This window comes from Carassius carassius, chromosome 18 (assembly GCF_963082965.1).
Source record: "Carassius carassius chromosome 18, fCarCar2.1, whole genome shotgun sequence".
In the NCBI taxonomy this organism is placed as follows: domain Eukaryota; kingdom Metazoa; phylum Chordata; class Actinopteri; order Cypriniformes; family Cyprinidae; genus Carassius; species Carassius carassius.
In genome coordinates, this window is record NC_081772.1 from 17895276 (window position 1) to 17954595 (window position 59320).

At 37.8% G+C, this 59320-nt stretch overlaps 4 protein-coding genes across 6 annotated transcripts; 2 read left to right on the plus strand and 2 right to left on the minus strand.

The window, feature by feature from the left end:
• Positions 1 to 4459: 4459 nt before the first annotated feature.
• On the plus strand, positions 4460 to 13089 carry LOC132092591 (cerebral cavernous malformations protein 2 homolog). Of its 2 annotated transcripts, none has more exons than XM_059498887.1 (10): positions 4460 to 4801; positions 8463 to 8639; positions 9615 to 9698; positions 9793 to 9976; positions 10094 to 10224; positions 10450 to 10585; positions 10787 to 10844; positions 10931 to 11060; positions 11211 to 11349; positions 11792 to 13089. In XM_059498887.1, the coding sequence occupies exons 1-10, from the start codon at positions 4772 to 4774 to the stop codon at positions 12076 to 12078; spliced, it is 1356 nt and encodes a 451-aa protein (XP_059354870.1). In that variant the 5' UTR covers positions 4460 to 4771; the 3' UTR covers positions 12079 to 13089. The 2 variants fall into 2 exon arrangements, with proteins under 2 accessions (XP_059354870.1, XP_059354871.1); XM_059498888.1 differs by lacking the exon at positions 4460 to 4801 and adding an exon at positions 7704 to 7849.
• Positions 13090 to 19226: 6137 nt separating this feature from the next.
• On the minus strand, positions 19227 to 25491 carry LOC132092593 (protein FAM167A). 2 transcript variants are annotated; one of them, XM_059498890.1, is made up of 3 exons: positions 25346 to 25491; positions 22338 to 22921; positions 19227 to 20192 (listed from the first exon to the last, which is right to left on the minus strand). In XM_059498890.1, the coding sequence occupies exons 2-3, from the start codon at positions 22674 to 22676 to the stop codon at positions 19929 to 19931; spliced, it is 603 nt and encodes a 200-aa protein (XP_059354873.1). In that variant the 5' UTR covers positions 22677 to 22921; positions 25346 to 25491; the 3' UTR covers positions 19227 to 19928. The 2 variants fall into 2 exon arrangements, with proteins under 2 accessions (XP_059354873.1, XP_059354874.1); XM_059498891.1 differs by having other exon boundaries at positions 22338 to 22916; positions 25346 to 25422.
• Positions 25492 to 27044: 1553 nt separating this feature from the next.
• Positions 27045 to 32756, plus strand: LOC132092592 (ectonucleotide pyrophosphatase/phosphodiesterase family member 5-like). The gene is made up of 4 exons (XM_059498889.1): positions 27045 to 27101; positions 28423 to 29267; positions 29732 to 29908; positions 31640 to 32756. The coding sequence occupies exons 1-4, from the start codon at positions 27055 to 27057 to the stop codon at positions 32020 to 32022; spliced, it is 1452 nt and encodes a 483-aa protein (XP_059354872.1). The 5' UTR covers positions 27045 to 27054; the 3' UTR covers positions 32023 to 32756.
• Positions 32757 to 34399: 1643 nt separating this feature from the next.
• Positions 34400 to 40189, minus strand: LOC132092594 (eukaryotic translation initiation factor 5-like). The gene is made up of 12 exons (XM_059498892.1): positions 40105 to 40189; positions 39642 to 39851; positions 38861 to 39140; positions 38586 to 38667; positions 38329 to 38501; positions 37136 to 37247; positions 36801 to 36922; positions 36546 to 36704; positions 36296 to 36457; positions 35367 to 35531; positions 34915 to 35052; positions 34400 to 34771 (listed from the first exon to the last, which is right to left on the minus strand). Exons 3-12 carry the CDS (start codon positions 38930 to 38932, stop codon positions 34673 to 34675), a joined length of 1284 nt encoding a protein of 427 aa, XP_059354875.1. The 5' UTR covers positions 38933 to 39140; positions 39642 to 39851; positions 40105 to 40189; the 3' UTR covers positions 34400 to 34672.
• Between the last annotated feature and the right edge of the window lie 19131 nt (positions 40190 to 59320).

The following is a 59320-nucleotide window of genomic DNA, read 5'->3' on the forward strand; positions in this document are numbered from 1 at the left end:
ACCTTTAGTAATCCTCCATCATTCCCTGTACAAAATTGCATTTTTCTGTCCACCTAAACCATTTCTTCAGAAAAAGGCTAACAGATTTTCAAAAGGTGAAAAACCGTATCACATTTAGACGTGTAAATGGTATACCATTTGCTTTCAAAATGAACTATAATAATTTTTTATAAAACAAAAAGGTCCTTTATTTGAATTGTGCAATATTTTTTGATGTACTATGAAATCATTGGAGAAAAAGGTGTTGCTTTTTGCCTGAAATTAGCTAAGTTTATACACCATCAACAAATGCATGCTGATGTTGTGCATACTGAGGATTGACTTGGTTGCCAAGTGCCAACCAGCAAATGAGGGTTTCTAATATATTAGATATTTTAATTAAAAGTCCCATTTTATATGTTTTTCCCCCCTCAGTATCCTATATATGGTGCACTTAAAACAGAACAAACCTGAGGGTTTCCTCTACAAAAAGCCAATCCTGAAGTAATTTTCCCCAGATTTCATCAATTCAATTGAGAATGAATGAAATGCTCTGTGAGGGCTGAGGTCATTTTTGTTACTAAAACAACGCTTTGTTTAGCATCCAGGTGAGATAAGTGAAGACATTAACATGGGATGCCAAGTTTCACCGCATGGGCTGCTACAAACTCCATTTGTGCCTGCTGAAATTTTCCAAGCAGACTTCAGATCGGTTGTAGTGGATGAGGTGGAGGGATTTTTTTGCCAGGGATGGAAAAGTGAATGAGGATAGACAATAGCTATCAGTGAGTGTGTGCATTCTGTGTATGTATGCGTGACTTTGGTTTGTAGGTCTTACCTCTTCAGCTCCATCCTTGGTTGCTGCTCTGACCCCTCCACCCCTCTCAGGCGAGTGTTATCCGGGATATTCGGATGCAAAGACATTGTTTCAAGATAACAACTAGGATTTATACTCTGGCCAAGGGGAATGGGGGACGGGCAGGCGATTTCATGCAATTCTTATTCCAAAACATCAATATTTCGTAACCCTCACAATATCAGGTTTTCCGTTTAAGCTACAGAAAGTTCAGTTCCTTGTTCCCTACCAGTGCCAAAAAAAAAGTCCCTGAGATTCCACTTCTGTAGGTGCTTGGCACATTGATGCACTGTTGTTTGCTGGGATATCACCAGCCCTGTTACATAACGATGTGTACGACTACTACTCATTTTGACGGTTGCGTGACTCGGCTGCCTGGCATCCCATGATACGTTCATAGTCCAATTACAGAATTGGTAACTAATAACACACTTGAGGTAAGACAGTCCAGGTGATATTTTCAACTACACTGTGATATTTTCTTCTATTATTCCACTTGCATGATGTGTAGTGACCAACATCACCACGTTTGATCAGATACAGGTCAGAATTGGCAACAGATCCAACCCTGTACAGTACGCATATAATTCCAAATTGGTCAAATCAAATCAAAGAAGTTACACATCAGATTAATTGATATTGAAGTAATGCCACCATTTGTACACGCTGGGAGTGGGATGGGTAAGTAGGACCAGTCTCTAATATCTGATTCCTTGTGGTGCCTTGTCTTTATGGGTGCTTCTTTGTAGCCATGGCAGCCAGTGCAGCAAACAACAATGCCAGTGTCTCTGTCTCCATTCATATTTCGCTCAGTACTGTAACAAGCCAGTCAATTATGCCCCGCACCCACACAGGAAGTCCTCTCCAGGTAAATCTTTGCAAAATAAAATTATCTGTTTATTTCAACTCAAAGGCAATACTTAACATCTACTTGAATGTTGGGTTCCACATTTTTCCTGAAGACGAAACACACAGACCGGTTGCATTCGACTATTTCCAAGGGTTTTGTTTATGATCGGATTTGAAAAAGCAATGAGAGTTGGTTTGTTTGGGTAGCTACTAAATGACAGTTATGATGAAGTTAGCAATTTATTTAATGATTGTTAATGTACTTCTGTCTATGCCTTCCTTTGTCTTGCAAAACGAATGAGCTGTAGTGCCAACAAGTTAATCTATCTCTGTGTCGTTTGTCTTGTGAACAAAAAATGTCTAGCCAAATGGATTTATGCCTGCAAACAAAAAAAAAAAGAAGAAGAAAAAAGAAAAGAAAAAATGTGTGTAGACCAATAAGAACAGAAGAAGTGGGGTACGTAAATATGGTGCTCACTGGGTCAAATATTGAAACTTAAATCTAAGATGGCATTGGACACATTTTTAAAGGCCTCTAGTGCTGAACCATCTTTAGACTGCTTCTACATCCTTTGGATTCTTAGCATGCCCGCAATATGCATCCTATTGTGACCCCTCCAACACACGTGCATGTTTTCTTCAATGAAACATCCCAGCCATCGCTCCAGGGTTCTCTAAGAGCATCTACACGCTCATCAAATCCAATTCTGTACAGTGGTTTTGCAATGATTGGTATTGATGTAGAGCCAAAAGTTCTAATGGCGAAACAACCACAAAACGGTGCATTTTTGTTTCTTAATCTGGTGCTTATCAACATATTCTAAAGGTGCTACCACGAATGTGGACTGCAGGACCCCTGTTGTGGCTCACTAAGCAAGGCCACCGTCCGATAGACCTGCCTCTTTAGGCTCACGGACACTTTCCTCTCTGGAAGAACAAGCACCTCAACACAGTTTACAGCCAAACATCTCTCTTTGAAATGGTGCCACTTATTATGTTTCAAGCTGTGCACCGAAGCATTGGTGCAGCAAATATGTTTATTTTTTACTTCTACCCCGAATTTCTGTTTATTTTTATGTATATTTGTTTTTAAAAGATATGTTTAGGTGTTAAGAATCTGCACTAGGATTTCTCTTAAAAGAGAGAGAGAAAAATGCATCATTTTGACATTCATCTACAGGCCTAAAAGTACTACTGGTAAAAAGGGATTGCTAAACATATAGAAGGTGATTGCTTTGTTGTATATTCCTGTCATCTTTATGTCCTAAACCTATGTGTATTTCTTCTGTTATTGTAGATCTGGCTGTATATTTTGTTGGTAAATGATCTTATTAATGATTATGGTTGTCAGATGAATGGGTGCTGATTTTAGAGTTGTTATCCATGCTGTTGGACACGGGTAAATTACCTGTAAAACAGATTGTGTTAGATTGTCTTTGTGATTTTCACATGGAGTGTTAAAGAAAGAAGGCACAAAGTTATTAAGCAAATTATTTGCTTCTGTCTGTAACATTTATTTTTTCTTAACTGACTGTACTCATTACTTATGTTGAGGAAAAAAAAAAAGATTTATTTGATGTTGTCAAATACAAATGAAAGTAAATTGTTTTGTTTGATTGCCATTATTTGAGAACAAATCTGATGTCTAGTAATGAATTACAACTTATTTTGGGGGGGAAAATATGACTAATACTGGCAACATATGGTGCTACGGTTGTTTTTGTAAACTTTGGTTTAAGGTGAAAAAGGGAATATCATATTGACAAAAAATAAATAAATGTTGAGCCTTACTGTAGACCTATATACGAGACTGTTCATCACTGAAGACTGGAAAAATAAGTATAGTATTTAAAAAAGTGAGTACTTATATACAAAACTGTATGCTTTATGTTTATGCAGAATTGGCCCAATGACAGATCAAAGTGGTTATATACTAATGTATATGTTCAGATGTGTATGTGTATGTATACTGATATGATAGAGATAGATTTCCCAGAGTAACAAATTGTTGTTTAATAAAGATGTTATTATTATAATAATTCATTTTTATTATCAAACTGCTTCCACTGAATGACCAAGAAGAAAATTTACTGAGGTATGAAGACATCTAATACATTGGTCTCAAACTCAATTCCTGGAGGGCCACAGCTCTGCACAGTTTTGCTCCAACCCTAATCAAACACACCTGATCCAGCTAATCAAGGTCTTCAGGATTACTAGAAACTTCCAAGCAGGTGTGATTTGGAGATGGTTGGAGCTAAACTCTGCAGAGCTCCAGGAATTGAGTTTGAGACCACTGCTCTAATATATTCAGAATTCATAACTTATGTAACCACATTCAGGACTGGGAGGGGTATAAGTAACAATAGCAACTGTGTTACTTTGGTGGTGATTATAATTAAAATATCAATAGATTAAAATTATTGAGTAAATCCATCAGTAAAACCAAATGCTGTTGATGGAACAGATTCAAACTATGTCAATTTATATGTTCGAAATAAACATTATGAGAAGTTTATGCAATTTTAATTGAGGTAAACTGTTCCTGTAGCCTCTTTAGAAGTTTGCTGAGGCCCCTGAGGACCCCAGTCCCCTCTTTAAAGAGCCACTATAGGAACAGACTTACTATTAAGTTACAGTACAAATGCACAATCTAAAACAAAATAAACAGAAACCTTTAACTAAACCAACCCTTTAATTTCCAGGGTTTGTGAATAAGACCATATGCATTTCGTTTGTAGATAAGTACGCGCTTATGAAGTTTTCTGTTGTGTTTGTCTCGCAAAGCACTATGGGTAGACGTTCTACGCCCAAAATGGCGGCAGGTTGAAAAGTTTGTTGCTGTATTTGTTTTATTTTATGATACTTTATCGGTTCCTGTGCCCCTCTGAATAAATCTGTATTTTTATCACGATAAAGAAGGATAGCGGTTTATTTCCGACCCACGAACACGTGATCTGGATCGGTGTTTTGTTTTTTTAGCTCGGTAAAGCGCCTCCGTTGACGTGTGTGAGGCTGATGGCACTGAACTCGTGGACAGCACTGCATATCTAATACAGTTAAAATGAAGAGCACTTGTACATAGAGATGGAGGATGATGTAAAGAAAGTCAAAAAGGTAAGTACACACTGTAATATTACGAGAGTTCACGCGCATGATCCACAAACCGGTTAGTAGCTGAAAAGTGTTGGCCTAACCACACATAAACGCTGCATTAGCTCTCTTCAGCTTCATAAAAACACTCAGACTTTATTGATATCTCTAAACATATTAAGAGGAGTCTCTACATGGACTGGGTTAATAGGGGCGTTGCTGGTGGTTTACGTTAGTCGTGGAACTGAGACGTAAATAAACCGAGAATCTCAGCGTGTGACTACTGTGATTGCTACATATCTGTCTCTTGTCATCTTCTTCTGAGTGTCTTTATCGCATTTAGTTTCTCTCTCATACCTCGGTCAGAGGTAAGAAAAATATTTGAGGCTATAGTCGATTTTTTTTAAATCTGTATTTAATATATATATATATTGTGTGTGTATATATATATATATATATATATACACACACACACTGCAAAATAATGTAGATCTTAATGCATTTTAAGTGCAGTGTTTTGAAGCTAAAATTAGAATGTAAAATACATCCTGAATTTTCTTAACTTGCCAAATAACACATTTTGTAACTTAAGCAGAATGTATACACACACACACAGTATTTTAAATAAATATTAAGTTTGCTTGTGTATATATTTATATATATATATATATATATATATATATATTTAAAATATAATAAAAATATAAAAATGTAAATATTATTTTTAATGATAACTTATGCATTTTAGCACTATTAAGGGAGCAGAGATTTACAAATGGTGGGAATGGCTCTACAAATCTATGTTTGTGATTTTGTTAAATGAGTTGCAAAATTAAAGGTATAGTTTACACATTTTTGAGCAATATTTTTCAAATGAACGAACCACTTAATACAGTTTATCAGACTTAAAAACTCGCCTCTCTGACCTTGTTTTGGATCTAAAGAATTGCTCATCTATCCGATGATGAAGTTAATACGCCTGCAGGAACAGTGCTATCTGATGTGAGGAATGGAAAGATCACAGACACGGTTCTTATGATGTGACCTTTCCTGACAGATCAGGTTTTTTTGTGTGTGGGAGGTGTTTCCATGCTAAGCTCAGACTTTCCTCCTCATACACAGGGGAGAATGGAGGGTTGGGTTCTCCAAAGATTCAGACAGGAAGTGACGCCTCCTGTCCTGTGTTTGCCTCTTAATCACCACTGTGCGGCGGATGATTTCTTTTCCTCAGTCAAAGCAAATCAGTTTTTGTCGGATGATGTGTAATCTCTCATAGGCTGTGCTTTTTAGTCCAGCTATCTTATTAACTGATGAATGAATGTTTTGGTTGTCTGATTTAACTGAGAGGATCAGCTCCATCAAATGGCCACAGGGAGGAGGAATTGAGTCATTTATTGTCAAAATCAGTGTGAAATAATAGTGCGAATGGGTTTGTCTAGTCAGTTTGTTTTATATTAATAATCATTTGAAAATTCACTGCAAATCCACAATTAGGATACTAATAGTCGTATAATTGAACTGACAACTCAATATATTATATATACATAATAAATTTACACAGTATGCACACATTTTGTATGTGGATTTGATTAATTGTTAGACAGCATTATTTTATATACTCTGAACATTTTCAATTCAAGTTTATTTATTTGTATAGTGCTTTTTACAATACAAATCATTGCAATTTTTTAATGGTTTTGAACGAAGTCCCTTATGTTAAAAAATACAGTAAAACAGTACTATTTTGAAACATCATTACAATTAAAAATAACTTTTTTTATTTCAATATAGTTTAAAATGTATTTTATTCCTTTGATGCAAAGCTGAATTTTCAGCGTCATTACTCCAGTCCTCAGTGTGAATCCTTGATCCTTCAGAAATCATTCTAATATGCTGATTTGATGCTCAAGAAACATTTCTTATCAATGTTGTAAACCGTTGTACCTTATTTTTGTGGAAACCGTGATTTAATTTTTAATCAGGATTCTTTAATGAATAGAAAATTAACAGCATTTAAATTAATTACTGTTATTGAAAGTCTTTTGTAACATTATAAATATCTTTACTCTCTTTTATCAATTTAACGTATCCTTATTGAATAAAAGTATTAATTTATTAAAAAAAAAAAATCTTACTGACACCAAACTTTTGAAGGGGGTGTCTTTTGAATCCAGGTAAGGATCACCTGTGCACCTTGTTTTCTGACATTTCAGAAGGACTCATGAAATGTTGATGTTCCTGTAGTGTCACCTTCCTTGACTGTTCAATAATTCAGTATGTGAGAGAAATAGGCTTGTCTGAGACAGAATGGCACAAGGAAACATCTAAAGTTATGAATTAGCATTCATATTCTATGTTGCATGGGATGTTTTTGAATACTTTACATCAGGGCTCCTCCACCTTGTTCAGGCCAAAGACTCCTTGGTGGATATAAACGGGGAACAGGGGCCCCCTGTGAAATATTGTATGAAAAGAGATGTGCATTTTAAGTCAGGCCTATAATAAAATGCTTATAGTACAATATCAGTCTATAAGACAATAAAATTATATGTATTTATTGTCAAGAGCCATTTACTTCTCTAAATGGCATAGCATAACTATTTTTGTCAGATCCTCTTTATTAGTTACTTCCTACCCAGAACAGTATTTCTCACCTACTAGTGTGCAATAAATATATATACAAACACACCTGAAGTCTTGTTTCCTCAAAACAGTTATTTAAACAGAATGGCATTATTGGAGATCCGCTTATAGCAGGAAGGCAGTTTCACGTACCTTTTTACAGTTTGTTTGAGTGTTTCATCACAGGAAATGGTTTCTATTCTCCCTGATTGCATGAACTATAGCTTGAGGCAGAACGTGAGTGTTTGTGTGAAGAGACACATGCGTGTGTCGCGGGGTGTGGTTTCTCTCGCTGCTTTGACAGAGTTGTCCCCATTCTCATTCGTCACAAGCCACATGCAACCTGTTTTGAGAGCAGCGCACACACAGTAGTCAACTGTTGTATCGGACAGCTGTCGTGCACCACCCGTTTCCATTGTGCTGTCGAAGTGACTGATCATGGAGACAGAGGTAGGGCTCGCAGAAATCTTGCTTCTTTTCTTAAATGTAATTTTAGAACACTGTTCACCATTACAAATCCACAGCCTTAAGTACTTCCAAGAGCTTAGAGACTTTTCTGTTGGATAGTTAGCTGACATTAGTGGTTAAGTTTACCACAGAGTAAGTACCAGACTTTTTCCATGAATATCAATCTCATTATGCTTTGCAAAGGTATAGGGTTTCATAAAAGGCTTCAAGCCAATTTAGTGTTGAGACTAGTTGATTATGTTGTTTTTAAGCCATTAGTGCATGTGAAGGGAAAGGACTATTAACAGCGTGTGTTTTAATAGAAACATTGTATTGCTAAACTTAATTCAACATAACTGGTCCTTCCATGGAGGCTGATGTATTTACTGGCTTGGAATTGTTGTAGTAACAGTTGCCCCATAAGTCCAGAACACAGAATTCAAAGATGCTGTCAGTGGAAATCCAGTACCTCAGTGTGAAGTGTATCAGCAAGAATTATTTTGGCACAGCTAGCCACTGACCAAACTCATAAACTGGTCACACTGAAAAATGCTCTTGTGTTTTTGACTTCCTCTGGTCATGATGCGATTTCCTCTTTCTCTCTTTATTTCTTCAGCCAGGTATTGTGTCTCCCTTCAAGCGGGTGTTTCTGAAAGGAGAGAAGGGGAGAGATAAGAAGGCTCTGGAGAAGTCCACTGAGCGCAGGGCCCTCCACACCTTCTCCCTCTCTCTCCCGGACCACCGTATCGACCCAGACATTCTGCTCAATGACTACATTGAGAAAGAAGTTAAGGTATAACTTGCCTTCAATTTTTTTGGGGGGGTATCTTAGCAAAGATAGAAAGGGGAAAACTGTACTGGTAGGATTGCAGACTAGGAAAAACTAAAACATAGGAAATGCAAATAAATGCTGCTAACCAAATAGTCATGCATAGTTAACATATGAAATTGAATTGGTGTTTAACATTTTAACAGGGAGAAAACACTTCCCATATCTTTCGTTGTTGTCATCAAAGGTAGCGTGTCCAATCAAACTTAAAGGATTCCTATTATGCTTTTTACTTTTTCATCTTTAGTAGTCTGTAATGTTGTTGTTTGGGAGAGGAGTTGTTATAATGTAAAATATGAGAAAAATAATGTGTTTTTGAACAACCTAATATGAGAGCCTGTTCTAGGACACCCACCCACAAAACAAAATCAAGACTTTGTAAAAGAGCATAATAGGACCCCTTTAAGAGCGTGAAGAAGACTAAACCTTCAGTTACTTTAATAATCTTCTTCTGGAATCAAGCTCTGCATTTGACAGTGTTTGCCACAAGCTCTTCACATAATCCCATCTTGCAGCAATTTGGTTTTTTTTACAAAATCTTTATCCATCTAATCAACTTGTGGTGTCCCCCAGGGTTCAGTACTTGGTTCGATTCTATTTGTAGTTTATGCATCCATTTGGACAGATAATTATTGTTTCCACTGTCATGCTGATGACACACACATTTATATCAACTCCTGTGATTTTTTTTTTTCAGGTTATTTAGCATTGCTGCTCCTAGATTCTAGAACTCCATAGGCAAAAAATTAATAAAAATAAAACGTATTAATAAAATAAAAGAACTCTGCAGTTCCCTATATCCCTATTATTTTCTTTTGCCATTTATTGTTTTAATGTAAATAATTGTTTTTCATTTTATTTTCCTATTTATCATGCAAGCTATATATTTTTTTGTTTTATAAAGGCTCTATATCATTATTGTTGTTATTATTATTGTAGTATCTGGGACAGCTAACATCAGTTCCTGGATATCTGAATCCCTCCAGCCGCACAGAAGTTCTGCAGCTCATTGACAATGCCAGGGTAATAGTGACTGTCAATGACATCGCCTTATTTTGCAATATGAAGATAAATTCCATAATTGCTTCTCTAATGTTGTTGTTTTTTTTTTTTGCAGAAGTCTCATCAGTTGGCAGGGCAGCTGACATCAGAGCAGGATGCTGTTGTCAGTTTGTCCGCATACAATGTGAAGCTTGTGTGGCGTGACGGAGAAGACATCATTCTTCGTGTACCCATCCATGACATTGCAGCTGTGTCCTACATCAGAGACGACTCACTCCACTTCGTGGTGCTAAAAACAGGTACACAGTAATGTGGATGAGCATGACTCAAAAAAACTAAACAGAACTAGATTCTAAGGATAACGTGTAAAAATAATTTGGGGTTTTCTTACCATGAAGTATGATTTGTTTTTGCAGCTCAGGAGCCCGGTGGTTCCCCATGTCATAGTACAGAGATGTCAAAATCTCCCACTCTGAGCTCTCTTTCTGAGAGCGGGGCTGTGCTTGTGGAGGTCTGCTGCTTGCTTGTGCTAGCCGTCGACAACAAGGTTGGCTTCGGTCTTTTGAAAGGACCTTATTTTTTATGTTCAAATAATACGTGACTAAGTCTGCATCTTTTACATCCAGCTTAAACTGTCTTGTCAAGCCATACAGAATTGAGTTATTGTGCAAGTCGTTTATTGCAAAAACTACTGCTATTGTGCAATGTACTGATATGGTTGATGTTAATAAAAGCAGCCGTGGCTTGAATATCATGAACTCTGGTTTTACAGGCTGCAGCAGAGGAGCTCTGTCTTCTTCTCAGTCAAGTCTTCCAGATCGTCTATACAGAGTCTACCATTGACTTCCTGGACAGGGCCATCTTTGATGGAGCCACAACACCCATCAGGCATCTCTCGATCTGCAGCGGTAAGTAGGCAACAGCTGCATCATTTTGGGATTTCCATTTCCAAAACCACAGACCACAGTCAGTTTCACATCACTATTTCATCTGGGGGTGGTTTGTTGGAATCCTATTTATGTTTCCTGAAGCTTAGTCTCTTAATATCACACTGAGCTTGCAGCATAATGAAATATTTCTAAATACTTTCCTTATTTCTCCAATAAAAGAAGACTCCTCGAGCAAAGTTGAAGTCAAAGAAGTGTTTGAGGCAGAGACAAGCACATTGTGAGTATTGCTTCAACTGTCCTCTGCAGTAATGTGCCATTTTATCTGTTGAATCGAGCGAGCATTGTGTTTTTGTCCAATCTCAGTTCGTTCCAAAGTTCTCTAGAGGCAGGACACTCCCCCTCCTCCGTCCCGGCCTCGCCACAAAACATAACAGCCAGTGACAGTGAACTAAGCACAACGGCTGCTGAACTGCTACAAGACTACATGACCACAGTAAGTGTTTGAGCGCAGTGTATAAAAAAGCATTTGGATGTCTCTTGTTAGTTTCTCTGAGTCTTTAATTAGTCTTTGCATAATAAATGATCCCATCATGCATTTCAGATTTCAGTTTTTACACTGTTTTCCTGTCATCCTCTACAACAGTTGAGGACAAAGCTGTCATCTCAGGAGATCCAGCAGTTTGCCACACTGTTACGTGAGTACAGAAACGGAGCCTCCATCCATGAGTTCTGTATCAACCTGCGTCAGCTTTACGGAGACAGCAGGAAGTTCCTCCTCCTGGGTTAGTTACATGTTAGGATGTTAAATTTGTCTTTATATGCAAAACATTAATATATGCAGAATTGTTATTTTTAACTATAACTAATAGTTGCATGTAATGCTTTAAAGGTCCCATGACGTGGATTATTTTCTTTTTTTAAATGTTTTTTAATGTTTCCCGAGGTGTACTTATATTGATATAGTTTTTAAACTAACGAGAAAGTTTCGCGTTTTAAAACTTACAGGATATTTTTTATAGTACATTGACATGTTATATGTTAAAAAAAAATTATCAGTTCATAACCCCTTTAAAGCTAAATATAAGTATATAAAGGCCACTTTTGAAACTTACAGAATGTTTAAATAGTACATCAAACTCTCATCAAGCCTCACATTTATTCTTATGGACATATGTTAGAGATTTTCTTTATTTGTTGAATTCACTTCAGTTTTCTCCACCCCAGGACTGCGGCCTTTCATTCCTGAGAAGGACAGCCAGCATTTTGAGAACTTTTTGGAAACCATCGGCGTGAAGGACGGCCGCGGCATCATAACGGACAGCTTTGGGCGTTACAAACGTACGACAAGCTCTGCGTCAGACTCCACCACTAATGGAAACGGTGCTGCAGGGGGTTCGGATGAAGGAACGACCAACTCTGAGGGCGACGAATGGGACCGCATGATTTCAGACATAAGCAATGACATTGAAGCGTTAGGAAGCAGTATGGACCAGGACGGCTTGTCCTCTTGATGTCACGGCACTCACAGTGTGCTTCAGCCAATCACCACTTGAGATAATCACATGGGCCACTGGTCCATATTGCTGTCCACCAAATCTGACAATGCTGGAGTTTGGATACTGTATGAATACCACTTCTAGGCCATCATCCTTATTTTTATATGTTGTGCCATATTAACACAAGCAGGATTTTCATATTTGACAAATGTGATTTTCAAGACCTGTGATAGAAGGATCGTATTTTGCTGTTAAAAGCAGTCGTGTTCTTCTGGGATGATTATTGGCAGTATCTGCTACCACTAATGAGAAACCTTGTTGCTGGTAGATGTTGTTTTTTCATGCTGATCTGTATGGAAGCTTATTTCATAATAAACTTTAACTTTTTTTTTTTATTCTGTCGCAGAAATAAGCTTCAATAGATGTGAGACCAGTTTCCTTGTGTCTGATTAAATAGTAATGCAACTTCTGATCAGTGCGAAGACGGTTTGAAGCATTGTCTAGTGGCCTTTTTAAAGCGTGTTCTGCATTGCCTTATGTGTGTTGTACCTGAGGGAAGTGAGGTGCAGTATATTTCCTCTTGCGCTAATCAAAACTTGACCCTTTTACACACTTATATTAACTGGTCTTTTCTCTTGTTACACTTCTTTTTCCTCTAGCATATATTTTTCACTTCTTTTATATTTGTTTCAGCCAGGATTGGTTATAATTACCCAGTTATTATCGTGTGGGTTTCTTCAGGTAGGAAATGTAGCACTATATATTTTTGGTTTTGAAAACCTGGAAAATTTGGATAGTAGACAAAAGTCAGTTTTCTGGCTGATTGAGAATGCAATATTCAGTACACTGCATTAGATTCATGTCCTGTCATTCGTTGGATCTCCTCAGAGGTTTCAGTAATCTAACATTGTGCCTTGCAGAATCACTGATTGTATCATCCGACATGGATGTAAGTAATACTCTGTAATCTGTACAGAACATGACTGAAGTATGAGTTTATTAAAAAGTCCAGCACTTACATCCTCATTTATCACTTTTTTTTTGTGTGGCTTTTTAGTGTCTCATTTGAGTACTTTATAGAGGAACTACAGGAAGGGTTATTTCACGAGAATGGATTTGCTTGCTTTGCATCACATTTTATGGTATTAGTAGGGCTTCTTTTGAATCCTGTGCATTTGCATTTAAAATGCTTTTAATCTTGTTTTAACCCTGGGTTAAGCAACATTATGCTTTTTAATTCTTAAAGGTTTCACTGACTTTAAATCTCCATCATGAAGTGTTGCTCCAGAACTGCTCTGTGAACTCATATAGGTGTAATTGATTCTGATTTGGTTCCAAAGGTATGAAGTGTTCCAGTTAAGTATGAAACATGGAAATAAAACTGGCTTAACAATTTCAAATTTTAAAGGAAAGCTTTTTCAGAGGATGTAAAACCAAACACAGCATGTACACTTTTTACCCCTTGTTCTAACTAGTAGGAAATTTTGGAGTAGGAAATAGTTTCTGCTAAAGTAACCGTTTTGAATTGTGGTGGCCATGTAACATGGTTGCCAACAGAGGGCGCTCGACCTACAGCAACAATCCAGATTGACTATGATTAACCTAAATTAATAATTTGTGCATAGATTGATAGATAGAGTACATTTATTTATTTTCCATTGGCACGCCTGGGAATGACTAACTGCTCCAAATTCCTCACTCTTGTTTAAAAGACATACACTCATGAATTATGACCAATGAAAACCTTGACAAAAATAGACATCTAAGAATCCCTAACATAGACATAAGCCTGCTCAATTGATCCGAGTAAAGCTATCACGCAACGATAAGTAGGATTAAACGTAACCCACAGTGCAACAGCATACTGGCTTTTCTTTTTGAGGTTACCTAATTTTAGATAAGATAAACTTGTGCTATAAATCTCCTCTTTTTTTAAGTCCTTGCTATCAAAGCAAGAACTAGAGTCCTCAAAGACACCGACTGGCATCATCACATGGCTCCAGAACTAGCTTTGGCACCTTTACAAGAAATCACATTATTGGTAGGCCTTAAAATGACAGTGCCAAAAGTTTATTCCAGCGGCAAACATTAAGTCCTTTATTAATACTACGCCTCTTGAAGACGAACATGACACATAGCTGTAATTCCAGGGTGCATTCATGCATAAAACACTCATTCTTCACTGAAGCCAAGAAGCGCATCCTGACTAAATGAGCTGCTTTAGGAACACATAAAGGGTGTCAAAGGTCAGTACCCTGATCCTGAGCTAACAAGGACCTGGGAGCTTATGTCATCATGTTAGATGTGATTGTAACAAGACAGCTGCACTGGAGACAGTGATACAGAGAGACTCGGGGCAGACAATAGCTCTAAAACAGCAGTCTTGATAGTTTATAAATGCAGTATGGAGTGTGTTAGTACACACCCACATTTTCAACAACCTTGGTTTCAGAAGTGTTTAAACCAAATCAACCACCTATGAGGTGAATCACAACTTTAATTTGAAGCAAAAAAAGTGTTTGAAAATCAGACAAAAAGGCAATCCCGTGAAGCACTGCAAATTGCATAATGAGTTCAAAAACATCAAAGACACATAAAACTAATTATTTTGTATAATATATTGTTTGTTTCAAAATATGCATAACATACATTCAAATATTTCAGTAGTTTTTGAAAGAGTATGGATACTGACTCCATTACATCATTTGCAGTGCTTCATGGGAGTTCATGGGAACAGCTTGCTTGTCTTGATTCTCTGATTAGTAGAGGTTTCTCTGCTAAATCATGGGTAATGTCATTTTTCAACAGAAATTTCACTGTTGAACACAATTACTTCTTAGCAACATTTATTTCAGGATTATATAGATGAATTAACAGAAACGTTCTGTGTTTCTGTAAGCATGTTTCCGAAGATGATCTGTAGACTGGGATTTTATTATACTGTACGTACATAACAAATGCCATCTTTGCTGTACATTCTAAGAATAATATCTTATTCCAGGTATAGCTTTAGTGCATCTAACCACGAGTCATGTTTATAAGATATTGGTGCATTCTTTCATATAAAATACAAATGTACGGAAAACAAAATATCTTAGGATAGAGTTCAAACTTGCAGATAGATATTAAACAGCTTGAGACATTTTGTTTCATACAAAAGCAAACAGAATTAAGGCTATATCTCTGTTACAAAACCTAGAGAGCTGCCTCACTATGGCCTTACTTGACTTCAATAGAAAAAGTAGGCAGCAACTTTTGTCTGTTGACATTAACAGCTAATTTAATGCACTTCTAGGCATAAAATAAACAAATATTATACATTAATTCATTTAAATAAAATGAATCCTTACTTTTCAGTATTCAATGATATGCATGTTAAATTAACAATCAACATTTTTAAAGGGAAATCAAATTTGCCTTGATATTGAGGTCTTTGTACATACTGTAGGTTAAAAGTTTCATAGGTTAAAATGTCCTCCTCATTATAAACAAAGCATTTATTTAATAAAGCTCCAGAAACAGCTCGTTTAGATCAAAAATAAGTCACAAGGGCATTTGCATAAACACCCCTTCCAGAGCAAGACGTAGTTATCATTTCACAATAGGCTCCGCCCACTGGCATTCAGTCACTTAACAGCAGACATTAGCATACACTGGATGCGAGCGTCGCATCGCATTGTTGTCAAAAGTAAATAGAACCCATAATAATAACTGTCGCTGTCTTGTCTACACTGGACACAATATAGAGATGGAGAAGTGCATTCACTTTCTGACAATCAATACGACAAGAGTGAAAGAATGTTTGCTTTGATGCGTTTGGTTTAAACAGCTCGTTCACATCTTTGAACAGACATCAGAAGGATCCCAGCATCAGAAACAAGCGGTTGGTCTATGTTGAATGGCATCCTGGATTATATTGGAGGATTATACATTTTTTCAGAGAATTTTGTTTTGTAAACAAGGCACAATTTAATGGAGCGTTCGCAAAGATACAATAGGTTACTGTTCGTAACCCCAGTTCTCGGAAACACTGAGTGGAGAGATCCACCTATGGGAAGGGCACCCATGTCTGACCTCTACAAAAGCATCCAAATGCACTAAGTCTGATTTGACAGACAGGAGCTTGTGCCCAAGGGCAGGTGATGGACTGACTCTTAACCGAATACATAAAGCCCCTGCACACGCTACCTTTCCTCATTGAGCATATTCGCTTCTCATGCAGCAAGTGGGCAATCTTGGTGGATCTCTCAACTCGATATTTCAGAGAACTGGGGTTACAAACAGTAACCTACTGTTCTCTTTCATTATCTTGTGTTTGAGATCCACCTATGGGAGGTATAGACTGCTCCCCGGTTGCCCAGTACAGTCACAACGAGGCCCTGCAAGTCAAAGAATGGTCACCTAGAAACCTCATGCTTGACATATCGCCAAGTGTCAGAACCCACACAAAGTGAGAATGGAAAACCAGCCATAAAAGAAGTGACATGTGATAACATGCATACAAAACCTGACAACACACCTCATGGTAATGGCATAAATGATAGAAATACTGACATATACAGTACAGACCAAAAGTTTGGACACACCTTCTCATTCAAAGAGTATGAAACTATGAAGACTATGAAAATTGTAGATTCACACTTGAAGGCATCAAAACTATGACTTAACACATGTGGAATTATATATGAAATTATATACATAACAAAAAAGTGTGAAACAACTGAAAATATGTCATATTCTAGGTTCTTCAAAGTAGCCACCTTTTGCTTTGATTACTGCTTTGCACACTCTTGGCATTTTCTAGATGAGCTTCAAGAGGTAGTCACCTGAAATGGTCTTCCAACAGTCTTGAAGGAGTTCCCCGAGAGATGCTTAGCACTTGTTGGCCCTTTTGCCTTCTGTCTGCGGTCCAGCTCACCCCTAAACCATCTCGATTGGGTTCAGGTCCGGTGACTGTGGAGGCCAGGTCATCTGGCGCAGCACCCCATCACTCTCCTTCTTGGTCAAACAGCCCTCGATGCCTTCAGTGTGACTCTACAATTTTCATAGTCATGAAAATAAAGAAAACTCCTTGAATGAGAAGGTGTGTCCAAACTTTTGGTCTGTACTGTATACAGTGTTGTGCATGAACGCGTTCAATGAACGACGTTCACTGAACGCGTTCATATTTTCGCCGAATGCTGAACTTAACGAATCAATTTTCATACAATGAACGTAAACGAGAGCTCGTTATTTCGACATAATAAGGGGACATTCTAATCTGCATTAAGCCACATCAAGCGTTCTTATAATGGTTTTCTATGGGAGGAAAATGCTTAACCGTTCATATTATGGGCTCATCTGATTTTTTTGTACATAGCATAGCCTATTTGTTAGGATTTTAGTATCATAATTAGGCTAATAAATGCACGCACAATTATCCGTGAACTTGATTTGAACAAATGCCTTTCAACTTGTGTGTGCAAAATTCAGAATTAAATTAATGTGCAGAAATTTGTACGAATAGAGAGTAGGCTATGTAGGCATACTATAATGTTGTAGCCATTAAAAAAAGCGCATTTCATATTTGTTAAAATATTATAATGATACAAATGAACGTGAACTAGTTCGTTTTTAGATATGTGAACTTAGTTCATTTAAAAAAAAAAATGAACTATGAACATGAACTAGTTCATTATCATCTGTGTGAACTGAACTTTGAGCTAGTTCTTTTTAAGTATGAACTGGCACAACACTGACTGTATATTATATACATATAAATATATGTAATTTTGTGTCAAGGGAGGGTACAGATGACCTGCTTAATGACATTAATAAGCCGAGGTAGACAACCCAGGCTTAAAGTGTGTAGGGGGTCTAAGGGCACAAGGCTACGAAGAACCCACATCTAAAACAGGATGAGCTACCGGGGTGTGGGTAGCATCAAGCCTGTAGTATCTGACAAATATCGTTGACAAATACCCTTAGCGGCAGTGGCAAAGGACATTTTCCCCCAGGGTTTAGCAATGAGCTCTGCCTGCATTATGGGGATGGTGTCTCATAGCAGGGAGGTTAGGAGGCTGCAGAGAGAGTGTCTGGCATGGCGCGGGCTTCCTAGGAAGACAAAATTTGAAAGCCTCATCTTCCTTTTTCTTATCGTTTCAGCGCTGCTGCATTAACACGATGGCATTACCGAAGCGAGCCTGGCCAGGCTCGACCAGCACTCCAGCAAAAGATTAACAAGGGAGAATGTGTGTTCTCCAAGTGTGTTCTCCATGTGTGTTCACAGTGTGTTCTCCAAGACCACCGAGAGAGAACCACAGAGAGCCTGCACGCTTGGACAGCCTAATAGGCATTACAGAGAATGAGGTCATTTGCTGAGGCCGCTCCTTCCAGAGATCGGGTGATGGCGACCCTTTCTCCAGTTGCTAGCAGGAGGCCCCTGGAGTCACCTTTTTTCCTGTCCGAGTCAGACAATCCCATTTCAACACTCTGAGTAATGGCCACCTTGAGCCTCCTATGCAAGAGCTTCTTAGCAAGCAATGGCTACAGTTCTCCAGTAATTCTAAGGCTTCTTGAAAGTGTTTAAGACCCATGCAAACAAAACAAAAGGATAGGGCATCCCTAGTGGCAATTAGGGTGCCTCTCGCAGCCGAGCAAGCTTGTGACTGGTTGTCCACTGTAGCTGGATTCGATTTCGAAAGAGCCATGAGTAGTGAACAGTAGCTGGAGTGAGGAAAAGGCGAGGTAAGAGGCAGACAGCATAAGTAACAAGTGCAAGAGTGGGCGGCTTGCAGAATAAAATAGCTGACCATGTATAAATGACAATCACATCTGGCAGAGGCTGATCCAATGAGGTGTCCTCCTGAATACAAAAGTGAAGTCAAACCAATGAGCTGTGAGTACATTTCCAGAGGTTGCAAGAAATGATTGTCAATTGACGAAAAGTAGTGCGTGCAGGGTCTTAATGTGCTTGGTTAAGAGGTGGTCCCTTACCTGCCATTGAGCACGCACTCCTGTCTATCAAGTCAAACTTGGTGCAATTGGATGCTTCTGCAGAGGTCAGGCATAGATGCCCTTCGCACAGGTGGATTTCAAATATGAGATGATGAAAGAGAAAGTTTGTTGAAAGACGAAGCAGTACTGGACCTTTCAAAGCACTTATTCACACGTAGTAGTGATGGTGCGTTGATACTGTTTTATATGCAATGATTTTAGCCAATCATAACAGTGGCTGCTTACTGACAAGCCTTAAAGGACCCACTCCTCAAAACTGGATCATTTTTAGGCAGAGGGTCAGAATGAGGATTGAAAATAAGAATTTTTTCCACATATATATTTGTTTTTTATACAAAAACATTCATTCACATTATAAGGGAACCTCAAGGAACATATTAAAATAATAAAAAAATCAATGTCATGACACCTTTAATGCTTTATCCACAATCTACACTGAGCTTATGGCAACAAATGCTGCCTTAGAATTTGGCTAAAACAATGTGTTTCGGGAGACTTTGTGTCTTCGCATCAAAGGGTGCGTATTTATGATAGATAGCAAGGTTTTGAAACAAAGAGCCTGCAGTGTGTGGTAAGCGACATCAGTTGATATCTCATGACCACAACAAGGACTGTTTCTAAGGCATGTAGAGCCATGGCTAGTGGATCAGACATTTTTTAGAAGTCATTGTCTATTGTTCATTTGATTAACTGAAAAGTTTTCACTGGCACAAGTACATAGAGCAAGAGGCACAGGATGTTCTGTGGCAACAGTTATTATGGGTTCCTAAACAGTTGTCTAAGATTATTCACTTAAACACTGACTACCAGAATAGTCAATTTTGACTCCATGATTATTTTCTTTTGCAGTTGGGTCACTCATTGAATGGCTAGCAAAGGGAAAAGCGTCTGGAGTTGATGTTCATCTTGGTGACACCGATGAGGCGCAGTGGTGAAGAGAGACCGAACCCTGGAGTGACGGGTCCATCACACAAAAGATCCGACAGCTCATCACGCTCCTCCAGACCAAAGGTGGCATCGTTGAGCATCCGGCGATGCAGGTGACACGTCTGCTCCACTTTGAGTTTGTTGATGTCCCCGCGTAGTCGCATAAGTTGGCGGGCCAACTGCTGGTCCTGGACGCGCATCTCCATCTGTCAATGAATAACAGGTAGGAGAAACTCATTAAGGCCCTCAAGGTCCACTTTCCTGCAGTGTCACTGTTCACTGTTTTGCTCTTCACTGCATTGTTTTCATTGGTGTTGTTGTGTTTGTTGATCATTAAAGTTACTTTGTGTGGTTTTGTATTAACTGTGCTTTTGTATGTAGTTGTTTAGTCATCATCATGGTTTGTAGGTTAAAATCAGAAACAGACAAAACCATAGAAAAAGGTGAGTGGATCTGTTTTTCATTTTGATTTGCCATTTTCATTTCAGATGATTTTCATTTTAAATAAGATGATTTGGTGCCCATAAAATCTTTGTTATTATCATCAATGCGGAAAACAATTGTGCTGCTTTATATTTTTGTTGAAACTGTGATTCATTTTTTTTTTCATGTTTCTTTGATGGCTATACAATTCAAAGAACATTTATTTTGTAATATAAATCTTTTGTAACATCATAAATGTCTTTACTGTCACTTTTGATCAATTTAATTTAATTGGATACTCCACCCTAAAATGAATTTTTTTTCATTAATCACTTACCCGCATGTCGTTCCAAACCCGTAAAAGCTCTGTTGGTCTTCGTAACACAATTTAAAATATTTTGGATGAAAATCTGGAGGCTTGAGACTGTCCCATTGACTGCCAGAGAAATAACAGTGTCAAGGTCCATAAAAGGTATGAAAAGTTGTCGTCAGAATACTCCATCTGCCATCAGAAGTGCAATCTGGGTTATATGAAGAGACAGGAACACTTTTTGTATGCGAAGAAAACTAAAATAACGACTTTATTCAATAATTCCTCTGTGTCACTCTAACTGTCCCCGTTGCTTCATATAAAACAGATTGCATGTCTGATGGCAGATGGAGTATTGTGACGACGACTTTTCATACCTTTTATGGACCTTGGCACTGTTGGGACAGTCTCAAGCCTCCAGGTTTTCATACAAAATATCTTAAATTGTGTTCTGGAGATGAACGGAGCTTTTACGGTTTGGAACGACATGAGGGTAAGTGATTAAGGACAAAATGTTAATTTGGGGGTGGACTAACCCTTTAATTTTAGTTCATTTTTGAAAGGTAGTGTTACTCTACCTTTCAGACACATGGCAAAATTTCCGGTGTGAACCTATTGCTACTAACCATTTAAATAAACAACGGAATTTAGATCCATCTTTATTAGCAAACATGCGTTTGTCCATTTCACATAACAAGGGGCTCAAAATTAGGCAGGTGATATGGATCTTCAGAAGTCCTTTTGTACCACAACTTGTTATTGTGTCAAATTTTATGGACACACAGGGCGAAGGCAGTAGAAGAAAGGCTTCTGATGTGGTGAAAGGAGCTTCATTGCATGCCTTGGCTGTAAAGGCCTGTGCATAAAAGTATGTCTTAAACCACATGGCTGAGTGGAAGAGAAGTGATTTCACTTAGAGGAACAGAGAGCGATCACCCCCATGCTCATCTGCTCACCATCTTTTCCACCTAATTTAACATGAATGGCAATCTTACGCAGTGATGTGGTAATGAAGGCCTGTGCATTCACTCCATTGTTTAATTCATATGAGCTAACTAATGGAGATGCTGTTCATTTTCTTCCCTTATAGAAAGATGACTGCAAAATAGCAGCAAGTATAATGTATAATGACAAATACGAGTGTATATGGCAAAGACTGTCTTACTCATAACACTTTAAATTTAGTTTAAAATGAATTGTTTTGATTAAAATGAAATAAGAAAAAAACAACACATATAAGTGTTGGTTGATAATCATTACTGAAAAAAAGTTTTTTAAATCTATTTTTCATATACAAATATAAATTATTAATAATTTTTTATATTATATTAATTATATATTTTTTGGGAGTTGCATTACTTGATATCCTCTCTTTTTTTCTTATTTGTGTATGTATGAGTGTGTGTGTGTGGGGGGGGGGGGGGGTCAATAAAATAAAAATAACATATTATGCTAGTCTATGCAATAAGCTTTTCTTTCAAGAATTTCATTATTTAAATATTACATTTTATTACCCTGATGTTTTTGGCTTTATACTTCTTAAAAAAAAATGCAATTTCAATTCAGACATAATTTAACTTCAGTCAGCTGATGGACATGTGGAAACATTTTGACTTACCAATTCTTTTCTAAGCCAAACAAGAGCTTCATCAATATTCTCAAACCCTCCAAGAGTTCTGGAAATCAGGGCATTTCCTGCAGTGACTTGGGAATTCTGAGGTGTGACGTTGGGCTTCAGTCCAGCACTTTTCTCCAGCTCTGATGAGACCTCTGACACGACTAAACCTTTGGAGCTTTGAGCTTCCACTCGTTCCTTCCACTCAAGATAGGACGGCCTTCTGGTCTCAAGTCTGAGCTTCTCAGTCAGTGCTTTCAAGTTTCTCAAATGATCATCTGGGGCAACCTCAAGGCCATCACAGTCCTCTATATTAATCTGAGGTATTGAGCTGGCATCCATGGCCTTTTGAGGAAGTGGTAAGTGTCGAGAAAATAAACTGTGAAAATCAAGTGGTCAGGTGAAGCCGTTGCCTTGTTTGATCAATAAAGATACCGTAGACCTTTGGATTTGCTTGCAGTAACCAGGATGTTGTGTCTGTGGGACTATAAAATAAATCAACAATGCAGATACTGAGCTTCTATTCTTCCAGCAGTATCGTCTCTGAAGCGAAGCCGTCCTAACACATCTAGCTTCTTGATCCTTTCCTTCAATCAAAACAAACTTGGTTACCATTTTATCATTTACAAATTTAGGCCTTATATTAAAGATTTATCTATTTTAATAACATATAAAATCCATACTTTTCAATTTGACAGTTTTAACATGAAAAAGTAATACACTTAATGTGATGCATGCTATTTGTCAGTCATGCATAAATTAAACCAGTAATGTATTTCATAGTACCAATAAACTATAAAAGATGCATAATATCCAGGTTTAAATATTTATAATATATTTATTAGTTTTATTAATAACTATTTATAATTATTCTTTTAACAGTTTAATCAAACATTTAAATTAAATAAACTAATTGATCATAATTTTTAAGTGATTCAGTTTGTTTTCACAACATATTCAAGCTGATTCTAGGGAATTTGAATAATATATTTAGAATATATGATTATTGAAATAAAATTAAATACAAAATTATTTTTCAAAAAGTTGTAAATAAAAGATTATTGGAGTGTTTTACAAGAAAATATGTTTTTTTCTGCTTCAAAATTTGAGTGAAATATTATTTCTACGCTATTTATTTATTTATTTTTAGATGCCAATACCTTTTTATAAACTATACCATGATTACTTTTTTTAGTGTAAGTGAAAAGGTATATAAAAGAAAGAAGAAAAATTAATTATGCATTTGATAGATTATTTGGTTTTAATTTTGCAAAACCATAAGCTATTCTTCTGGAGTAAAGTATAGTTAAAATGGGAAGTTTGCTGATCACATGGACGATTTCCACCCATGCCTCATATCACACTGTGGATCTCAGAAAGCTGGCGGTTGCCATAGCAACTAAGGCCAGCCTATGAGTCAGCAGCACTGAAGACGGTCTGCTGTAAAGAACTGAATTGCACTTCTCACTACAGCAGCCAGACCTGTGACAATCACCAAAGATAATCATGCTGCTCAATTACAGCCTCTCATTACTCTAATACAGACAAGCAGAACTACTGCTGAGAAGACAATCACATGAGTTTCTGTTTCACGCCAAAGCATCAGCATTGCACTTAAAACATAATTAATCTCGGGCCACCCACATTTTTAATGCTTTCCCGCAAAGCTGTCTGTCTACTATATGTGTGATATAGAGTTTGGCACAATGTCTTGATGTATTTCATCATCGCAGCTGCTCTAGGAATGTGTCCTTCTCATAAGAGGCGTGTGCTGGTTGTTAATTGGCCTCACATTAACCTCCACACGGCTGCGAGACTAATCACACTCCCTAATTCTCGGCTCATTGAGCACTTTGCTCCACCTCCTGCACTTTTCCAGCTCTGTGTGTGGCAACAGTAACGTGACTCATCTCACAGGGGGATCCATTTACCCCAGACCACTCTCACTTTAGTCTGATAAATTATGCTCCTTAGGGACTAAATACTTAGACTTTAAAATATGACGCAACTAAGGATAATTCATGATGAAATAAGGGCTGAGACTCCACAAAGAGAATGGAAATTCTGTATGGACTAAACAAGCTTTCAAGGTTTTGCTTTTGCACTTAATTAACACAATAAAATATAAATAAAATAATAAAATATAATATAATGTGGTAGCACTTTATTTTTCAGTCCTGTTATGCATGTTCATAATATGTACTTATTATACTTATTATAATGTAATTTAATAAACTGGAAAATGTGGACCTTTTTTATTCTCTTTTCATGAATAATATTGGCTTATATCGCTGTAGTGCTGGTCTCATTTTTCCAGACAAATGAAATGTTCTTTGTGCCAAACAGACAGTTTGGAACACTAGGCATGACTGCATTTATCCATGTCTAATCAGATGCGGTGAAACCTTCTGTCTGATATCTGGAGTGCAAATCTTGGTTTCCCAGCATAAAATGATTGTGCTCTTTATGAGTGAAAATGAACTATTCTGGCCAGTTCATGACCAGTATTATTGGCCTTGATGACTAATAACTTTCCGTTGAAGCTGTTAGTTGTGTAACATGTAACAAAATTTCTTTGATTATTACCAAATAGTTTGTTTATTACACGTCACATAGCAATGATTAACTGAGCCCAAGCAAATACAGACTAAATGAAAACCTTTTCGGATGTTGAATAACTCATGTCTAGACAATTCAGAAACATGAAATTAGTTTGCTTTTCTTTTTAAAAGACAATAACTTTATAAAAGTTGTTACTTTAAAATGCACCATCTCAATCAATCTATTCATGGTCAGTGAATGCAACTGATTAGAATGAATCATCATGAAGCAGATCCTGCTTAGAAAAGTAGTTTAGACTGTTGAAAGTCATCTAAAACTTACTGCACCCTGTGGGACAGGCAAAGTTTTAGTGACTCTTAAAGAATATTTGAATTTTTTATCAAGTTTATATGGGCTTGAGATGGTGTGGACACTATCTTTATGCAGATATCTTTAAAGATTATTCTTACCTTCATAGTAGTTTGTCAGGCACTTGCACCCCTCGCGTCCTGCTCTACTGGAGAGCACAATAGCACTGCTTTTACTCCACACTTGTTTCTTGAATGAGATGAGAGGCTTGGATGGAGGAGGGGCGTAAGTTGCGTCAGGTTGTGGTTGTCGTAGAGACGGTCAAGAATCCGCACAAAGCCGCATCTTTCACAGCGAGGAGAGGCCAACTTACACTCCTCTAAAACACTTGTGCTCTTGCATCATGTTAAACAGTTACATAAGAAATATTCATTATCATAATAAGCTACTTCAAAAATTTGACAAGGCCTATTTTACATCTACTTCAACATTCTAAATATTTATTTATAGAACTTCGGATAGACTTTCAGAGAATGCATGTAATGTGCATTTAATTTTCTTTAAAAAGTCCAGAAAAGTAAAATACCACATTTTGTCATGATATCATCAGGTGTGTTGACAAATACTTATGATTCAAGACTCTGGAATGCATAAAGGGTTAATATTTAAACTGGCTTTTGATTGGCACACCATGTATTATGTATTATGTTTGTATGACCTCTGGTGGAGAATGTTGATAATAAAACTTGCATCAATATTCTTTTTACATAAGTAGGTTATATAAGGCTATATATATATATACATACATATATATATATATGTATATATATACATTTTTTTTTCGTAACGATTATAGTGACCAAAATGATCACGGTTATCAGTATTATCATGGTATTGATAAAATGTGCTGGATTTTTTCAAAAAGTAATGACACATAAAACATTTCACCACGTTTTATACTTAAAATTAACAAACAACGAATAAAATAAACTTTTATTAGCATAAACACTAAAACAATAACATTACCAATGATGTCTGGATTTTAAATAGCAACATGATGACAACAGTTTATCTCATAACGTACGAAAAGGCTTTGAAAAAGTTTTGTAAAATTGTAAACCTCACATTTCAGCCTTTAAATAAAGAAAATGGTTAAGTCAAAAAGATACTTGATAAATAAATAATTATATGAATTTGATCTGCTCTATAAATAATTGTGTGTAAATGTGTACAATCCACATAAGCTTGTTTTTCATCAGCTGGTCTAAATTTACTGCAGGACATGCACATTTGGTCCGTGTTTTGGCCAGACACAAACTGCACACAGTTTAAATATACAGTAAATGTAGCTCTCTGTAGATCCACTCTCTGACAGCAGGTGGCGCTGATGGAACAACAGAATTATGTCAGTTTTATTTATATTCTAAATCATAAACAACTGAAAGGCATCTTCTGAATGTCTATTTGACATCTGATAGGAAACGTCATAGACGTATCGCAGATGAGCAAACACTAAAAATATGTCTTGCAGATGTAAATGCTGACAGCAAATAGACATCTCTGTGATGTACATGTGCATCAGGGATTAAAATTATATCAAATATATATAATATAAAATATATACAATTGTACACAACCAAAAGTAATTATTTAGGATGACAGTAGATGATTTGCATTTACGACTATCATTTAGACTTCAGTAGCCATTAGCCTAACAAATATGAATAGCTACACACTAACAAACGATTACATAAAAAAAACTAATTAATAGTGTTGTTAACGTTTAGCGCTGATGATTGTTTCCAATGACTTTTCTTTCTTCTAATGAGATTATTTTTGGTAACAGAGAAGTAGGCGGGACTTCCTGTGCATGAGCCTGTGTATATTTTTTTGCAGAGCCAAATATCGTCCACGGAGGTAAGATGAACGTTCACTTGCATGCATACACACAGGTTAGATTCGTTTAATTGCAAATGTTTTCACTGTGAAGGTGCTTGATATCGGAGACGGTTTCATGATGTACTGTAATGTCATTAAGCGTTGCCATAGATCATGCAGTGCGCTAACTTGAGCTATAATAACGTTTTTCCGTTCGTTTACAGCAGCTGCTGTTGAGGGGGGAAGCACACTGGTTAGTTGAGGATAATGTTCTAGAATATTATTTTACACATAACAGATTGTTTTGTAGATGTTTTCAAAAGAAGGACACGAGTGAAGCGAGCCAGCTCGGTGACGGGGACAGAAATGCGCTGCATTGTGTATGATGTCATCATCTTCCATTTTCACTGACGCACTGTACAATTGAATTATTTTGATATGTTTGACACCCGTTCAAAGCATTTATAGTGCGAAATGTATCCAGTTAGTTGTTACGTTTGGTATAGGAGAAATGCACCTGTTAACTGAGCAGGCGCGCTGAACTGACATGACCGAATATGACATGAGCTACATAACCATTATACATGCAGTGCCATTCAGAACAATGCGCGACCGATTGCAGTCTTTTTAAAGACAGATACAAGTGGATACTTTTTATTTTTTTAGATGAGTCATTGTTGTGTAATATGTTTTTTCCCACCACAATTATCTTTTTATTTGATCTTATTCTTATTCTAGTCAAATCTTTTGCAGAGCTGCATTCCCCTGTGTGAAATCATTGCAACTTATTGTAAACCACCGTTAATATAATATATAATAATAAAGTGAAAATAAAATATAATAAAATAAAGTGAAAATGTACTAAACTATAAATCGACAATATTTTTCACATTTAACTTTTTCATTTATTTTTCATTTTAGTTATTTATTTGTTTATAGTGGCCATCTTTAAAAAACATTTTTATTTTTTATTTTTGATCTTTTCAAGCTGCATTCCCCTGGGATAAAACATTAATTGTTTTTTTTAATATATTGATTAAAATGTTAAATAAATAATAATCTGGTATATATATATATACTTGGAGAAACTAGATTTGAATGACTTTAAAACCACATTACAAACTTGACGAAACAGGAATACACTTTTATGTGAGTGTGCTTATATTAAATTAGAAATGAATGTGCATATCTTAATTTATTTGCAATTTGCTTATTGCATGTTCACCAGAATACCACTAATAAGGTTTTAGCCACACTGTTGCCATTAATCACAAAATTAAATGTGGTCAGTGGTCAAAACTTTCTTTCCTTCCCCATTCATGGCTAACGAATTTGCTTTTTGTTGGTCTCCCTTTCGTAGACCATCTTACATCATGCCAGACCTCTTAGTGATTAAGAGCTTCCTGAGTTGCTTATTGGTACTGCTTCAGACATCAAGCTCACAGCAGGACGAGCAAAGCCAGCTGCTACTGGTGTCCTTTGATGGCTTCCGCTGGGACTATGTGAATCGAGTACCCACACCCAATTTCCGTGCCCTGATAGATGAAGGTGTGCAGGTGGAACAAGTGGAAAACACCTACATCACCAAGACCTACCCGAACCACTATACCTTAGTGACAGGATTACACGCCGAAACCCACGGCATTGTTGCTAACGAAATGTATGACCCCATTCACAACCGCTCCTTTTCTATGGAGGGACCTGAGGTGTACGATGCATGGTGGTGGGAGGAGGCTGTGCCATTGTGGGTCACCAATCAGAAGGCTGGGCAGAAGAGCGGAGCTGCCATGTGGCCTGGATCAGACGTAGCAATTGGTGGAACGTTCCCAACACATTACTTGAGATATAATGCGTCAATGCAATTTGAGACCAGAGTCAACAAACTCATTGACTGGTTCTCAGGGCCGGAGGCCATCAATTTTGGTGTCTTGTACTGGGAGGAGCCAGATGAGAGTGGGCATAACTTGGGGCCGGAGAGCCCGCTAATGGATGTAGTCATAGCAGACATCGATGAGAAGTTGGGATTCCTCAGGGAAAAGCTCAAAACCGCTGGCCTTTATGACAAAGTCAATCTCATTGTTACAAGTGATCATGGAATGGCACAGTTATCACATGATAAGATTATTGAGCTGGACACCTACGTCAGCCGTGATCTTTACACATGGATAGACAAGAGCCCTGTAGTTGGTATTTTGCCAAAAGAAGGTAAGAATGAATATAAATCATTTTTTTTATTGCTTATTACACTAGTCTTGTAATTGGGTGTTTCTTCCACTTCCTTCTTTTTCTATAAATTCAATAAAGATCACATTAATACTGTAGTGAAAACGCCAAAATATGCTTAATAAATGTTTAATCTTAAATGCTTTGCTTTATGCAAAAAGTGTCAAAAAAAAGATAAATTATTATACATTTAGGATGCATAAAACCTTGCTACGAAATTAATTTTAGCAAGATAAATGAGTCTGTCATTTTATTCCAAAAATGTATAGAAAGTAATTTAGATTTACCGTTTTTTATCATCACAGAATACAATACAACAAAATATGCCTTTTTTAAATGGCAAAAATATGCCTATAGTTTAAGAAACACCCAGTTACTAATGTTATATGTTAGAATTGGTGACACATGCTTTATAGTTTTTGAGTGTTATTCTCTTCCTAACCCAGGTAAACTTGAAGAGGTCTACAGTTTGTTGAAGAATGCCAACCCTAACATGGTTGTTTATAAAAAGGAGGAGATCCCAGATCATTACCACTACAGACACAATGTCAGGATCATGCCTCTGATCATTGAGGCCAAAGAGGGCTGGACGGTCATGCAGAACAGAAACGCATCTTTTATGTGTGAGTATTAATATTTACACATAATTTAAGCAGAACATAGTACGATAAGCTATTAAAAGAATAGTCCACCCATAAATGAAAATTTGCTGAAAATGTATTCACTCTCCGGCCATCCAAGAGTTTATTTCTTTATTGTAACAGATTTGGAGAAATTTAGCATTACATCAATTGCCCCCCAGTGGATCCTCTGCAGTGAATGGGTGCCATCAGAATGAGAGTCCAAACAGCTGAGAAAAACATCACAAGATTCGACAAGTAATCAACACCAACCCAGTGCATCAGTTAATGTCTTGTGAAGCAAAAAGCATAATGATGTATTGTTTGTTACAAAAACGCAGATTTTTGCTTAAGTGATGGGTTGGAGTTCTGTTATGTATTATTGTAATGTTTTTATAAGACTCTAATTCTGACGGCACCCATCCACTACAAAGGATCCATTGGTGAGAAAGTTATGTAATGCTGAATTTCTCCAAATCTGTTCTGTTGAAGAAACAAACTTATCTAAGTCTTGGATGGCAGAGGGTGAGTAAATTTTCAGTAGTTTTATAAATTTTTTTCTTTTTTTGGTTAACTGTTTGTTTAATGTCATTGATGTGTTTACTGATCAGTATCCAGGGTTTCTGCGGGGCATTAAAAAGCATTAAAAGTCCTTAAATGGATTTTGCAAAAATTAAGGCCTTAAAATGCATTAAAAAGCATTACATTTGATTCCTACAGGCATTAAATTATTGTATAGTTTTGAAGAGAATTTTATATCAATTTCTTTGAATATAGCCTTCATAATTAATAATTTTATTTGCTTTCGCAAAATGTACGTTAGTGTGATAAACACACGGAACCAGTTTGGTAATTGGTTTCAGACGGAGCAAAATTGCCGTGATAGGGAAGTGACGAGGGCGGCGGGCATTTTGTACAGCGGTGGACGAGGTCTGAGGAAAAATGGGAAAGTGCAAATTCCAACTGAAGTGGCTGGAAAACGAAAATTTCAAGACATGGTTGCAGCCTGTTAGTGGTAAAAATGATGAAGGATTTTGCGTTGTTTGAAAAAGAAAAAGGGGGTGTTGACGGTCGTGTGCGCCAGCCTTCAGAAGGACGCCGATCAACTAGCTGAGCAGGCCGAAAACAAATCGAAAACGCTCATGGCTGAAATGATAACACAATCTAATACTCTAAGGAGGAGATTCAAGGAAAAGTGCTGTGAATTGAAAAATGTTGAGTCAGAGTTGGAACTAAAATCGACTGAATTAAGGCACATGCCTTAATGAACTTATTACACAGTAAATGACTGTGCAATTTCTATAGCTCTTGCTTACATGTATGTACTATGAATACATTAAGTTCCAGCATTTAAAAAGTTGAGCTTATTGAAGAGCTGTTTTTGTGATGATAAAATTATAAATATAATAATTCTCTTTTTGCTAATTTTGAAATATCTCCAAATAAATTGACAATTAATTAAGCTGCCTCCTGAGCCATTTCTAATTCAGTTCTGCGTTATATAATTTCATGATTGCATCATCATCAAACTGGATGGTTGCAATTAATAATTTGCGACATGTCTATTTAAAATAAAACGATTATATCCATATATAAAAGATCCGTGGTTAGTCATGTGTCGTGTATGGCATTAAAAATTTTTTAAATGGCATTTAAAAGGCATTAAAAAGGCATTAAATTTAATTTGAAGATATGTCTTTGCAATTGCTTAATGAATACATGCTTGATTTGCAGTGGGAAACCATGGTTATAACAACAGCCTTCCCAGCATGCACCCTGTGTTTGTTGCCCGTGGTCCCGCTTTCCGCCGCGACTACACCAAAGCCTCCATGCGCTCCGTTGACCTCTATCCTCTCATGTGCAGCATTCTTGGTCTCAAGCCCTTGCCCAACAATGGCTCTTTGTCAAGTGTGCAGGATGTCTTAGTGGAGACGTCAACCCCAAAGCCAGTGGTCCCGCCCGTGCCCAGAGAGCCTTCCTACGCCTGGGCCGTGGGATCCATCCTCGGCGCTACCCTCGTGATTGGCTTTCTCTTCATCTATGTGCAACAGGTGACACAGCGGCAGCTACTGCCACTGCATCTGTCCAATAGTGAAATAACACAACCCTTACTGTAGAGTCAAACACAAGGGTTGTCGGCACTTTTCTCATGTGAGGTTCTCAAAGTATGTAGCACTGATTATCTCTCCGGTGCCACAGATCTCAATTCATTCTAAAATATTTCTGATAACACTTTTTAAGCAGTCAGCATGGTTGCTTGAATTCAAAAGTGATCAATATCCACGGTACCATACCAAAGCCAAATATACCAAAAGCAATATGGGGAAAGATGCTACAGTGGAAAAAAGGTTGTGCAATCATCAAAATCATAGCTGACTAAGCCAATAGTGCCCTCTTCTGGTGAAACTGTCAGTGAGACCTTTATTCTAGTCCTCTAAAATCTAGTATTTGAAAAAAAAAAAAAAATTAGCATCCCCATGCTTTTCCTTTCAATTTGAATCTGACATTAATTTAATAAGAGAGAGTTGACATTACCTTGAATTGAATTTAAATGAATGTTCCAGGTTGAAATTGCTTGCATTTGTGGCATAATGTTAATTATAACAGAAATGTATTTCCATTTCCTCCTTTTCTTTACAATAAAACATAAAATACCAATCTGGGATACAGAAAGGCACTTACAATAGAAAACTGAACTAATTCATAAACATTAACATTAAAATAATAATTTAATACTATTAAAATAAAACATTAAAATGCTCACTGTTTCAGTTGCATAGACACAATTAGCAAATAATATGAATGTTAACATAAAATATGATTTTAAAGTGAACAAATTACTTGTGTAAATTAATTAAAAAAAATTCCCATGACAATGCAATGGTATAATCCCTAAAACCATAAAATGGCTGTAAAAAATATTTAAATAGCATTGCAGCTCAAATAAGCAAAATATGCAAACTGTAACAATAAAATAAAGATTTTATAATATGAAAAGCTCCACATTTCTGTAAAAAAACAAAAAAAAACAATCCCTTTTATTTTTCACTATTCTTTGATGAAAAGGAAGTTCAAAAGAACAGCATTTATTTTAAATAGAATTCTTTCATAACATTATATAAGGTCTTTAATGTCCCATTTAAGCTCAAATAATGCACATTTTAACATTATTTATTAAATGGGAAGCTTGGTCTCATTTACTTCTTCCATTGTAATTGCGTCATTATAACCTCTTTTTTTCTTTTTATGATTAAGAAAGTCAAAATAATTGTTTATGTTGATTAACACTATGCCACAAATGCTGTTTATTGACTTTAGCTTGTGTTGCACCCAGACTATTCCTTTAACTGAATGTTAAGGATATTTAACATTCTGAACAAAAAAAATTAAGAGAGGTTAGTAGCAGTCACTTTTTGAACTTGTTATTCTCATATCCATCACAGTTTTGTTTGTCAATTAGTTAAATGCAGTTGTTTAAGTTGGCAGTTTAATGTTAATAAGTGTTAATGAAAAGAAGCTGGTAGTTGTCAAACTACCTCCATGTTGCACTAAGATCAATGTAAGCTAATCAGGATAGACAGATGAATATTAGACTAGTGGGATGTTTTAGCTTATCTGCGTTTTGCACAATGTAATGCCATCCAAAATTTATACAAAAAGGGTGTGGGTGCCAAAAATTGACATCAAGTAGAAATAGTATAAGTCCTCTGTTGATATATTTTGTACTTTTGAAAATAGCATTTAACAAAAAGCCCTGTGTGGGGCAAAACACTGTGATCGGTCTTCTACTGGTGCAAAGACTTAAAGAAAAATAATTATGATCTTTGATATTAATGTTGCTAAAGTAGTAGTAGTTAGCTGCTTGCAGAATGTTAGGATCGTTTCTGTTATTAAGAAGGAAATTATGACGTTCTATATGGACGTGTGCAGAGACTGTTGTGTTTTGTGTGGAGTATTTCTATGATTTACTGGATATTTATTACATATTCTGGATTTTATGTCGGATTTTGACCTGTCAAGAGTCCCATAACTAAAACATTACTTTAAATGTGTGCTACATTAAAAGGTTAATAAATGCCTGATTTGGAAAACTTCTGAGTGCTTGATATCTACCTAGTGTAATTCTTATTAGTGGTCATATCCCATTTCTCCCACAGCAACGATCATTAAAGGAAAGTAGTGTCGGTAAGATTTAAAAAAAATGTTTTTGAACAAAGTCTCTTATGGTCACCAAGTCTGCATTTATTTGATTAAAAATACTGTAAAAAAAAAAAAAAAATTGTGAAATTTAAAATTACTTCTATATTAATATAGTTTAAAATGTAATTTATTCTTGTGATGCAAAGCTGAATTTTCAGCATCATTACTTCAGTGTCACATGATCCTTCAGGAATCATAAGATGCTGATTTGTACTATTATAGAAGTATAGACTCAAACTTTTGAACACCCTTTATAATATTAACAGTGTCAAAATCAACAACACAGACAAAAGGTGGAATTCACAGGCAAATCTTTATTAGTTGCAAAAATACAAGGGGAACTTGTGTAAATTTATGCTCTATAATCTAAGAAACTCATGCATACAAACAACAGCAACAATTCATCAATAGACCTGGTGAGGAAAAGACTAAAATAAGAAGCTTTGAGCAGAGCGCTAACCCAGGCGTAGAGCTGAAGAAAAGGCCAAAGGAGGTGAAAGGCATGCGTCTGACAAAAAGAAGCTGAGCAGTATGTGAAGAGGCAACTGAAGATTTTTGGTTTCATCTTTAAATGGCATCAATATCAATGTCCTCCTCCTCGTGGTCTGACTTCACGGGTTTTGTGGTCTCCATTTTCAACTCCCGGGCAGATGAGGAATACACCACCTAGAGAAAAAGATAAAAGTAAATTCTGTGCTTTCTTGCAATGCTTATCAAGGATCTAACAACTACTTGATTTACTTTGATCTTACTATAAATCAAGAAATCCTGGTTATGAAACATGATAATGTAATAATGCAGCTTTTTACCTCAACATTGTCATCCTCATCTTCCTCTTCCTCGCTGCCCTCACTCTCCTCCTCTGCCTCCTTGAGCCATTTAACAAAGGGCTCTGCCTTGGCATGAATCTCTTTAGCCAACTCTTTGGAGACGTACTTCTTAGAAACCTATAGCAGAAACATCACAAACAAGCCTAAACTCGAGAACACAAGACTAGTCAAGTATGCTTGCTGCCATCAGACCCTGGGCTCTCCAGACGTTACCATATTACAACTCAGGCTAAAATAACAAGGGTTGTCTAGCAACAGGTAACTGACCACATCATCCTTCCACCTATGTTTATTCAGAGACCTGCTAGAGATCAGAATTGGATTCATGCATCCAAACTACCTGGATCATAAGATTTTTTTTTGGCTTTGACCTACATAGTTTCATCAGATTCTAGAAGGTTAAGTCTAGAGGCTGTGTGTTGGCAGGTTACCTTTTCAGCCCATGCGAGTATGACATCTTCCTCCAGCATATCTGCATCATACAGGTCTTTGAGTATAATGGGGACTCTGGGTAAGAGCTGAGTCTGATGCAGCTTCACCAGGCACTCAAAGCCACCCAGAAGATATTTCTGGGCTTTCTTATTGTTGTGGCAGAACTGTGGGCAGACAATGTAAACTTCTTACACTTAATATAGTGCATAAAAAAGCCAGTATGACAGTTTTATTTGTAAAAGCACCATTTGTGCGGTTTAACTAAAAGGAATAAGGTTTGTACACACAGGAAGACTGTGTGAAGACCAAAAGGGTTCAAATCATACTACTACTATAATAAAATCATAGCATGAATTTGTTAAATGACTGAAATATTAACAAAATCTCTGGGTACTTCAAGTAAATATTTTAAAGTCTAAGAGGTTTGAAGAACCAAGAAAAAAAATTAAAATTAAAAAACCAGAAGCATTCAAGCTGTCAGAGTTACAGTTTCAAGTCACACTCTAAATCAAGGGGCCTCAATGATTTAAAATAAGGAAATAAGCACTGATATAGGCTAAACAAAAAAATAAATAAAATAGATACATTTCAATTCACACCCCCAGCAAACCGGTTTATCTTGGGAAACATGGATGATATAGCCTAATTTTAGGAGTATGATTTCCATTTCTGGAAAAGTTGAATGTGAATTATGGATACCATTTTCATAATACAAAATATTTTTTTTAGAATTTTTTTAATACATTAAATTGTAAGTTCCAAATGACTGAAAAAAGCAATGTGAACTCATTGGGCAAACAGATTGGGAACCATGAAAATACATTCAGCCGTTAAAACTTTGATTCAAATATTGTCGTCCTACTGAAACAGTAGTCCTTCAATCAAAAAGGTTTAGAATCACTATTTTAAAATGAGGCTGAGCACATACCCTGAGGAAGTGACGCTTGTACTTCTTGATCTGTTCACGGATGCTCTCATCAAAGAGCAGCTCGCTCAGGATCAGAGGACCCATGGCCTTCACATCCAGCCTTTCAGCCTCAGCCAAGATCTCTTTATCTGCAGAGTCAATCGCGCCACTGTCCCTCTTTTCCTGAAGAGCAGAAACACAGAACAGTGCTGAATAAGAACGGTCTAGAGCAATTTTCCCCAAATTTTCAGTATAATATTAGGACGAACACCTTCACAAAGTTGTAAAATATGTTGACCCTCTCCTCCAGTGATTTTTCCAAGTCCTCAGTGAGCGTGAGACCCTTGGCATGCTCGCTGATCTCCTCCATCCTGCGACGCTGGGCCTCCTCTGTGGTCTCCTCAGCCCAGTCTCCATCATCATCATCATCCTATCATTAGATCACATCAACACCAGTATTTCTCATCTCTTACGCTGTCTGGTCTGAAAGTGGTTTTTCAGGAGATGATCTAAAAGCAGCACTCACCACAGCATCTGGGGCATCGATGTCATCGTGGTTTCCAGCCTCTCCACCACTCGAGCCATTCTCTTTGTCCTTCTTTCGATTCTTCTTTTCCTTTTCTTTTTTCACAGATCCACTGTCAGTCTCTGCCCCAACAGGACAGGAGGGTTCATGAACATCAAATCAACATGACACGGGTCAGAAAATCTGAGTTCTTAACCACCATTACAAGAGATACAAACTGCTTACAATCACACACTAAGCCTAAAATAGATTGTGGTTAACGAATGACCCAGGCCATCCTTTAGTTTTATTTTAAGGCGAAAGTAATGAAATTACAATAAAAGTAATTCAATTACCTGGTGGATTTTTGAGAATGAAGGTGCAGAGTTTGTGTCTGGTGTCCAACATGCCTCGGTAACCACAAGCCTTGCAGGAGTTTCCAATGGTCTGCTTCTTGGGATTAACATGCTACAGTGAGGAGAACATTTGAAGTCACCGTTTTAAACTATAAACAGGTGGTGCAACAATAAATCCAGCTGCAAATCTGTGAAGCTTTGTGTACTTGAAACCTGCAGAAATAATTTTGTTGCTTAAAAAATGTATCCTTTGCCCTGTATACAGCTACAGGCCTGTGTGTTACAGTATGTCCTATGACCCTACAGAGAGGATATAAGGCTGACTGCAGCATGAAACAGAAACCAGGCCAGCTGAGACCATGCAAAAATCTCAGGAAGTCCTCAGTACTGCATTGCAGAGGAAAATCAGCAGGGGTAAAGACCAAGGCTTTTCATCTCTCGAAACAAAACATTAATAAAACTTCTGTCCTTCCACTGAAAGTCCATGCTCAACCATACTTGTGTGACGCAAGAACAAACCTCATTGGTTCTCGTGGATCAATCAGGTATGTTTGAGCTTCTGTTTCTCATATGTGATCCTCCATATATGATGTTCCATAAATAGGGCTGGGAGGTATATAGACTTTATAAGGCATTTTCTAAAATTATTTAGGATAAGTAAATACAGTTTGTCAACAGTAGTTTTAAGTTGTAAGTGCAAATTGAAAATAGCAAGGACACAGAGTGAGCGGTCCTTTACATGAGACATGCTATATATTAAGCACTTCCATCAAACTCATAAGCATAGTTTGATCCAGCTTGCGGTCAGGTGATCTGACAGATACATGCGTGTGGTATTTGAATGAATGTCTTGTGGGTTTGGAATGACATGAGTAAATGACAGAACTTTAATTTTTGGGTTAACAATCCCATTATGATAAGACCCTCCTGCCACTGGCTGATTGGTTTTGGAAACTGAAAACGAGAGACTGAATGTAACAATGAAACTGAAGGTGGCTTGTATACAGTTAGTTAATGACACAGCTTATTTCCTCTGTACACCTGCAAAATCTTAACACATAGAAGCTACATGCATGCATTCAAATATAAAGGGCACCCAGTTCAACATGCACCGGTTCATCAGTAGTCTCACTTCAACCATGATCTTTCTATGCAAGTGTATATGGCAAAATGGAAATGGAGGATGCATTTACCAAATCAGTTTCAGGATTGTCACACTCAGGACACAGCACAAACTTGCGAATGAATCCATCTAGCATGTCTTGCAGTTTGTTTGCCTCATGAGATCCATTGACAATGTAGCGGTCATTCTTGGCATCAAACTGGGTTTGGGCTCCCAACTCACAACCAAAGAATTTGGTGGGATCTAAACAGAGGTTACAGCATGTCAAATGGGAAAATCCATATTTAAGAAAACTGAAGCGACGTAGCTTTTAAAAGCATTGCTCACATGTCGGAGGCCTATTAAGAGCCTTGGCAACATCAACCATGTTGACTATTACGGTCTTTATTCCATTCCCCTTGCCTTCCACCTGTGAAAAACAAACATGGTTTAGGTTGCATCTGTAATTTTTTTTTTTTTTTTTTTTTTACATATATAGGTGGTTAATGGTAGATATTCATACATTTACATATATACCACCCTCTTATATATATTTAATCTATATTAACATTCATTAACAAGAAATAAATATTAACCCCCAGCCATAGAGGTTAAACACCCACCTTAGCAATGATTCGGGGCATTTTATAGCGGTAGAACTGGTCTGACACGCTGCGATTGACATTGACAGACATTTTGGCTTCCCGTATGGTTTATCAGCAAGACGAGAAGATTTTGAATTGGTAATTATTAGTATCTTCTGTTTGAAGAGGAGGGGATGACATAAACGACTGCAAAAGTACTTTGTCTCTGACATGAAAAGGGCACAGCCACTGAGGCTCCAGGCTTCGGGATCGTTGACTAAGATCCCCCCAAACAGGTTCCGGCAACTGCACTATAGCACTGCAAAAAGGACATGAGGAATGAGGATTAAGGGCAGAACACAGAGTATGGCATCATTTCCAACCTAGTATCAATCATAGCAGACATATAAATCGAGGTGTGGTGCACCCATTCTCAATATGCCTGGCTAGTTATCTACTAGGACCACCTGTCATTGTGATATTGGGGTCTGCACGTCAATGTGCTGTTTGCACACAACTCAACATTGAATCAACTTGCTATTAAGTATAGAAAACAATGGTATAGTCAGACCCAGGCATTCGGGAGCAGCTTTTACTTGCATGCTGATGGGATGAAACCCCAAACAGAGCTCTGTTGATCAAGCCCATGCTGCAGAGTGCGTCACAACATGGGAGGACGCCATTTTATTCGGTGCAACATGCAACACATAAGACAGACGCGAACTCCTACATCCGATTAACCGAGCCAACTATCGCGAGAGTATAGGAGCACACACACGAGACACAAAAATACAGTAGAAAATCACAGAGATCAACGTACCTTTCCCATCCGTAGCTCCTGTCGTCCAGGTACTCACCGTTTTCGCAAAACAAAGACATAAACACACCGCTGGTCGCCCTGGGAAGAGGTGAACTACTGGTTTCAGTGGTCGGTTTAGTTTGAAACGCTGGTTAGGGGTCGGACTGGGTTACACCTTGCGGAGCAGAGTGATTAACCCTGGACAGAAAGCTCACGACGCCCTCAGGGGACCTAAAATAAAACAACATTACTTAGCAAAACTATACAACGAAGCATAATAATGCCGTTGGGAACTAACAGGACTGACGTATAAAAGCTAGTCAGCTAAGTTAGCTAACATATAGAAGCATTAACAGAAACCTAACACGCAGTGTCTCCTCAAGCCACAGTCCGAATATATTTATCAAATGTGACTTAAAAAGAACATTATTCAGAAGAACTCCCTGATGGATAGGCCAGTATGTTCTCGCGAAGTTCCACTCACCTCTCGCACGCTTCTGCTCGTATGCTAAACCACAATGAGCACATAAGACCTCGTGACTTCCAATCTTAAATCAGCTATAAACTAGCCCCGCCCCCTGTTCTAAATGGATGTTTTGATTGGCCCCTGCGCCTCACTGGATTCTATTTCATTTGTCAAATTTTGCTATCAATCATATTGAACAGTTGTTATCCCACTTTACTTGCTGATTAGGAAAGGTGTCTTTTTGTTGAAAATAACATTACTTTCGAAAGGTTTTATAGATAAAGGCAGATATGCTGATTTGGTCATTACTGTTATGGATGAATATGTCCCCATCATATTTGTCTTGATATATTGAGTAAAATCACAAATTTATTAGATTATAGATAATTGCAGTGTTTTGGCTTGAGCCATTTTTTTCTTTTATCTAATTAAAACATTTCTTTCCTATAATTATTAATTTTTTGTGATTAAAATGTGCATTGTTTTAGTATTTCAGCATATACAAAACAGATATAACTATATAAACTATATACAAACATGTCATGAAAAATTATCTTACAACAATTTGCTTCTCCTTTTACATATTCTTCTTTTGGAAGCATCACAAATTCCACATATAGCCTGGGACAGTGGATGCCACACAGAGTGAATTCTCTGGATGTGTTTACAAACCTCTGGAACAAAAGAACCTGGCTGTGCATCATGGTGTAGGGCAGTAGAGAGGAATGCATTGGACAGCCAGTGTGGGTTCACTGGATTACCTGTGGCATTTTCAAGGTTCAGAGGGTTTTTTGTTGTAAAATACTGTGACTAAATCCTTTATCTTTCATGTACAAAAGAAAAAGAAAAAAAATATATAAAAAAGAGACAGAGAGAGAAAACATTGAAACTCAGTCCACTTGTTCTGAAGTGAAAAAAGAATTTGAAATGCAGGGACTCAAATAGTTACGCAAAAATTAAAACCCTGTCATCAATTACTCATCCTCTTGTAGAAAGTCAAAACATGTATGACTTTCTTTCTTGTGTGGAAGACAAAACAAGAAGTTTTGAAGGATTTTGATAACAGTTTTGGTACCCATTGGCTTACATTGTATTTTGTGTCCATACAAATGTAAAAGGAAAGCGCAAACCATTTAGTTATCAACATTCTTCCAAATGTCTTATTTTGTCTTCCAACGAAGAAAGTCATTTGGAATGACATGAGGGTGAGTAAAGGATGACTGAATTTCATTTATTGGATGGACCATACTTTAATCTCATGGCAGCATCAAAAGTGACACAATTTACCAATTAGGGACATTAAATATGTTTGCTTATTTAACAAAAATAGTTATATAAGAGTTCTGTAAAAAAAAATTTATAATAATAAAAAATAATAATAAAAATAAACCAACCCCCTTAGTTTTGAAAACCAAACAGGTAAACATAAGATGGACTTTATAGGTATCATATACATTTAACTATTAATGTTTGACCACATTGAATTCCTTTCTTTAATAGCATTAAATATTAAAATGTAAGTCTTCTGAAAATAAGAGACACTGTTTCTTTACTTGGTTCTGTTTGTGATTTACTTGCACATTCTCCAGGGAATATTTGCTCTACCTCTGCCAAAACAGGTTGAGAACATCTGTGGGTATTCATCAGGTCTTATTACAGATTTCCCGATTGGATTGAAGTCAGTGCTCTGGCAGAGGTGTTTCAGAATAACAACCATTTTCTTGCTATTCATAGTTTTTCCCTTGTGTGCTTATCCCTGCTGATGAAATGAACGTTGCCCCGATTACAGATCTCTGGCTGGCTGAAATAGGGGATTTGCATTCATTGTTGTTGTGTTGCTCTTCTGCTAAAAAGCAACCCCTGCTCCATGCATGACTCAGAGTTATGTTTTTACATGGGGTTTTTCCATATTTTGCACACATCATTGCCATTACAAAGGCCTACCCATTTGGATCTCAGAATATTGCTTTTGGTAGTGGCAGTGGAGAGCAGAACCTATGAAATCTTTGAAAAAAAAATAAAAACCTTGATAACTGATAAACGTCTTTAAAATGTCAGTTTTACATACATTCTAAACCATAAACATCTTAAAGATAAAACTTCTATTTGACATCTGATAGGTAATGCCCTATAGATGTATTGCAAATGAACCAACAATGTCTTGCAGATGTAAATGCAGACGTTAAATAGACGTCTCCGTAGTGCTATCAGGTAGGCATTAATGAGTATTAATGGTATTATGTATTGATTGTGCTAATTTTATTGAAAACGTTTCAGTTGTATCTTGTTGCTTTACACTACTTCGACCAGCAGGTGTCACCAGTGTGGTGTTTAAAACGCTTCGAAACAGTGAATCATAGTCAAGGTCAAGGTGCATTCAGTATTTTGGTGTTAATTTAATTTAACATTTACACATCATGTTTTTGTAAAAAGACTTAATGATGTCCACCCACATCAGAAGAAAAATGTCCATATTTGTATTTGAATAGAATTCTTTCTCCATATTGAAAGACGTGACCCGCGGTGTTTACGTCTGAGAGGATCCTCAGTTGCCGCCTTTTTGGTGAATCTGTTGCGATGGATGAGAGTCGACGTTAAAAAAACAAGAAAATTAATTGTAGTTTGTTTATAAGAAGAGAGTCAATAGCTACATGTACGGTCGAATAAACATAATTAGGTAGTAAACCTAGACAGAAAGAACAACAAAGACAAAAAAAGTGTTAACTGTTACGGCAAACACAAAGCGGAAAGTGACGACTAAGTTGCTCTTTTTTTTGTCAAACAGGTAAGCAAATTAATCACTGTGTAGACCGCTCTCTGAAACTCACTGTAGTTTCGGTGATATTTACATAAATCTAAAGAGACAGTCATGCTGGATCCACTAGTGCTAACCTGGAAATTAGCAGCCCGTCAAATGTACTGCAGATGGCAGTGTAACAAATGCTAAATTGTAACGATCTGACTAAAACAGTCAGTGAACTCTTCACCCCATCCCTCACTGTGAGGAAACCCCCCGAAAGAACCGAAAAAAGTACAGAGCCTAACGTTACTCTGAATGAAGGATGTTTTATATTCAGACGGCATCGGAAAAAATGTAACATTGAAACTGACATTTAAACTGAAACTGAGTTTCCCCTTTTGTGTTTCCACCTGCTTTTCTAGGGAATCATCAATATGCAGATCAGTAAAGCACCAAAGACAGACATTTATTAATTCTCTCCAAAACACAAAAAGGACAACCAGGCATTTCCATGAAGCATATCAATTGGATTAGTGGACATATTTTACATTGTTTTAATAAACATAGCTTTAACATATTATTTATTTCTTGTATAAATATAAAAGTCTGGACGAAGTTTCTAATGATCTTAAAAACAAACATTTTTAAATGAGCTGTATAGACAAATGTAAATTGTGAGTTTCTTCACAAAGCTAATTTAAATTATTTCTTAATGAGTAAATCGAACATGAAGGAAACGCAGCAAACAAGAGCTCAGCATCAGAAGTCCTTCAATACTATATAAAGGCAGCCACTTTAAATATGATAAAATATAAGTTTCATATACAATATAACATAATATTGGGTAATAATAGCTTAAAATTGTTTTAAGAATATACAATTATTATTATTATTATTTTTATCCTTGCATTTCCCATTGGCAATTGCATTGCACTTCCCATTCTTCCATTTGTGTTATTTAAATATTTAAAGCCAGTCAACATCACGTAAGCTCACACTTCCCATTTATAATTAAACAACGATTCCCTTCAGTGATACAGTCAGTGTTGAGTAAGGCTGTGTTGAGTCAAAGTAAACAGGTTAGACAATGTTGTTTAGAACAACTGTGGAAGTGGAAGAACGTGATAAAGGCTGATGACGCTGGTAATTAAGGGCTGATGGGGACAGGGAAGAAGAGATAACACTGACTCAGAACTTATAGAGCACACCCACCAAGATGATGTATTGACACAATACGTCACAATCAGAGAAATTAGGTTTTGTTTAGGTCTTTTAATTTATATCTATTTTTAAAATACAATAGTTCTCTGTCTGAGACCCTGCTATTTGTATGAAAGAGTCATTATTAGCTTTACATTATGTATGTATAAGTATATGCATTAATTTCCTTTAGCCTGCAGATAACCAGAAAAATCAGATTCAGCTTCGATTACACAGTGAAATGAGGAGCTTGAGCACAATTATGGGTGAAAAAGGGCGTTGGTGACTGTGTGGACACACCTCCACACCGAGGTCTTGATTAGGCCATTGCCCTCTCCCACGACCTCGATGAATCTCTCTAGCAAAATAAATAAATAAATAATAATAATAATTAAAAAAAACGTAGCGCTGGGCTTCATGGCTTAAAGCAGAATTCCGCCACGTTAGCCTGGCCAGCGCAGGTCTGGGAAGGTCCAGCTGCTCCACAATGAGTTGTCTTGGCAGGGGATTTTTTTTAATATAGCCACGTCAGGCAAAATGTCAAAAGGGCTTAAATTTGCCGAATAAAAAAACTGACATGGACTAAACGGCTCCGAGTCCGGCTCCGTCTTTGATTCAATACAAGGACATGTTGGATCGCTGCCATAGTTGGTCGCTTACTGGACACCACCATGCTTACCATTTAAAGATCTTAGCCATTTAGAGCCAAATTGTTTGCCAGATTTTAATTATCAAAAAAATGATTGCCAATTCGCTTTAATTACATTACGAAAAAGATTAGGCTAATTACCACCTTATTAGTTCTGTAACCACATAAAGTCAACTTAATAAATAGGCCTGTATCCATTGCGAACATAATTTATTATGAGTCTTAAAAAATAACAGAAAATCATTGTTGAGCCACAAAATTGTCAACATACCATAGTTTGACTTGTACTTCGCTGCGCTGGTTTCTAAAGACTGCTGTACAGTAGCGTCATGAGCTCAAATAACGCTAAGAGAGAGCTATGAATGGTCCAGACCAACCTTACGAAAGTGTGACTTACAGAAGATATACTTAGCGTATGAACATTTACTAACATGTTTTTACTCCACACTACACAATTGTAAATGCATGTCACATGACCATTCATGCAGGTACAACAATGAGCATGATGTTATTGTTTACACGTTCATCAAGATTATGCAGAGGTAAGGTTGGCAGCTTTTGTTTTCAAAAGTCTCAGTTCTGGTCCATTTACACTGAAACACAACCCCAGAGTTTTCTGACTAAAATTGGGTCTGTGGAATTTTTGGAAGTCTCTGTTTGGGTTGAAAATGCTAACAGCTTTTTCAAAGGGTTAAAGGGTTATGCCTGTAAACAACAGGCATAACCATAGCAAAAGTTATGCATTTTAAAAGAAAAACACTAAACATAGCCTAAGTCTAATATACAACCCGAATTCCGGAAAAGTTGGGACGTTTTTTTAATTTTAATAAAATGAAAACTAAAAGACTTTCAAATCACATGAGCCAATATTTTATTCACAATAGAACATAGATAACATAGCAAATGTTTAAACTGAGAAAGTTTACAATTTTATGCACAAAATGAGCTCATTTCAATTTTGATTTCTGCTACAGGTCTCAAAATAGTTGGGACGGGGCATGTTTACCATGGTGTAGCATCTCCTTTTCTTTTCAAAACAGTTTGAAGACGTCTGGGCATTGAGGCTATGAGTTGCTGGAGTTTTGCTGTTTGAATTTGGTCCCATTCTTGCCTTATATAGATTTCCAGCTGCTGAAGAGTTCGTGGTCATCTTTGACGTATTTTTCGTTTAATGATGCGCCAAATGTTCTCTATAGGTGAAAGATCTGGACTGCAGGCAGGCCAGGTTAGCACCCGGACTCTTCTACGACGAAGCCATGCTGTTGTTATAGCTGCAGTATGTGGTTTTGCATTGTCCTGCTGAAATAAACAAGGCCTTCCCTGAAATAGACGTTGTTTGGAGGGAAGCATATGTTGCTCTAAAACCTTTATATACCTTTCAGCATTCACAGAGCCTTCCAAAACATGCAAGCTGCCCATACCGTATGCACTTATGCACCCCCATACCATCAGAGATGCTGGCTTTTGAACTGAATGCTGATAACATGCTGGAAGGTCTCCCTCCTCTTTAGCCCGGAGGACACGGCGTCCGTGATTTCCAACAAGAATGTCAAATTTGGACTCGTCTGACCATAAAACACTATTCCACTTTGAAATAGTCCATTTTAAATGAGCCTTGGCCCACAGGACACGATGGCGCTTCTGGACCATGTTCACATATGGCTTCCTTTTTGCATGATAGAGCTTTAGTTGGCATCTGCTGATGGCACGGCGGATTGTGTTTACCGACAGTGGTTTCTGAAAGTATTCCTGGGCCCATTTAGTAATGTCATTGACACAATCATGCCGATGAGTGATGCAGTGTCGTCTGAGAGCCCGAAGACCACGGGCATCCAATAAAGGTTTCCGGCCTTGTCCTTTACGGACAGAGATTTCTCCAGTTTCTCTGAATCTTTTGATGATGTTATGCACTGTAGATGATGAGATTTGCAAAGCCTTTGCAATTTGACGTTGAGGAACATTGTTTTTAAAGTTTTCCACAATTTTTTTACGCAGTCTTTCACAGATTGGAGAGCCTCTGCCCAGCTTTACTTCTGAGAGACTCTGCTTCTCTAAGACAAAGCTTTTATAGCTAATCATGTTACAGACCTGATATCAATTAACTTAATTAATCACTAGATGTTCTCCCAGCTGAATCTTTTCAAAACTGCTTGCTTTTTTAGCCATTTGTTGCCCCCGTGCCAACTTTTTTGAGACCTGTAGCAGGCATTAAATTTTAAATGAGCTAATTAAGTGGATAAAAGTGTAAAATTTCTCAGTTTAAACATTTGCTACGTTATCTATGTTCTATTGTGAATAAAATATTGGCTCATGTGATTTGAAATTCCTTTAGTTTTAATTTTATTAAAATTTAAAAAACTTCCCAACTTTTCCGGAATTCGGGTTGTACATGAAAATCATACAAATTACCACTCTGGTCAGTCATGTCAAAGAGTGAAATATCATGGTTTTGGTTGTGGCCTAGTATCTGGCTGTTAGCTTAAACTACTGCATCTTGCCAGCTTCTATCGAACAAACTCACCTAATGTTAGGACAATTTCTTACCATGTTGCAAACTCCCAGAATGCTGCAGTCTCAAAATCTCTGAGAATTTGGGCAGTATTTGACAGCGCCATTCCTCTCTGGATCCATAGAGATAAGAGAATGGTGCCTGATTTATACATTTGCAGTGCTTCTTCCCAGCTCTTACATTCTGCATTCCCACAATTCATTAAGCTATTACAAAGACAATACTGTAAAGATAAAAGATTGATCAGGTGTATATTTTGTCTTGGACTCAATATCATATTGTGTCTAAAACAATAGTACCAGACTACTGTATGTTATTGGCAGCATGTCAAGCACATAAATGTTTTCAATTTTCCAAACCATTTTAGCCAATAAACCTTAAAACAAGCATATAAAATGTCCTTTAATTGTAATTTTAATTAAGCAGGCTTCATGTGGAGGTTTGGGAACTGTAATTAAAGGGTTATTTCATCAAAACATTATGTCATTAATAACTCACTCTCATGTCGTTCCAAACCCATGAGACCTCATTTTATCTTCGGAACACAGTTTAAGATATTTTAGATTTAGTCCGAGAGCTCTCAGTTCCTCCATTGAAACTGTGTGTACGGTCTACTGTCCATTTCCATTAAGGTAAGAAAAACATTATCAAAGTAGTCCATGTTACATCAGAGGGTCAGTTAGAATTTTTTGAAGCATCGAAAATACATTTTCGTCCAAAAATAGCAAAAACTACGACTTTATTCAGCATTGTCTTCTCTTTCGTGTCTGTTGTGAGAGAGTTCAAAACAAAGCAGTTTGTGATATCCGGTTCGCGAACGGATCATTCGATGTAACCGGATCTTTTTGAACCATTTCACCAAATCAAACTGAATCAATACGCATTAATCCACAAATGACTTAAGCTGTTAACTTTTGTGTTATTTTTAATAAATAGAAATAAATATAGAACAGATTAATCATATTGCCAATAGACAATTACATTAATACATGGTTTGTCTATATTCTTAATGAATATTAGCTGGTTAGTTAAAATACTTAAAATGACATCAATTTTCATGGGGTGACTTTATGAATATCCAACCGTATTGTTGATTATAAAGGCTCAAAACCTAAAAAACGTTTTTATATTTATATTTCATTGTAGGAGTAGGTCTGCAAAAGAGCAACAGTCAGGTGAGAATAGAACGTAGACAGCCTCTCACACACACAATACCACTGTGTTCCCAAGATTCATTTCAGTCATTGAACCCTGACATTGTTTTAATTGTCTGCCAATTTCCCTGTACATTTTATAAGAAAAAGCAGTGGTATCGTCAAAGGAAAAAATTCCTATCTGAGGTTTGTATGTGAGCATAGAAATGCAAACAGTAAAATGTTGTGTTTGTACTGGAAACATGTGTGCGTATGTTTGTACAGTGAATGAATCAGGAGGTCTTCATTGTAAAAAAAAAAAATCGACATTCCCTATTTTCTAGTAGTCACATCCAATAATTATTTTTTTATTACAGTGTTGTATATGGCTCAGTCAGTACTCCTACTCCCATATATGAAATACAGGGAATACAATGGAATAGTGGATTGCAGTAAGGTTAGTAGCATACCACCCTACCCTAATAGTCAAATAATATTTTTTTAATCATACCCTTATTGGGGGCTGAGCCCCCCTAAAATCAAAATCCTAGAATCGCCCCTGCTGTAAGCGCAAATGCAGTCGCGAGTTTCTGCTCGATGTCGGCAGAACCGCATTTTTACAGCGGACAGAGCTCTCGTCGCGGAAGGAAAAGCCTGCGGCGGCGGGCTTTGTGTTTACATCAATGACGCGTGGTGCCGCGATACTGTTGTGATCAGCAAACACTGCTCACCCCTGGTGGAGTTTATGATTATTAAGTGTCGGCCGTTCTATCTGCCGAGGGAATATACTGCTATAATTGCTCATTTCGGTGTATATTCCCCCGTTCAAAATCATCAGCAACAGGAACGACGCACTAAATGAACTGTACCAGCACATCAGTGAGCAGCAGACAGCACACCCCAATCCTTTTCTCATCATAGCTGGGGATTTCAACCATGCTGACCTAAAGAGTGTGTTTCCAAAAATACACCAACACATTAACTTTCCAACACGAGGTAATAACATTTTGGACTTTGTTTATACCACACAGAGAGGAGCTTACAAAGCCCTCCTCCTCCCCCACCTCGGAGCCTCAGACCACATCACTGTCATGCTAATGCCTGCATACAGACCACTCATTAAAGTCGCCAAACCAGTTTACAAACAGATTAAAGTGTGGCCAGAAGGATCATCAGAGGTTCTTCAAGACTGCTTCAACACAACTGACTGGGACATGTTTAAGCAGGCTGCCACATGCAATAACACCACTGACCTCCAGGATTACTCAGAGACTGTCACTGCCTACATCAACAAGTGTATTGATGATGTAACGGTCACAAAAACCATCACTGTCCGGGCCAACCAGAAGCCATGGATGACAGGGGAGGTGTCTACAGACTCCTGAAGACACGGAACGCTGCCTTCAGAGCTGGAGATGAGGTGGGCCTGAGAACAGCTAGGGCCAACCTGTCCCGTGGCATCAGAGAGGCTAAGAGACAGCACTCCAGGAGGATAGCTCATCAATTCAGCGACAGCAGAGACACTAGGAACCTGTGGCAGGGGATACAGACCATTACGGACTACAAGGCGTGACATCACTACCAGGTGATGACGCTGACCTCAGACAGCGTGAGGAAATCCTTCAGCAGGATCAATGCACGCAAAGCTCCGGGTCCTGACAACATCCCTGGGCGTGTACTGAAAGACTGTGCAACAGAACTTACTGATGTCTTCACAGACATTTTCAACATCTCACTGAGTCAGGCTGTTGTTCCCACATGCTTCAAAACTACAACCATCATTCCAGTTCCGAAGAAGCCATCTCCATCCTGCTTCAATGACTACCGTCCTGTTGCACTTACCCCCATCCTCATGAAGTGCTTTGAACGGCTAGTCATGCACCACATCAAGTCTGCCCTCCCACCCTCCCTGTACCCCTTCCAGTTTGCATATCGGTCCAACCGGTCGACCGATGATGCCATCGCCACTACCCTCCACTCAGCACTCACACATCTGGACAAAAAGGACTCATGTCAGAATGTTGTTCATAGACTTCAGTTCAGCATTCAACACAATCATCCCTCAAAAGCTCATTTACAAACTGATTCAGCTGGGGCTCAACACTTCGCTGTGCAACTGGCTGTTGGACAGGCAGTAAGACCTCAGGCAGTACGGGTCGGCAGCAACAAATCCAGCACCATCACACTGAACACTGGGACCCCCCAAGGATGTGTGTTGAGCCCCCTCCTCTTCACTCTGCTGACCCATGACTGCACACCTTCACACAACTCCAACCTCTTTATTAAGTTTGCAGATGACACGACTGTGGGGGGTCTCATTAGCAACAAAGATGAGACAAACTACAGGAGTGAGGTGAGCCGCCTGGCCAAGTGGTGCAGTGACAACAATCTCTCTCTGAACGTGGAGAAGACAAAGGAGATTGTTGTAGACTTCAGGAGAGCACACACTCAGTACGTTCCTCTGACCATCAACGGTGTGACTGTGGAGAGAGTGAGCAGCACCAAGTTCCTGGGTGTGCACATCACAGAGGACCTCTCCTGGACTGAAAACACCGCAGCACTGGCCAAGAAATCACAATAGCGTTTCTACTTCCTCTGCAAACTGAGGAGAGCCAGAGCCCCGGCCCCCATCATGTACACCTTCTACAGAGGCACCATCGAGAGCATCCTGACGAGCTGCATCACTGTGTGGTATGGCGCCTGCAACGCGTCCTGCCAAAAGACTCTGCAACGCATAGTGAGAGCAGCTGAGAAGATCATTGGTGTCTCTCTCCCCTCCCTCCAGGACATTTATGGAACCCGTCTCACCCGCAAAGCCCTCTGCATCACAGGTGATCCCACTCACCCATCACACAGCTTCTTCAGTCTGCTGCCATCAGGGAGGAGTCTGCGGAGTCTCCAGGCCAGGACCAGCAGACTGAAGGACAGCTTCATCCACAAGGCTGTCAGGAAGCTGAACTCCCTCCCGAACTTGCCCCCCCCCTCTTCTGCCCCAGGCACCACTGAACTATGACACTATGACCCCCCCCCCCCCACTAATTATATGATGGCATGCACTAGTCACTTTGTGCAGCATTGGTCTGCTCACTACCTCATTCAGCATGGAACTGACGTCATTCCACTACCTCATCAGTCAGTTAAATAAAATAACTGCTCTTGACCCCTTTGTCACTTGTCACAATCACTTGTTTAATCAGACTTAATAAGGTATTTTTAATAAGGGATATTTTTGCACTAAAAATCTTTTATCTGCACTGTTGTTCACTTCATTGATTTGCAATATATCTGTCATTTGCCTTGCGCTGCTTTATTTAACTTTATTTTAAAATACAAAATACAAAAAATACAAAACTTGCTACAGGGGAGGGGAGTGGGGGGTGGAGGTAACCCAGCACAGGCAAGCAGCCATCCGGTCCTACAGCCATTCTCGGCGCTGGTCACAGACCCGCTTGTCAGACTGGCAGTACAAAGCGGCAAAGGCGAGGGATGGGGGGTGGGGAGGATGAATGCATATCTGTATATATGTGCATAAAAGTTTGTGTATTTGTAGGCCTGGAGAGCCGTCAAGCCTGGCATCAAATCTCGGTGCCTCAGTCCGCAGACTGTCATAGCGATACACAGCAAGTTGCCATGGAGACAGACTTGATCAGGTCCCAGACACAGTCAACAATCAGCAGGTGTCTGTGAAAGTGGGGGGAGAAACGCAAGAGCTTCTGGCTGCAGTGCTCTTCCAGGGGAGTTGTTGTTCCAACAGCGGCCTTGGCTGAGGCCAGTGCTGGTTGAGGGGAGCCGAAAGCAGATAAGATTAGGACTGTTTGGTCTCGGAGTGAGTAGCCGCATTCCAATTTACACGACTACTCTCTTAGTCCATTCTGGTCTCCGAATCGATCCATTTGCAAAGCCGTGAGCTTCTCCATGATGTTATCCATATTGTGTTTCATCTCCATGTTGTTATCCATATTGCGGTTAATGGTCTCAGTCTCAGTGCTGACCACTCTGCCCACTGCTTCAATCATGACGGGCAGCCTTGTGAGGCTTTGGACAGCTGTCACCATTTTCTGAATTCCTTGTTAAACAAGGGCAAGGCCTAATTCAATCAGCAAAAGACCTGTTATCATGGTTCAGAATAGGTAGATATCTTCAATGACCTCCATCGAAAGAGCCGCCAGACACACAACCCGCCACCTCTCCCACCCATCTATCGTGTAGCCAGCTGCGAACGTTCCGGTAGAGCAGTTAGGTTCCCCCTTATTGTTAATGCATCTCTTTCTGACAGAGACAGATCTAGATACAGTGGTAGCAGAGATCAATATGTCAAAGAAAATATAGAAATGATCAGATAGTGCTACATCCTTAATAACAATGGATGAAATGTTTACATCCCTACTGATGATTAAATCTAGACTGTGTCCTTGACTGTGTGTGGGTTCCTGCACATGCTGAATTAGGTCAAAAGTGTTTTAAATTGTTAGCATTTATTTTATAGTTTTGTTTTCTGCATTATCTTTGTGAATATTAGAATCACTTGCATTAGCAAAAGATTGTAGATAGTGTCAATGGTCCATTTGAGAGCTAGGTGTCTGTATACTGTTCTGTTTCTTGCACAGAATGATTGTTTTGTGTCATCTTGGATGCCCTGGGTATAAGAGGATAAATATCAAATTTTAATTAACCATCCCTTTAATGTTTTTATAATATTTAGTAGTAGCTTATCAGTGGTGACTGACTGGAAAAATCAATTAAAGACGTAATCAAATAGACGACAAACACTATTAACAGCAATTATGATGCAATCACAATTATAGCAAAATTTGGTAGTTCTGTATGTTGTTTCAGGGTTGGCATCATCTGAGGTTGTCTAAGGGGTTGGCATCATCTCTTCTGAGGCTTTCTGGATCCAGACTGAAGCTTGTGTAAATCCTAGTTACCATGGGATGTCAGTCCAGTGTCAAAACAGAGACATAATTAGCGTAGCTGCTGTTCCAACCAAGTAAAATTAATTTGTTTAACCCAAGCTAAACAAATAATAATAATGCGAATTATATCAGATAAAACTGCAGTACAAGTTTATGAGATGCATTATGAATATCATGAATGCTTGGCCAAAGAGATGTATCTTTAAATAAACAAAGTTGTAGTGATTGGACAGGTAGGATCTTAACCATCTTAGAGCTTGCCCATGAATACCTGTATAATTTTGTAATCGATCTATGAGTATGTCATGATCTGTGGTGTCGGCACTAAGATCAAATAAAACTGGCCATAAGATGCAGCCTTGGTCTGAAGCAAGAAGCAAGTCATTTGTCATTTTAACAAGTGCAGTTTCTGTGCTATGGTGGGGCCTGAAATCTTACAGAAATTCTTCATAAAGATTTGCTTTATTTGTAATATTTTTGCAGGAAGGAGTCAATTGAGCAGACACAAGTTTTTCTAAAATTTTAGACATAAATGGAAGATTTGAATTGGGTCTGAAATTTGCCAGTTCACTAGGATCTAGTTGTTATTTCTTAAAGGGATACTCCACCCCAAAATGAAAATTTTGTCATTAATCACTTACCCCCATGTCGTTTCAAACCCATAAAATCTCAGTTCGTCTTATGAGCACAATTTAAGATATTTTGGATCAAAACCGGGAGGCCTCATAGACTGCCAAGTAAATTACAGTGTCAAGGTCCATAAAAGGTATGAAAGTCGCCATCAGGATACTCCATCTGCCATCAGACATGCAGTGGGTTATATGAAGTCACGGGAACACTTTTTGTTAGTGAAGAAAACATACATAACTTTATTAAACAATTACTTTGTCAACAGTCTCCTCTGTGTCTCTCCATATCACCATATGCTGCATAATATGCTCTTCTGTATCAACCACGCCACAAGGATATGCTGTTCCTATGTGTATTTAGCTTCGATTTGAAAGAAAACAGCGCATCCTTGTGGTGCGGTTTTTGTCTAAACTTTTTCTATTTGATGGGGGCAACGGGTACTAATGTATTAGAAAAGATAGTGCCCATGTTGCTAGTAATTTCATTTAGTTAATCTGTGTTTATGGGTACACAGGGTAGTTGAGATAAATCAGGCAGGTTATTTGTGAATCTGTCTTTGGTGGCTGGAACAATAGTTCATTAGTAGAGTTAATAGTTCATATACTTGTCTTGCCCACCAACATCCCTTTGATCCCAATATTAATTATATTGTTATAATTAAAAATCTTTTGAACTTATGTCATTTCTTTTGATAAAATACTTAATGAAATATAATCATATTTCAGTAACAGAGAAATTATAGCTACAATTAGCTTCAAGCTCCAATGCAACAGTTTTACTTACAAGTCACTATCAGTCACCATTGAGTGTTTGTAAAAAAAACTTCTGACTGCAATCCACTGTAGATTTTGGTTGGTCAAATGATGAGGCAGAAATATATTGTTAGTAGCATTTAAGAATAATTTTATGGGGAAGAAACACAATTACAACTTCTGTGGGAGTGAAGGAAAAGTAATGTAACTAGCAGTGTAACTAATTACCGTTGCCAGATATTAATATTTATTTTGAAAGGAGTAACTAGTAATGAGTAATAAATTACATTTATGGAGTAATGAGCTGAACACTGCATGCTGCGCCCCAATTCACATGTCCATCCTAAATAGTAAATTTATAGAAAATTGAAATTAGAACTAGAGTGTTCCATGAGTATTCCAAAGGAACCTGGGTGGTTTACTATTTCTGGTGGAAATTTGAAGTGCAGATTCATGCACACTCTTTTGGATAATATTGCCCTTAACCCATTTAATACGCATAGGAGAGTTCTGTTGGAATTCAGCAAGAGAGACATCAGTCCTCTCCCATCACCAGTAGCTCTCTCCAAAATAAATATTGATTTTTTGCTGACATTGATTCGGTTAAAATATTTAAGTGATGTTATGATTTGACTATGAGAATGGCTCAGTGTTCTCCTAAAATACCACCATAAATTTCAGGAAACAAATTTGCCTAAAGCACTGTTAAACTCCGGTGAACTCAAAACACTCAAGAAAATGAAGATAAAATTATCTTTGATTATCCACACAGGAGATAAAACAACAAGAGGAAGGCATAGGACACGTGAAAACAGACAAGATCTGATAAACACTAACTGGACAGACAGGAACATAAATACACAGACAAATTAAGATAATAAAACTCGGCAGGACAGTGGGCACTCCAAGATCGATGTTGCCTATCCCTGCTCTAATACGTGCACGTAGCTAAGTCACATATGTTCTCACCGCTGCGGTAAGATAATACTTATAAAACTTGGCTTTGGAAAAATACTTTGTATTACAAATGATTATATTATTTGGATTTCTATTAATGCAATACAATGAATCACAGCCGTCTAGTCTCCCAGTGGCTTACATGATTTGCTGTTTAGTAATTTACACCAAAAACCATTTTTTTTCTTACATTTTACAAATTTAGACTGAATTAGTACTGAATTGTTTTTAGTCAGTTTATTTTCATGATTTGGAACGGGTACAAAGGATTGTGGGTGATTGAAGGTCATGGATGATACAGCCCATGCATCCTTCAAATTCAGCTGAATGAAGGATGTGGAACAAAGGCTTTATTGAGAGTCCCAACAAGGAAGAAGGCAAGAGTCAAACAGACAGGAAAGCCAACAGTCACTCTTGGCAGCACGGGGACTCAAATTGGCAGTCAATTCCTCAGAGGTCCATGCAGTGAAATCCACTATAGGGAAGAGACAGAATTCACAGGAACAGCCAGGATCAGAGAGACTCGAATTAACTCTGTAACAACAACAACAACAAACAATCTGACAACACAGGACGAAAAGCACAGACATTGATTGGCTGAGCTGATAAGCCACAGCTGGCACTAATCATCTGATTATTGCTGATCACCGGGAACATCCACACCCACACACACACAGAGAGAGCAAGAATGACTGTGCGTTCCAAACAGGATATATCATCCTCTGAAGGGCACTTTGTAGTGAAAACAATAATGGCCGCCATATTGAAGGGTCGTTCCATAGTGCTCAAAACAGGCTACTTCAAAGGGTACCTTCGGAATGAAGGATTTTGAAGGGTACAACTGATGAACTCTTCAGGCTCCCATGATCCTTTGCACAGATTCTTTGCATGAAGATGGTGCCTCCATGTGGGCAAGTGATGATGACGCAGAAGAGCAGTTCAGGAAACAGTTGCTTGGTTTCCTACACCCTTCAAAGCTCTCACTCCGGAGGGTAAATCCTTTGAAGGGATAAGGGCATAGGGGTGAGCCCTTCCGAGTGGAACACAGGCAGAGTCAGTGAGCCCATAAACCAAGACAGATGGCCTTCAACGATGTTTGATGATGTAGCTACCGGGATATGCAGCCTTCAGAGGATGCAGCCTTCCATTTGAGATACACCCTATCAAAACAGGAAAAGAAGAGGAAAGACAACAAACCAAAAGTCCATGATTGTGACAAGCACATAATCTGTTTCAAGGAATGAAAAAATTTACAAAAATATACAGTGAGAAAGGAGAGAAACCAAAAAGAATGCATTATATGCCAAATTCCTATACAAGCTGGATATTTAAAGACCATTTTTGCCAGTGAGTTTATTGCTTAGTCTTTCAGTGTTCTTCTTATTTGTATTTTTTTCCATGTTGAAAAAGTTGTTTAATCCTTTCATTTTAAATTATCGCCAGGGTCAGTGCTTCTCAAACGGAAGGCTACATCCTCCGAAGGCTTCATATCTCGGCTGCCACGTCTCTGAAGGCCATCTCAATCGGAAGGATCCCTGGAAGACAGCCTTCGTTTTGTGTCCTTCATTCAGCTGAATTTGAAGGGTGCATGGGATGTGTCCTCCATGACCTTCAATCACCTACAATCCTTTGTATCCATTCCATTTTATGAAAATAAACTGACGAAAAATTATTCAGTACTGAGCTATTCTGAATTTATTATGCAATGTAAGACAAAAATACTGTTTTCAGACAAGAAAGGATAGATGTTATTTTTTTGTGAGGAAGGAAGTGGAGGAATCCAGAGTGTCCAGTGTGACTATGTTTTCACTCAGACACTTTTTGATCCAATAATATGCTGCTCACTAGTGAAGAATATTGATGAAACAAGGGTCACAATGTTAGACTGATCAACAAATTCTAAACTCGTCTTTCATTGGCTAGTGGCATCTATACTGAAACTGCATATTGTAAGTAGATATTTGTATAAAGAACGAGAGTGAAAAGAAGATATTTTGCTATAGTCTCTTCCTCAAAGGTAAAATAACTGCATCTTGCCAGCTCCTATTTAACAGACTTACCTCATGTCAGGATAGTCTCTTGCCAGAGTAACAATCTCAAGTTGCAAGCTCCCTGGATCCTGCAGTCTCAGAATCTCTGATAATTTGGGCAGTATTTGACAGAGCCATTCCTCTCTGCATTCCTAGAGATGAGAATGATTTTCACCGCTATGTCTGAAATGACCTGAATGCAATTGCATCTTCTTCTTCAGCCTGCACGTGAGGACCAATTGGACCACTGATACTCCCAGCTGAGATTGTAGATAGAGTGTCAATGGTACATTTGAGAGATAGGTGGTGGTAATTCACTTTTAAGTCTGTGATCCACCATTAAACAAGGAGAAGACCCCTCACATTTAGGCTGACGAAGAAGAGGTTGAACTCTCAGGACAGTTCAGATAGTGTGGTGAAAATCAGAGTAAAAAAACTATATAAATACTGTTCAGTTTCTTGCACAGACCGATCGTTTTGTGTCTTTACACATCAGTGTATCGTCACAAGATGCAAGGTTTAATTTGGTTTAGTTGTGATTCCCATCCACTTACATCATAGGACTGACAGACTGGAGCGGTTTCAGTTACAAATCACAGTTTGTGTTCTACTGAATAAACAAATTCACCTACATATTGGATGCCCTGGGGGTAAGCAGATACACATCAAATTGTCATTTTTGGGTAAACTATCCCTTTAAGATCAGTTGGAAAACTTCATTTAAATTTTTCAAAAAGACTGTGATGTTGTGTTTGGAATATCGTATTGACAACCAATTAATGAGACTTAAATCCATACTGACAATTAAGTAATGAGACTGATTGGGGAATGAGGAACACCGGGGTGTGATCTGTGTATCCAGAGGCTGGGATGAGAAGGATTAAAAAGAGGGTAGGAGAGAATGAGGGAGTGTCACCGTGGGGCAAGTTGTCTTCTGGTGCCAGACCACACTGGCTTAGAATTAAAGGTGGTGGCAGCAGCATATAAAAAAACAGTACTTATTACAATACATTGATGTACCAGGGGCGGTGCCATGAGAATTCATTGACGGGGGAGCTGGGCAATTCAGGGCTCCAGACTTATTCTTCCCACTAGTCGATCTTTTGCAACTTTCTCAGTTGGTCACACAAGCACCTTTTGTTTTTTTTGTTTTTTTAACATGCTGTGAATCAATGTATTCAACCCTTTCTTTTTATTCAGTAATATTATTTGTGATTTGAATTTTGTGAACCGGAGTTCCCCTTTTGCTATGTTATAAGCCTGGCTTCGGATGCTTTCATTTTCAATTTCGTGATCTATTCAGGTTTTACAATAAAATATCTTATTTGCTTACATCAATACACCTTTAAAATGAAAAAAAAAAAGATGGATTCATTGTTATTTTTAATAAAAATGCACAACAACAATAAAACAGTAAGATTCAATGAAAAACTATCTTACAAAACGTTTATTAACAAAAATGAATAAGATGAGGCATGGCATAGGCCTAGAATACATGCTGTATTAGGCTATATAATGGCTAATAAATTACAGAAAATTTAGCAAACACTGAGGAATCAAATAAAAATAAAAAATACAAAAATAAAAGAGAGCCTCCATACGATAATGTGAGATAAACAGCAAAGACAAATGTTTCAAAATGAAAACAAAACAAAAAGAAAAGTCAAACTACACTTGCTGCAAGGGGATAATAATTACATGAATAAATGAATAATAAA

Coding starts and splice junctions, on each gene's coding strand:
- LOC132092591 (XM_059498887.1), top strand. CDS start 4,772: ATGGAGGATGATGTAAAGAAAGTCAAAAAG. Junction 4,802..8,462: donor ATGTAAAGAAAGTCAAAAAG/GTAAGTACACAC, acceptor TTATTTCTTCAG/CCAGGTATTGTGTCTCCCTT. Junction 10,845..10,930: donor GAGGCAGAGACAAGCACATT/GTGAGTATTGCT, acceptor GTCCAATCTCAG/TTCGTTCCAAAGTTCTCTAG.
- LOC132092593 (XM_059498890.1), bottom strand. CDS start 22,676: ATGGATGCCAGCTCAATACCTCAGATTAATATAGAGGACTGTGATGGC. Junction 20,193..22,337: donor TTTGGCTTAGAAAAGAATTG/GTAAGTCAAAAT, acceptor ATTCATTGACAG/ATGGAGATGCGCGTCCAGGA.
- LOC132092592 (XM_059498889.1), top strand. CDS start 27,055: ATGAGCCTGTGTATATTTTTTTGCAGAGCCAAATATCGTCCACGGAG. Junction 27,102..28,422: donor GCCAAATATCGTCCACGGAG/GTAAGATGAACG, acceptor TCCCTTTCGTAG/ACCATCTTACATCATGCCAG. Junction 29,909..31,639: donor CAGAAACGCATCTTTTATGT/GTGAGTATTAAT, acceptor CTTGATTTGCAG/TGGGAAACCATGGTTATAAC.
- LOC132092594 (XM_059498892.1), bottom strand. CDS start 38,932: ATGTCTGTCAATGTCAATCGCAGCGTGTCAGACCAGTTCTACCGCTAT. Junction 38,502..38,585: donor TCTTAATAGGCCTCCGACAT/GTGAGCAATGCT, acceptor ACCTCTGTTTAG/ATCCCACCAAATTCTTTGGT. Junction 36,705..36,800: donor TCGATGCCCCAGATGCTGTG/GTGAGTGCTGCT, acceptor ATCTAATGATAG/GATGATGATGATGATGGAGA.